Genomic DNA, 72,089 nt, shown 5'->3' with positions numbered 1-72,089 from the left:
TTAAAGCACTGCCAAGTACCAAATTCAACAGAGCACTACTTTTTCAGCCTTCCGGGGTATCTGGCGTCAGTGCTAGTTTTAGGGCAATGCCATTTGTAGTGTTGAGCGTGTGCAGGCCCCTAAGAAGGCCTAGGCATATTGTGGTCGCGTGCGCAGGGGCAGGTCGCGCACCAACAGCGACTCAGGCACACACTCCGTATTAGTCGGAAGTGACGTGCACGAGCGCACGCCCCCCTTTTATTTAGCCCCGCAGGCCATGCCTGGCCTGCGGATGTGGGGATGCGTGGTACGTGCGTAGGCTAGAGCGTAGACAGCATTACATCCCTATCCAACTATATAAACTTTTCACAGTGTCCAAACATCATGGGACCAGTAGACTGAAAGTTAAAAAAAATCGCATCTGTACTTGCATGTCCCTTGGTGGCATCTCAGGGCCTCAGCAGACAGGCATAGTCCTTTAATCTCTGACTTGGCAGTGGATTGGGCCGCAGGTTGTACCTCGGGAAGTTACCTCTGCCACTTTCCGCTGGGCGAGGCGTGTCTAGGATTGTATCCGACCCGGTTGGGGATCCACACTCCGGCTCAGGCCTCTCCGTCGTTGTCCCTGCTGGTGGGTTGGCTTCCCCCTCACGGGCCATGGCCCCTTGTGAATCACAGTGGTTGTCCGTGGTTTCTAGATTTGGTCTTGGCTCAGGGGATATCAGTTTAAACCAGGAGGTGTTCCTCGATACTTCCTCTTCTCCCTTTCTCGCAGTGATCATGGTGCCTTTGGTGGCCGTGACAGTCCATGGGCCCGGTTCGTAGGGAGTCTGGAACTTTCCTCCCGGGCGTCTATTACGTATGACCACTTGAGCTCCCTGGCACAACCGCCTTGGTGTTGCCCTCCGGCGTCGGCTCGCTCGCTGGTTATTCTGACGTCTCCGTGCTTGAGTATCCTCTGTGTTGTTCATGCCCTGCGGTGTCCCCGGAGCCATGGGGAGGAGGTCTCTGCGTTGTCCTTGGAACATGAGGGTCCACGGGCTTCTCTGTGTGGTGCAGTGAGGGGTTCCCTGATATTCTCGTAGGAAGTCATGCAGTCTCTGTTCAGGGTCGGCTTGCTCTACCACCGCTATCCTGAACATCTTGTTGAGAGTCCGCATAAATCGTTCTACTTCCCCATTGGCCTGGGGCCACTGGGGTGTGATCCGTCGGTGTGTGATGCCTCTGGCTTTAAGGAATGTAGCGAATTCCGCTCCCTGGAACGGCGGTCCGTTGTCACTCCGTATTTCCTCAGGGTATCCGAACATGGAGAATATCTTTTCTAGTGCCGGTCCTACATGTGTGAAGGCCGTGGATATTACTCTCTCAACTAGCGGGTACTTGGAATACGAGTCGATGGCTACCAACGTATGTCCTTCCCCCGGGAAACTCCCAAAGTCTATGCTGACCTTGGCTCATGGAGTCGTACATGCGTCTTCCGTGATTATCGGAGCCGGCCTCTCAGGATCACTTGTCAGTTGGCAGGACATGCAGCTCTTCACGTATTCCTCCACCATGGTTTCTAGTTCAGGAAACCACACCTTCTCCCTCATGCGTGCCTTAATTTTCGTTGCGCCTTGGTGGCCACCATGGGCAAGTTGCGTGGCCCGGTACCTGAGGCTCTGTGGTATCACCAGGCGTGATCCTCTTAATAGGACACCGTCGTTTGTGGCGCTGAGCTCGTGGCGGACATGCCAGATTTTCGTGAGAGCCTCTTTATCTGCGGCGGTCCAGGAGCTGGGTGGGTGCAGGAAGTTGGCCCAGGAACCTTCCTGAACGGCTTGAAGTGCCCTCGTGTAGATGTTGTCATCGGCGGCAGCTTCCTTGATTTCCGTGATCGTCAGGCATTGTGGACACGATGTGAGAGCTACCCATTGAGCGTACTCCTCGCATTCGTCATCTGTTGGTGTCGGCTCCTGTGGCAAGGGGTGGCGCGACAGGTAATCAGCAGGATTTTTGGCCCCTGGGCGATATACCACCTCCATTCCATACGATTGAAGTTGAATCACCCATCTTTCAATGCGTGGTGGTGGGTGCCGCGCAGTTCCCTTGAAGAGGGGCACTAGGGGCTGGTGATCTGTAACCATGACGAATGGGTGTCCTTGTAGGTATAAGTGAAAATGGCCACAGGCCCACTTGATGGCGAGGGCCTCTCGCTCTATTTGGGCGTACCTGGTCTCGGTTGGGGTCAGGGCCTTGCTGGCGAGTGCTAGCGCTGTCCATTGTCCAGGCTCGTGTTCTTGGGTCAGGACCGCTCCTAGACCTACCGGGCTGGCATCAACGATCACTTCGGTGCGTTTCGAAGGGTCGAAATATGATAGTGTTGCATTTTCCAGGAGGGCATCCTTGATCCCCTGAAATGCTTCATGTTCTTTCGGGCCCCACTGCCACGCGGCATCCGTTTTTGTTAGTGCTCGCAGAGGTTCGCTTCGGGTGGCTAGGCCCGGTATAAATCGGCCAAAGTAGGTGGCCATCCCGAGGAAGCTCCTCACCTCCGTCGGGGACTTTGGCGCTGGGGCGTCCTTGATGGCTTTGGACTTCCTGGGGTCAATCTGAATCCCCTCCTGGTTGAACACGTAACCAAAGAATTCAATAGAAGGTTGGAAAAACTGACATTTGTCTCGGTGGAGCGTCGCTCCATGCGTGCTCAGTCTCTTCAGGACATCCCTAAGGTGCTTGTAGTGTTCTGAGGCGGTGGCAGAGTGGATTAAAATGTCATCGCTGACATTGATTACCCCCGGCAATCCGGATAAGAGTTCCCTGATTGTGTTTTGGAAGAGATGCCGAAGTTGAGGCGTTTGTAGCGTCGGAGGCCAAGATGGGTACTGAAGGTGGTAATGAATCGGCTCTCCTCTGCAAGTGGTAACTGATGATATCCGGCATTGAGGTCAATTTTGGAAAACCACTTTGATCCATTTACATCGGCCACTATGTCGTCCATTGTGGGAGGGAGATGTCTCTCCCTCCGGATGGCTGTATTTGGCAGCCGCATGTCGATACACAAGCGAATTTCGCCCGGCTGCTTAGGCTTTTCTACAATGACCATAGGCGAGACCCACGGGGTAGGTCCCGTTACTTTCTCAATGACGCCTAGGTTCTCTAATTTTTCGAGTTCCTTTTCCACCAGCGGGCGAAGGTGAAATGGTATCCGGCGGTGGCGTAGTGCTGTGGGAGAGACAGACTTGTCAATGTGGAGCTTGATAGGGTCACATTTTATGCATCCAAGGCCTCTGAATAGTTCGGGAAAACGTTCCAGCAGTTCATCCACTTGGTGGGCTCGGATGCGATTGGCAAACGCTATCAGTTTTAAGTCCTCCGCAGTATGGCTGCTTAGCAGTGTGTCAGCTTCCCGGTCAATGATGTGGACGGTTGCCATTATTTCCGACTCGTCAGCCTGGATGGGTATTATGATTTTTCCTTTTAGAGGTAGCGGTGTGTCCGCTCCGTAGGCGAAGATTCTCGTCTTGGATGGTAGCACCTCAGGCCGAGGGCGTAGTTTGTTGAATTGTTGCAGTCCCATGACATTGACGGTGGCACCCGTGTCGATGATCGCCTTCACCTCGTTTTGCCCCATTTGCACCACGCATGTGGGCTGTGGTCGTCGTCTTCGCTTGAGTTCCCGCGCAAAGGAAATGACGTAGGCTTCTTCATCCTCCGAGTCTGAGTCATCGTATATCGTGGGTAGGTGTTTTTCCTTTAGCGCCAGGGGCTAGTGATAGCTGGCGGACGGCCTTTGTGGGCGTCCATGGTTTCTTGGGATTCTGGGGCTGGTTTTTCCTGCGGCAGACCGACGCGAAGTGATTTGGGATTCCACAGCTCGCGCATGTTTGTCCCTGGGCCGGGCAGTCCTTGGCTGCGTGTGGTTCATGGCCGCAGTACCCACAGCGGGCTTGGGGTGAGTTCCTCCGGGATCCCTTTTGCATTGGGCCACGTGGTCGGGGTCGCACGGCGTCTGCGCGTTCTACCTTGATTGTTTCAGTCTTGATAGGTGCTTTGTGTAGGGCCTGTTCCATGGCTGTCGCTCTGACGTTTGAGAGCTCGTGGGATCTGGCCAGGATGAGGATGTCTTCAAGTGAGATCCCTGGCTTGCGTAGGATTAGTCCTCTCAGTGTCTTGTCCCGGCACCCTTGAATAATCTGTCTTCTTATGGCCCTCGGTTGGTCCTCATCAGTGGAGCTGGCTAGCTCCCTGACGCGGGTGTGGAATTGGTCCATTGACTCCCCGTCCCGTTGGCGTGCTTGCCCCAATTTAAACACCTCGAAGTCCACGTTCAACTGGGGGTCGAAATGGCCGTTGAGGGCGGCAACAGCGTCGTCATAGCTGTCGGCTGCACCCGTGTTGGGGAGGTGTTTGAAGAGACGAAAGATTTCATCCCCGCGTAGTGAAGCAGTAGCGACCTTTTCACAGCGTTGTCGGTCTCCCTCGTGACCACGAAGTAGTTTTCTAGTCTCTCGAGCCAGATTTTCCACCGTGGTGATGCTGTGGGCGGGTCAATTGCCTCACTGAAAGGCGGCAGCACTCCAGTTGCGGCGTGCTGGAATGGAATATTGATGACGGGCGCTGGCGGCTCGCCGTCCCCCATGACGAAGAAGTCTCTATGGGAGGTGAGAGTGTGTTCGGAGCTCGATCAGTCCCCTCACAGGCCGCAGTGATGTGCGTATCTTCCCCTGGGCCTCACCCGTCTTTCCCGCCAATTTGCGGCACCCACGTGGCAGCAGCGCGGCTTACTTCGGTGGAAACGCGGGTCCAGCGGTCGTCAGCGGCATGAAAGACGTTGTCCCCCTCGAGCAACAGCAAGGACCACCTGCGCGTCGAGGATCACCAGACCAGGCGCAGAACAGGAGTCTCCAGGGCAGTGTAGGACAGAAAAACGGTGCACGCGAGATGCGTGAGATATGGCAGGCCGTTTTCAGTAGCTCACGCGGAATGCGTGAGAAACGGCAGGGTGCGGGAGGAACCGCGGACCACGCGAAATGCGTGAGGATTGGCAACCTGTCGCACGCGGCAGGTCAGCCGGTGCAGCGGCCAGCGGCAGACAATGTCTTATCCTCCGGTGGGGCAGCAGGGTGGGCGAGGGAATAGGCCCAGGCAATGAGGGCGAGGGGAGCGCGCCGGCTCTGAGGAGGCAGGAGCAGCAGCCAGCGATCATGCGGTGGGCACCGCGGACAGGAGCGGACAGCTCCGACAAGGCTCCGGTGTACGGGCGAGGGTTGGGCCCCCTCCGCTCATCGCCAATGTAGTGTTGAGCATGTGCAGGCCCCTAAGAAGGCCTAGGCATATTGTGGTCGCTTGCGCAGGGGCAGGTCGCGCACCAACAGCGACTCAGGCACACACTCCGTATTAGTCGGAAGTGACGTGCACGAGCGCACGCCCCCCTTTTATTTAGCCCCGCAGGCCACGCCTGGCCTGCGGATGTGGGGATGCGTGGTACGTGCGTAGGCTAGAGCGTAGACAGCATTACACCATTCACACTCTGAAAGTCCAGTTCAGATCCTACTAAACCACCATTGTCCGTCTTCATTTCCAGGATGTTAGTCACCGTGGAAATAAAAGACAGACGGTGCTCTGCACGCATGAGGTCAGAGTCAGCCTGCAATACGCTGAGAATAGAGTGGGCATGCCTTTTACAGACTCCAGACCTCAACAAGCACCTGCAGTGAGTATGTGTGCATTCTTTTTTTTTAAACATTAAAGTGATAATGGCTGATAGCTGGATTTGCTGCTGAGTGGGAGGGGGCAAGCACTGCACTGTCTAAGCAGCGATAGCTGGCCTTCAACACTGGGTAGGCTAGCACACCTGATGACCGCCTGCAGGTCACGCAAGCACACAGACCTTTCCGCAAATCGCTTCATCCCCCCAGAATGCGCTATGTAAATGCTAATACAGTCCTTCAACTTTTTGTTGTATTAAGTTGCCGAAACTCCAACAAAAGTGAATGGGAGAGTGACAAAGTACCCTGTTTTCAAAATAAATTTCTCTTTCAAATGTCAGATTTTGGCCAGAATGCCAGCATGTAACGTTTGGAATGCTGATGAAAATTCTGACCTTTACTACATTCCATACAATCTTCTCTTTCATATGCAATCCTTTCCTAAACCTAAACCCACCGCTTTTACTTATCCTCATCAGTTGTACCACTAGGCACCTTGGCAGGACTGGGTTCATGATCTCCAACCCCTCTTATTCCTGAAACACTCCTGGCAAGTCCCTGAGCTCTGTACTCTGGGCGCACCCCCTGAATGCAGTTGTCTCTTTTAGGCTCCAGTGAGTGAGTAAGGCAAAACAAATCTCCACTTTGGCAGTGCACACGCAATACAACAGGGCTTTTTTTCTAGGGCCTGTAGCATGGCGGGGCCTCGGGGTGACAAGGCCTGCGCAGTGCTGGAATGAGGGCACACCACATAGTCTGTTCTACGCTGGCGGGGAGACCCTGAGCTGTCTCTCGCCGTTTATTATATCGCCTCGGTCAAGCCAGACCGAGGAGTGCATGCATGATACATTGTCGGGGAGAGTCTGTGTGGCTCTCTACATCCCTCCTTTTCTTTAGTGATTGTCCACCATAGTCTGCATGCTTAGGGGGATGTGCACATGAAGTCCTTGGTACACAGTCAAAATATCGAGTCCCTGATGTCGACTTGCAGTAATATCGAGTCTGAAATGTCGAAGGTAAGAAATGTCCATGTTGTAAATATCGAAGTGTAAAATATCGATTTCAATTAGTATGTTTAATATCGAGTCAAGTAATGTTGAAATAAGAAATATCGATATGTTAAAATATTGAAATGTCAAAATATCGTTGTTTTATGTTTTATAATATTTAAATTTGTAATTGTTATGAATTCTTTTTGTATAGTTATTTGAAAATGTATTGTAATGTTTTATAAAAAATTAGGAGCGGGATGTTGGGTTTATAGGGGATAAGGGTGGGGAGTGTTTTAAAAATTAATTATTTTTTTATTTTTTTTATTTAAATAGTAATTTGAATTTTAAAATTTAAATTTCATGTAAAATTTTTGTAGCGGGATGTTGGTTTTATAGGGCTACAGGTAGGGAATGTTTTAAAAAATAAAAATTGTATTAAAAAATTGAAATTGAAATAGGAATTTGAAAATTTAAATGTCTAATTTTATTTTACATTTTAGGAGCGGAATGTTGGGTTCATAGGAAATAAGGGTGGGGAGTGCTTTACAAATTTTAATTAAAAAAAATATATAAAAATGTATTAAAATTAAATAGGAATTTGGAAATTGAAATTTCTAATGTAATTTAAAATTTTAGGAGCGGGATGTTGGGTTTATAGGGGATAAGGGTGGGGAGTGTTTTACAAAATATTTATAAAAAAGGATTAAAAATTAGTAAAATCAAATATGATTTTGAAATTTGAAATTTCAAATTTTATTTCAAATTTTGGGAGCGGGATGTTGGGTTTATAGGGGATAAGGGTCGGGAGTGTTTTAAAAATATTTAAAAAAATTATTAAAATCAAATAGGAATTCGAAATTTGAAATTTCAAATTTTATTTCAAATTTTAGGAGCGGGATGTTGGGTTTATAGGGGATAGGGGTGGGGAGTGTTTTAAAAAATATTTTTTAAAAATTATTAAAATGAAACAGGATTTGAAATTTGAAATTTGAAATTTGATTTCAAATTTTAGGAGTGGGATGTTGGGTTTATAGGGGATAAGGGTGGGAAGTGTTTTAAAAAGAAAAAATTTACAATAATTTAAAACAATTTTAAAAAAATGAAATAGGAATTTGAAATTTGTAATTTAATTTTTAGATTTAGGAGCGGGATGTTGGGTTTATAGGGGATATGGATGGGGAGTGTTTTAAAAATTTATAATTTGTCAAATAAATTAAAAAAAATTTTAATAAATGAGTTAGGAATTTGAAATTTGAATTTTCTAATTTGATTTCTAATTTTAGAAGCTAGATGTTTGGTTTGTAGGGGATAAGGGTGGGGAGAGTTTAGAAAAATATTAAAGGTTTAATTAAAAAAATATTTTGAAATAGTATAGTTAAAATTCTAATGTCTAATTTGTACAAAAATTTAATTATTTGAATGTTGTGTTTATGTGAGATTTTTTTAGAATATTACAAAATGTAACAATATTTATTTAAATAATTTTAAATTAACTAGGAAAAAAGATAATATATTTCAAAATTATTTATTATTTAGTAATGTAAATTGGAATAGTAAATTAAATAGGTTCACTGTCCAGCACCAACCCTAATTAAATGTAGATAGGCGTTGGAATACTTAATTAAATATTTTCAGTGCCCAGCATCTACCCTAATTAAATGTATATTGGAGTTGGAATAGTAAATTAATTATGTTTAGTGCCCAGCACCTACCCTAATTAAATGTAGATTGGAGTTGGAATAGTAAATTAAATAGGTTCAGTGTCCAGCACCTATCCTAATTTAATGTAGATTGGAGTTGGAATAGTAAATTAATTAGGTTCAGTGTCCAGCACCTACCCTAATTAAATGTAGATGGAGTTGGAATAGTAAATTAAATAGGTTCAGTGTCCAGCGCCTACCCTAATTAAATGTAGATTGGAGTTGGAATAGTAAATTAAATATTTTAAGTGTCCAGCGCCTACCCTAATTAAATGTAGATTGGAGTTGGAATAGTAAATTAATTAGGTTCAGTGTCCAGCACCTACCCTAATTAAATGTATATTAGAGTTGGAATAGTAAATTAAATAGGTTCAGTGTCCAGCACCTACCCTAATTAAATGTAGACTGGAGTTGGAATAGTAAATTAAATATTTTAAGTGCCCAGCACCTACCCCAATTAAATGTAGATTAGAGTTGGAATTGTACATTAAATATGTTCAGTGTCCAGCACCTACCTCAATTAAATGTAGATTGGAGTGGGAATAGTAAATTAAATAGATTCAGTGTCCAGCACCTACCCTAATTAAATGTAGATTGGAGTTGGAATAGTAAATTAAATATTTTAAGTGTCCAGCACCTACCCTAATTAAATGTAGATTGGAGTTGGAATAGTAAATTAAATAGTTTCAGTGTCCAGCACCTACCCTAATTAAATGTAGATTGGAGTTGGAATAGTAAATTAATTAGGTTCAGTATCCAGCACCTACCCTAATTAAATGTAGATTAGTGTTGGAATAGTAAATTAAATAGGTTCAGTGTCCAGCACCTACCCTAATTAAATGTAGATTGGAGTTGGAATAGTAAATTAAATATTTTAAGTGTCCAGCACCTACCCCAATTAAATGTAGATTAGAGTTGGAATTGTACATTAAATAGGTTCAGTGTCCAGCACCTACCTCAATTAAATGTAGATTGGAGTGGGAATAGTAAATTAATTAGGTTCAGTGTCCAGCACTTACCCTAATTAAATGTAGATTGGAGTGGGAATAGTAAATTAAATAGGTTCAGTGTCCAGCACCTACCCTAATTAAATGTAGATTGGAGTTGGAACAGTAAATTAAATATTTTAAGTGTCCAGCACCTACCCTAATTAAATGTAGATTGTAGTTGGAATAGTAAATTAAATAGTTTCAGTGTCCAGCACCTACCTCAATTAAATGTAGATTGGAGTGGGAATAGTAAATTAATTAGGTTCAGTGTCCAGCACTTACTCTAATTAAATGTAGATTGGGGTGGGAATAGTAAATTAAATAGATTCAGTGGCCAGCACCTACCCTAATTAAATGTAGATTGGAGTTGGAATATTAAATTAAATATTTAAAGTGTCCAGCACCTACCCTAATTAAATGTAGATTGGAGTTGGAATAGTAAATTAATTAGGTTCAGTGTCCAGCACCTACCCTAATTAAATGTAGATTAGAGTTGGAATAGTAAATTAAATAGGTTCAGTGTCCAGCACCTACCCTAATTAAATGTAGATTGGAGTTGGAATAGTAAATTAAATATTGTAAGTGTCCAGCACCTACCCCAATTAAATGTAGATTAGAGTTGGAATTGTACATTAAATATGTTCAGTGTCCAGCACATACCTCAATCTTAATGTAGATTGGAGTGGGAATAGTAAATTAAATAGATTCAGTGTCCAGCACCTACCCTAATTAAATGTAGATGGAGTTGGAATAGTAAATTAAATAGGTTCAGTGTCCAGCACCTACCCTAATTAAATGTAGATTGGAGTTGGAATAGTAAATTAAATATTTTAAGTGCCCAGCACCTACCCCAATTAAATGTAGATTAGAGTTGGAATTGTACATTAAATATGTTCAGTGTCCAGCACATACCTCAATCTTAATGTAGATTGGAGTGGGAATAGTAAATTAAATAGATTCAGTGTCCAGCACCTACCCTAATTAAATGTAGATGGAGTTGGAATAGTAAATTAAATAGGTTCAGTGTCCAGCACCTACCCTAATTAAATGTAGATTGGAGTTGGAATAGTAAATTAAATATTTTAAGTGTCCAGCACCTACCCTAATTAAATGTAGATTGGAGTTGGAATAGTAAATTAATTAGGTTCAGTGTCCAGCACCTACCCTAATTAAATGTAGATTAGAGTTGGAATAGTAAATTAAATAGGTTCAGTGTCCAGCACCTACCCTCATTAAATGTAGATTGGAATTGGAATAGTAAATTAAATATTTTAGGTGTCCAGCACCTACCCCGATTAAATGTAGATTAGAGTTGGAATTGTACATTAAATATGTTCAGTGTCCAGCACCTACCTCAATTAAATGTAGATTGGAGTGGGAATAGTAAATTAATTAGGTTCAGTGTTGAGCACTTACCCTAATTAAATGTAGATTGGAGTGGGAATAGTAAATTAAATAGGTTCAGTGTCCAGCACCTACCCTAATTAAATGTAGATTGGAGTTGGAATAGTAAATTAAATATTTTAAGTGTCCAGCACCTACCCTAATTAAATGTAGATTGGTGTTGGAATAGTAAATTAAATAGTTTCAGTGTCCAGCACCTACCTCAATTAAATGTAGATTGGAGTGGGAATAGTAAATTAATTAGGTTCAGTGTCCAGCACTTACTCTAATTAAATGTAGATTGGGGTGGGAATAGTAAATTAAATAGATTCAGTGGCCAGCACCTACCCTAATTAAATGTAGATTGGAGTTGGAATATTAAATTAAATATTTAAAGTGTCCAGCACCTACCCTAATTAAATGTAGATTGGAGTTGGAATAGTAAATTAATTAGGTTCAGTGTCCAGCACCTACCCTAATTAAATGTAGATTAGAGTTGGAATAGTAAATTAAATAGATTCAGTGTCCAGCACCTACCCTAATTAAATGTAGATTGGAGTTGGAATAGTAAATTAAATATTTTAAGTGTCCAGCACCTACCCCAATTAAATGTAGATTAGAGTTGGAATTGTACATTAAATATGTTCAGTGTCCAGCACCTACCTCAATTAAATGTAGATTGGAGTGGGAATAGTAAATTAAATAGATTCAGTGTCCAGCACCTACCCTAATTAAATGTAGATTGGAGTTGCAATAGTACTTTAAATAGGTTCAGTGTCCAGCACTTACCTCAATCTTAATGTAGATTGGAGTGGGAATAGTAAATTAAATAGATTCAGTGTCCAGCACCTACCCTAATTAAATGTAGATGGAGTTGGAATAGTAAATTAAATAGGTTCAGTGTCCAGCACCTACCCTAATTAAATGTAGATTGGAGTTGGAATAGTAAATTAAATATTTTAAGTGTCCAGCACCTACCCTAATTAAATGTAGATTGGAGTTGGAATAGTAAATTAATTAGGTTCAGTGTCCAGCACCTACCCTAATTAAATGTAGATTAGAGTTGGAATAGTAAATTAAATAGGTTCTGTGTCCAGCACCTACCCTCATTAAATGTAGATTGGAATTGGAATAGTAAATTAAATATTTTAGGTGTCCAGCACCTACCCCGATTAAATGTAGATTAGAGTTGGAATTGTACATTAAATATGTTCAGTGTCCAGCACCTACCTCAATTAAATGTAGATTGGAGTGGGAATAGTAAATTAATTAGGTTCAGTGTCGAGCACTTACCCTAATTAAATGTAGATTGGAGTGGGAATAGTAAATTAAATAGGTTCAGTGTCCAGCACCTACCCTAATTAAATGTAGATTGGAGTTGGAATAGTAAATTAAATATTTTAAGTGTCCAGCACCTACCCTAATTAAATGTAGATTGGTGTTGGAATAGTAAATTAAATAGTTTCAGTGTCCAGCACCTACCTCAATTAAATGTAGATTGGAGTGGGAATAGTAAATTAATTAGGTTCAGTGTCCAGCACTTACTCTAATTAAATGTAGATTGGGGTGGGAATAGTAAATTAAATAGATTCAGTGGCCAGCACCTACCCTAATTAAATGTAGATTGGAGTTGGAATATTAAATTAAATATTTAAAGTGTCCAGCACCTACCCTAATTAAATGTAGATTGGAGTTGGAATAGTAAATTAATTAGGTTCAGTGTCCAGCACCTACCCTAATTAAATGTAGATTAGAGTTGGAATAGTAAATTAAATAGGTTCAGTGTCCAGCACCTACCCTAATTAAATGTAGATTGGAGTTGGAATAGTAAATTAAATATTTTAAGTGTCCAGCACCTACCCCAATTAAATGTAGATTAGAGTTGGAATTGTACATTAAATATGTTCAGTGTCCAGCACCTACCTCAATTAAATGTAGATTGGAGTGGGAATAGTAAATTAAATAGATTCAGTGTCCAGCACCTACCCTAATTAAATGTAGATTGGAGTTGCAATAGTACTTTAAATAGGTTCAGTGTCCAGCACTTACCTCAATTAAATGTAGTTTGGAGTGGGCATAGTAAATTAATTAGGTTTAGTGTCCAGCACCTACCCTAATCAAATGTGGATTGGAGTTGGAATAGTAAATTAAATAAGTTCAGTGTCCAGCACCTACCTCAATTAAATGTAGATTGGAGTGGGAATAGTAAATTAAATAGGTTCAGTGACCAGCACCTACCTCAATTAAATGTAGATTCAAGTGTGAATAGTAAACTAAAAAAAATATTTAAGTATATTTATTTACATTTTTTTATATAAATATATATACATTTTAAAATAAACATTTTTTGGTATAGTGGTAGTAATATTTTTTTATAGGCAGTAGAAAACAATTGCACAGTTTTTTAAAAAGAAATGTATTATTCATACAGTACATAAATCAAATAATATATTTTTTTATAAATGACTGTATACAATTTTAACAAATAAATATAAGTTTTATTATTTTGTTCATTTAAACAAAATATTTGGTTTTTGTATAGTTGTTGAGTCAAGTACATTATAGGTACATATAAACAATATAGTAAATGAAAATATATTTAACAGAATATATATAGTACATACAGTTGGAAACATTTTTTTTTTAAATTTCAAATTTTTTATTACTGTACATTTTATAATATTTTTAACATATACATTTGTTGTTGAAATCATGGTGTACATGTTGATATAGTTTTCAAGAAAAAGATTGGTATCACATATTGTTTATATTATACAATACAATTTTTCTTAATACCATTTTTGTATTATAATATCAGTTACATTTTTATATTTTATTAATATTAATATTGTATTATTAATATTAATAATTCTTAAATGTTTGTACATTTTTCCACAAAATACATAAAAAGTATACATTGTTTTTAGCATTTTTTAACATACATATTTTTTGATAAATATAAATCAAATATTATAGTGTAATAATATTTAATTTTATATTTTTACAATATATGAATATAATAATATATTTTTTAATACATCATATATAATTTACATAAATTTGGAAAAATAATTTAATAAAGTTTAACTAAATTTGTCAATGTTAAATACATTTTTTAGTCATTTATTTTTGTGGTGATATTATTATTTGGGTCTTTTATTTTGTAACCGCTCTTAGGGGTCCATTAGGAAGGCTATCCCTATCAGCAAACGGGACCGCCCACCTTAAGGGCGTCCCGGGGGTGCCATTAGGATGTGCCCGCCACAGTGGCGGGCACATAATGTATTCTCAGCCTTGTGGCGGGCGTTGCTCTCTGCACCGCCCGCCACAATGCTGATAATACATCACAGCATTTACATTTCCAAAGCGGCAGGCACCGCGGGTTGCCTGCCGCTTTGGAAATGTAAATGAAGGGGGTACCCCCCCACACTCACCTTCACTCTGGGGGCTCTCAGGGGTCCCCCAGAGTGAAGACCGCCTGCCTTTCCGTGGCGGCATTGCCGCCACGGGAAGGCATTGCACTTTTGCCATTGTAATATGGCTGGCGGTGTCTAATAGACATCGCCACCATATTCAACTTATTCCGCCCCGGCCGCAAGGCGACCGGGGCGGAAAACAGGCAGGCAGTGTTTCCCACCGCTGCGGTCCCCTCCGCCATCGTAATATGGCGGGGGGAATGCAGGGAAGGATGTCGGGCGGATTGCCTCCGCCAGGCTGGCGGTAACACCGCCAGCCTGGCGGAGGCAATCCGCCCGACATCCTAATGGACCCCTTAGTCTTTTTGGGTCATTTGGGAAGATTCAAGCTCGCGGTTGGAAGCTACTTCGCGTCTGAGAAGGTAAGAGTTTTATTCTTTATATTTTAAATATTTTAAGTATGTTTGGAAGATAGTAGTTTATTATTTAGGGTGTGTGGACTTGTGTATTAGGAGTTAGGATGTTTGTAGTTGGTTATTTACGTTTTAATTTTTCTCGGCGTTTTCTCGATTTACGGCCTAGTTGGAGTTATTGTGTTTGTGTGTATTTAGCTACTTTTTTTCTTAAATATGTATGTGATGTTGAATATTAATGTATAGTTTTAAGTTTTCTGTGGGTGGGATTGTTTATTTTTCTATTCTAGGTTTTTGGATAAAGCGTTTTCGTTTTCGGAACTTTTCCGTTTTTTTATTTAAAGCAAGTGTGTTTTAGTTGTTTCAACTAATATATATTTTACACTTCCTTTATTTTTCGGGTTTCCTGGAGCGTTGTTTATAATTTTTTCACATTTTTGGGTTTTTGATGGATTCTGGATTATCGATTTATTTGGATATTCGATGGATTTGGCACAGTTGTATTTTTGCATTTTATTGGGATATTTTTTTATCCTGTGGATTTAATACTACCTGGATTTTTTTTTACCATTTGGATTTGCTCTTTACGTTGCTGTGAAAGGTATGTGATTTTATATAAATTTTTTTGTGGGTTGGGAAATGTCCTATTTTTATACAGTTTTTGTTTAGTTAGATATTTATTTTGTCTGTATATTTTTAGAAATGTAAATATATTAGACAAAAGAAATATATATTAATTTGTAAAGGAAATGTGTATGTTTATATTTTAGGGATTTTTAGGATTATTTTTAGTTTATATTGTTTGTGTTGTTAGATTAGTGTTTTGGCAATCATTTTTAAGTATTCTAGTCCTCTTGTTGTAGGATAAAGTTGTACTTGTTGTAAATATTAGTACATTTGGGCAGTTTGTCGTGATAGTTTAGGTTTTAATTGTAAGACAGATTTCTCCATTCTTAATTCTTGAAAACTTTGTTCTTTTTGTATTGCTATTAGGAGTTTGTGTAGTGTAGGAGTTGTTCGGCCAGTTGAAGACAGGAAGGCATTATGCCAACCCTCCACTGCGTTGTTTGTTTTGGCTTCTTGGTTTAGGGTTGGTAGATATACATTCCACCAAGGTATTTGGAATTTCGGTTGGCGTCTGTGGCCTGACCTGTGTAGTCTCCCCACCCAGGTGTCCTCGAAATAATCGAGAAGTAGAGATAGTTTTTGTTAATTTTTTGTATAGAAAGGACTTTCTATTAAAATGTTATAGTGCTCAGCCACGTCGGTGATTGGCACGTATGCTAGGGCTATCAAGTGTTTTATTGGGTATGCAAATGTGATGTTGGTTGCATATTCAAAACTTGGATGTCGATTACGATGGTGGACGGAAACGTGTCCGACCGCCATGGTCGCGGCAAATAAACTCCCGACCGCACCGCGGATAAACCGCGGGTGCAATTAGGATATTTCTGCCATCACACACCGACCGCGGCGGACGGATCACATCAAAGACCGCCGCACATGGACGGAACCACAGAAACACCGTCCGCCGTGGACGCAATGACCGCGAAAACAGGCCCAACCGCCGCCAGACCTGTGGAGGGTCCGTGCGCACGATTAGGATAACCCCGCCATCCCAACGGAACTCACCACCGTCCTCGACCGCCACGGAAAAAAAGCATCGACAAAGCGAGCATGACTGCGGAAGGACCAAACGAACATCACACCTGCCGTCAAACCGATTAAAAAATGGCGGATGGAAGTAAATAGAAAACCCAAAAAACTGGACACACACCCACCCGGAACACCCACCCCCAACAACTACATTCCCCAATGACCCCCCCCAGCACAAACAAGAGCACCCAAGTCACCACACCCACAGAACACCTGACTGCTAAAAACCATTGGGACACAAGCACCACACAGAGTATAAAAGGAATCCCTCCCATAAACACAATCCTTTGCAACACAGCACAGCTGGAAGAAAGAGGCAGAACATCACACAGAACAGACACACACAAACACACATACAACCTGCACACCTACACACCCACCACAACAACCCCCACAACACTATCCCTACATACCACACACCTGCACACCCACACCCCACACCACCAACACCTTGCACATCACACACCATGGCACCCAAGAAAAACCCCAAGTTCACAGAGAGTGAGTTGAAGGTCATGGTGGATGAAATCATCCGTGTCGAACCACATTTGTTTGGTACCCTAGTGCAGCAGACCACCTTGGCAACTAAAACCACCACGTGGGACAGGATAGTGACCAGAGTCAATGCTTCAGGGACCGTGCCACGCACCAAACGCGACATCCAGAGGCGGTGGCACGACCTCAAGGCAAGGGTGAAAGGCATTAGGTCCAAGAACCACCTGCGGGCACACGACACTGGCGGTGGCGGTCCCGCGGAGCATATACCATACGCCGAATGGGAGGAGAAGGTGCTGGGCAAACTGCACCCTGAGAGTCTGTAAGGAATAGAAGAGGGAGTTGAGGCTGGTAAGTACAAACCAATGACCACTATCAAACTGTAATGTTCTGCCTTGCACACCTGCTAAGACACATCTCCCAGGCTCCAATCCATGCATGTGGACCACACAGTCACCCAAATGTGAAGGCCAGGGCTCAAATCCAACCACCATGATCAACCACAAATGTAGCCTCCTACGTTCCCAGGCTTGCATGTGGTCAAGCAGCTAGCACTACAACTCCCAACAGGCCCCCATGTCTACAGGGAGGGTAAGGGTGGGTGTGGGTCCAGCACTACAACTCCCAACAGGCCCCCATGTCTACAGGGAGGGTGAGGGTGGGGGTGTGGGTCCAGCACTACAACTCCCAACAGGCCCCCATGTCTACAGGGAGGGTGGGGGTGGGTCCAGCACCACAACTCACAACAGGCCCCCATATATACAGGGAGGGTGAGGGTTTCAGCACTACAACTCCCAACAGGCCCCCATGTCTACAGGGAGGGTGGGAGTGGGTCCAGCACTACAACTCCTAACAGGCCCCCATGTCTACAGGGAGGGTGGGGGTGGGTAAAGCACTATAACTCCCAACAGGCCCCCATGTCTACAGGGAGGGTGGGGGTGGGTCCAGCACCACAACTCCCAACAGTCCCCCATGTCTACAGAGAGGGTGAGGGTGGGGGTGTGGGCCCAGCACTACAACTCCCAACAGGCCCCCATGTCTACAGGGAGGGTGGGGGTGGGTCCAGCACCACAACTCCCAACAGGCCCCCATGTCTATAGGGAGGTTGGTGGTGGGGGGCTGGGTCCAGCACTATAACTCCCAACAGGCCCCCATGTCTACAGGGAGGAGGAGGGTGGGGGTGGGGTGGGTCCAGCACTACAACTCCCAACAGGTCCCCATGTCTACAGGGAGGGTTGGGGTGGGTCCAGCACCACAACCCGCAACAGGCCCCCATGTCTACAGGGAGGGTGAGGGTGGGGGTGTGGGTCCAGCACTACAACTCACAACAGGCCCCCATGTCTACAGGGAGGGTGGGGGTGGGTCCAGCACCACAACTCACAACTGGCCCCCATATATACAGGGAGGGTGAGGGTTTCAGCACTACAACTCCCAACAGGCCCCCATGTCTACAGGGAGGGTGGGAGTGGGTCCAGCACTACAACTCCTAACAGGCCCCCATGTCTACAGGGAGGGTGGGGGTGGGTAAAGCACTATAACTCCCAACAGGCCCCCATGTCTACAGGGAGGGTGGGGGTGGGTCCAGCACCACAACTCCCAACAGTCCCCCATGTCTACAGAGAGGGTGAGGGTGGGGGTGTGGGCCCAGCACTACAACTCCCAACAGGCCCCCATGTCTACAGGGAGGGTGGGGGTGGGTCCAGCACCACAACTCGCAACAGGCCCCCATGTCTATAGGGAGGTTGGTGGTGGGGGGCTGGGTCCAGCACTATAACTCCCAACAGGCCCCCATGTCTACAGGGAGGAGGAGGGTGGGGTGGGTCCAGCACTACAACTCCCAACAGGTCCCCATGTCTACAGGGAGGGTTGGGGTGGGTCCAGCACCACAACCCGCAACAGGCCCCCATGTCTACAGGGAGGGTGAGGGTGGGGGTGTGGGTCCAGCACTACAACTCCCAACAGGCCCCCATGTCTACAGGGAGGGTGGGGGTGGGTCCAGCACCACAACTCCCAACAGGCCCTCATGTCTACAGGGAGGGTGGGGGTGGGTCCAGCACTACAACTCCCAACAGGCCCCCATGTCCCATCCCAGAGCAAGATGGACACCGCCTACCATGTGCTGACCACTGCATCTCACTCTTCAAACTTACATGTAGGTAGCCAACCTCACAGGGGCACCATCCAATAGCAGGACAGGACCACACATATCCAAGTATTGTCTCCCCACCTCCACACCACCATAATGCCCAGTACTGTGTACCACACCAATTTGATGACACCAACAACCATGCCCTGATTCCCTAGAAAATGTAAGTGTAACAACCACAAACCTGTCATGTCCACAGCATTGATTCTTAAATTCTTGTCCCTCAGGTGACCAACACTTGACAGGAGAAGACACCAACTGCCAGCACCAGTCCGCCCCCTCACAGCCTCGACTCTCCGGTGATGATTCCCTGGACAACTCAGGTACGGAGGACAATGCCGGTCCATCTACACTCCCAGGGCCATCAGGCTCCCCGGACATCCCTGCCTCCACCACCTCGGCCAGTGGAACAACAGCAACTACTGCCATTGTGACCTGTGCAGCTAACACCACCATCACCACCACCACCACTCCTGCCAGTGCCTCCCTGCCTGACCCATCGGACGATGATGGTCCATCTACATCACAGGCTAGCAGGGAGAGTGGACGGGGGAGGACACAGGTGAGGCCACAGCTCACGAACACGAGGGCAGGTGCAAGGCGAGGTCGGGGACAAGACCCACACAATTCTGGGACCGCGACCCTGGATGCCATTCCAAGTGTGCAAGCGTCGTACGAGCGGTCGCAGGAACAGGCGGATCGGGCGCACCAAGACTCTCATGACACCTCCAGCTGTTGCGGTCCATGGACCACCGTATGGGCCAAATGGTCCCGCCCCTCCCGCTTGATCTTGAAAACTGCGGGCTGGGGAAACTCTGCGTGGTGTTTTCTTTCGCTTACCTGGCTGCTGGTGGAAACGCTGCTGGGGTGTCTGCTCTTTGCCATTTTGCTGCCTGACACTTGGCTGCCTTCTCGACCCACGCCTCGCGGCCCCCGCTCCGCGGGCGCCGCTCGTGGTCACCGCATCTACACCTACGCCGGATTTACTGCAGGGGGACCTGCCACTGTCCATCAACTGTCGGGACTGCGAGGACCAGCAGGCGCAGCGCTGCTCAACTCGCCGCAGCTGGTCCTCTTCCCGCCCCTCCCGCTTGATCTTGAAAACTGCGGGCTGGGGAAACTCTGCGTGGTGTTTTCTTTCGCTTACCTGGCTGCTGGTGGAAACGCTGCTGGGGTGTCTGCTCTTTGCCATTTTGCTGCCTGACACTTGGCTGCCTTCTCGACCCACGCCTCGCGGCCCCCGCTCCGCGGGCGCCGCTCGTGGTCACCGCATCTACACCTACGCCGGATTTACTGCAGGGGGACCTGCCACTGTCCATCAACTGTCGGGACTGCGAGGACCAGCAGGCGCAGCGCTGCTCAACTCGCCGCAGCTGGTCCTCTTCCCGCCCCTCCCGCTTGATCTTGAAAACTGCGGGCTGGGGAAACTCTGCGTGGTGTTTTCTTTCGCTTACCTGGCTGCTGGTGGAAACGCTGCTGGGGTGTCTGCTCTTTGCCATTTTGCTGCCTGACACTTGGCTGCCTTCTCGACCCACGCCTCGCGGCCCCCGCTCCGCGGGCGCCGCTCGTGGTCACCGCATCTACACCTACGCCGGATTTACTGCAGGGGGACCTGCCACTGTCCATCAACTGTCGGGACTGCGAGGACCAGCAGGCGCAGCGCTGCTCAACTCGCCGCAGCTGGTCCTCTTCCCGCCCCTCCCGCTTGATCTTGAAAACTGCGGGCTGGGGAAACTCTGCGTGGTGTTTTCTTTCGCTTACCTGGCTGCTGGTGGAAACGCTGCTGGGGTGTCTGCTCTTTGCCATTTTGCTGCCTGACACTTGGCTGCCTTCTCGACCCACGCCTCGCGGCCCCCGCTCCGCGGGCGCCGCTCGTGGTCACCGCATCTACACCTACGCCGGATTTACTGCAGGGGGACCTGCCACTGTCCATCAACTGTCGGGACTGCGAGGACCAGCAGGCGCAGCGCTGCTCAACTCGCCGCAGCTGGTCCTCTTCCCGCCCCTCCCGGTATTTAGTCGCCGCTACTGACGCGCTAGCGGGACGCGCGCGGAGCTAAGCCCGGGCAAAGGGCGGGCCCTCTGTGGCCCTCAGTGGCCGAGGTAGGCTGGGCTGGGCCCGGTTATTTTCAAGTGTTATCTTACATCCTCTATTGGACAGTACGCCTGACTGTCGGCGGAAGGAATCATTCATCTAAATTGACTGGCTACTTCCTCGGGCTTTATTCTCGGGCTGCCTCTGTTGCATCTCCAGGACTGGTTTTTATGATTGGTTTTATTATTGTGGTATATTGTATTATTCTTGTGTTCCCTCATCCGGAGGAAAATATTCGTTAAAATATCAATTTGTGGACAAATTTTGTGTATAAAGATGTTTAAGAAATTGCGTTCGGGTAGGGAAGTGGGTGGTTTGCCTAGTGCAAATAATGAAATTAAGCGCTTGAGAAATAAATCGGTAAACAATCCCCCCCTTAAGGGTCAATGCCAGTTGTATGAGCTGTGGGATTTGCCCTCCCCGAAGAACGCTAATTTATCCTCTAAAAAAGCCCCAAGCGCTTTGGCCCATGAGGTCCATATGCAACCTTTCACTCACTTACCGCCTGCTGGCTCTCAGCCTGCACCACTACATCCGGTGCCAGTGGTGTTTTCTTTCCCTGCTCTCCCTGAAGGGAATGGGGAAAACAAAAACACTACTTTAACACAGGCGAGGGAATCTCCAAATCTTCCATCTATACCTCGAACCCCGCTGAAGGATAGGTTGGATGGGGATTTGTCTGCCCTATGTATTGATCATGAACTTTGTGGCCGGTATGTAGATATAGCGAAAATGCAGCTACCGGCCCCCAATAAATCCTCAGGGGGAGCTACTCCATCTGGGTTAATGTTGTATAGTAGTACCCCCTCTTTGAATGATCAGGATATGTCTGATTTATTAGTTGCTTCGGGGACCCCGGGCCTTAATCTATCTGGCATCTGTCGTCCGTCTGAGGCATGCGAAAAACCAATTTCTGAATCCATGATTGCCTTGGAACAACTATTAGCCTCTATTTTATCTCTTTTGGGGAAATTTGTTGGTAATTCGGACTGCATTTTGGAATCCGTTACCCAAATACTGAAGTCATTGTTACAAAAGCCATTGGATTTGAGGAGTGTACCCCCCACGTCTGATTATAGTCGGCCAAGGGGGGGAACTAATGTGGCTTCAGTGGATTCCGACACGAAAGCTGGGACATCGGCTTTGATACCACATACTGCAGTTCTTCCCTTAACTGCAGTGCCAAACTGTATAAATAACTCAGTTCTTGAGATAATGGAGGAAGATAAATCCATTTCTGACCCTAAAGTGGTTCAGGACCTTTTTCCCATCTTCGTGTCTGAAAATAAAAAAGAATTTATCGATGATAAAGATGAGGTAAAGGCAAAAAATGGGAAATCTAGAAAAAATGGGAAATCTAGAACCAATAAGGGGAATAAAAGGAAACCAACTCGTAAATATAGGAAGAAAAGGCAGCGTCGGATAATTTTTCAAAATTCTGTGTCTGCACTGGAGAATGAAGTGATTGATCTGGAGCCTTCTTCTATATCTGGAAAGGTAGTTATGGATATTGAACGGAACCTACCCATTAGTACCTTTTTTAGGGTAGAAAGTGAACTGTGTCCCCCAACGATTTTGGATTCGGTTCCACAAAGGGTGGGCTCTCCTACCGGACTTTCTTTTCCTTTAGTGACTGGAGCTTCAATTCAAAATCCATCTGGGTCCCTTAATCCCTTGGCTCCCCCTTTCCGAGTAGTACCTGAGAATGGAGATCGCCATTTTCCGGATTATCCTTTAACTACTTTAAATGCCCCAGTAGAAACGTTAGTGTTGGACTTCTTACCTTTATTCGACGTTGACTTGCCCTTAAACAGAGCTTGGCTACTTAAGCGTTTTAGTGAGATTAATAGTCTCCAGCGCATCCAAACTAGGGATATTGAGTTAGTCTCCCTGTTTGGTGAAGTCAAGGTAACGAGTATAAGGGTGAAATTTTATTCCCCTATTATTGTGAATCTTATACTACAGCAAGCTGAGAACTTCCAGCGTATTGGCATTGATATTCTTCCGATCTTTAACCGTGGTAATACCAACCCGTCTCTTAGGGAGGTGTCCAGAAGGGAGGACCAAAATGGGGTAGCCTCTCCTCTTAGAGACCTGAAGATTTGGGTATCCAAGGGAAAACGCTCGGTTTCACAAGTGAAGCCACTCCCGCTGATTTTGAACTCCTCTCTGGTAAAGGACAATAATCGGTGGAACTGGCTGCATAGTGCCTTATCTACTACATCTAAAGATGATCCAAGATTGTTTCAGCATCTTTAACACCCCTTTAAATATTATTTCCTGGAACGCCGCAGGGATTCACAGTAGCCCAGAGAAGTTTGAGTTTTTATCCACTCTAGGAGCGAATGTGATCTGTTTACAGGAAACGTGGTGCATTGATACGCTGAAGGTTTCGAAGGATTATTACGTTTTGGAAGTTCCTGCCGTACCCTCTAAGAAAGGTCACGCTAGGGGAGGAATCGCTTGCCTACTATCTAATAAATTGCAATGGAAATTCACCCATTACATGGATTCAAGTAAACTCTTCCACGCTATTACTATCGACAATTTGTTTAATAACGGGATAAAGTCCCCTATTGTAATTGTGAATATTTATATCCCTCCGGAAGAGCGTTTTAATGCGATTTTAAACCAGGTATTTCAATACATTGATTTAATTAAAAATGTTCCGTCCCCTCCGGACATCTTGCTGGTTGGAGACTTGAATTGCAAAATCTCCAATGTTAGCCTGGATCTTTTTAGGAATAAACTTAAAGAAGAGGCGCACTTTATCCCGCAAGCACTCTTCCCGGATAAGTTAGCGACAAATAAAAGAGGGAAGATTTTGTTAAATGAATTAGCGGCCGTCGATGGACTTATATTAAATGGGAGATTTCCATCTGATGTGCCTGCAAAATTTACTCACAAGTCTCCCTTTGGGTCGTCTATCTTAGACTATGCTATCGCAGACTATGGTTTGTATCCTTTTATCCAGGATCTTAAAATAATATGTACTCCTCTGAGTGATCATAGTATACTGTTTGTTACTATTTCCTTAAAGCCTCAGACAATCGCACCTTGGTCTTTTAATGGCAGTGATGCCGCTTTTCACGCCTCTTCGGGAAGGTGCTATTGGAATCCCACAGCCATTAATGGGGTACAGGATTTTTTAGCTGATACCCTATTAGTCTTAAATGAGTGGCATGGGAATGAAATAGCATATTTTGAAGAATTTGTGCGTAATATTATTTTATTTGTTAAAAAAACCATTCGACCTAGAAATAGAGTAGCGGTGCCGAGCACACTGCGTAGTCTAAATAAGGAAATAAACAAATTGGTTCCCGAACAATATCTTGATAGAGTTATGGAACGTGGAAAAGAAATATCAAGGTTAAAGAGAAAGAGAAGTAGACTTCAGTTAAAATTAAAAAAAGTAAGGGAGGACAATGTATGGATTAATTTGAGGGAATCTGTTGTCCATGGTAGGATCAGAGATTTTTGGACGATAATTGGTAAGGGGTGTGGTTCTAGACTAGTCCCCGCCCCTATCCCCATAGCAGAAGAGGTATGGATTTCCTATATTCGGGATCTTTACGCAGGGAATGTGATTTTAAGTGACGATATTGCCATCGGTGTTAACTCAGGCAATGAGATCGCCATTAATTCTACTTGCGTGGGCCTTACTATCTACCCCGCGGAGAAAGAAATTGAGTTAGCTATAAAAAGTATGCGGGTTTCCGGGGCAATGGGACCCGATGAACTTCCTATGACGGTCCTGAAGTCGGATCCTGTAAGGTGGAGTAAAATCCTGTTTCCCCTGTTTAAAGTATGTTTTATGACAAAAAAGGTACCTGCCTCTTGGAGGGGAAGTATCTTGGTCCCTATCTTTAAGAAGGGAGCTAGGGATAGCCCCAGTAACTATCGTTTGATTGCTCTCCTCGACTCCATCGGAAAGGTGTTTGCGAAATGTCTTCTAAAATCCCTTTCCGGTTGGGTAGAGGAGAATAATATTTTGCCATTAGAACAGACTGGTTTCCGTAGGGACCATGGTACGTTAGACAACCTTACTGTTCTTCATGTGGTTACGGATAAGTATGTTCAGGTGAGAGGTGGGGTGGTATATGCTGCCTTTATTGATTTCTCCACGGCGTTCGACAAAGTGGATCGTGGAACGCTGTGGAGAAAATTGGCAGCGCTTGGTCTTCCATCCCATCTGTTAGAGTTGGTGCAGGCTCTACACACAGAGACCTGGTGTAGGGTGTTGATGGGGGGCGAAAGGGGGTTATCGGATTCAATTCCATCTTTGAATGGCCTTAAACAAGGCTGTCTGCTGGCCCCCCTTTTGTTCTCCCTGTATACGGCTGACTTACCCGCTGCCGTGTCCTCTAGAGAGGGCATCGCCCCGGTGGTTGGGGGGACCCCTATATCTTGCCTGATGTACGCCGATGATGTCCTTATCTTTGATCTAACCCCCAAAGGACTCGCAAATCGGCTTACTGCCCTTCATACTTTTGCTGTGTCTCATCATATGAAGATTAATATTACTAAAAGTAAAGTTATGTGTATAGCTGGTATGAAGAGGTGCCATTCTGTTGATTTTGGTTGGTTTATTGGGGGTCAAAAACTTGAGGTTGTACAGTCCTATACTTTTTTGGGGAAAATTATTACAGCTAACTTGAGTGAGAAGCTCCACATAGAGCATTGTACACGTAAAGCTATTGCCCATGGCAAAGGTTTAAACTCTTTATACCATGCAACGGGGAAACGCCACTTTCCGATTTTATTGGAGGTGTACAGATCTAAAATCCCCGCTACAATTTTGTATGGTATTGAACTTATAGAAGTGAAAAAGTGGGACTTTTGCCATAAGATTGAGGGGAAACTTTTAAGATCTCTCTCTTCCCTAAATACGGCGTGCTCTACGGCCGCCTGTAGGCTTGAATTTGGCCTCAGGAGCAGCTGGGTACAGGGACTATTGGCCCTTGTTAGATGGGTGTCCTGCCTTGCAAGAGCAGAGGTAGGGACAATGAGAGCACTACTCAAAAGTGAATTATTGGGTAATTTCAATGAGTTTTCTCAACTTGTCCGTAATTTTAGAAAAGCTGTATCCCTCTTAAAATTAGATGAAACTGCTTTGTTTTTGTATTCTCATTTACAGTTAAAACTTGTTTTAAAAGCAGCTTCATGGGACTTATGTTTCCAGATGGATAAAAAAGCAATTAGTGAAAAAAGGAAGGCTGATCCCTCCCTGGACCCTCTCCTTGATTCCTATCTGTGTAAACTTCCACAACCCTATGTAATATGGAACCTACCGCATGGTATCCGCAGATTTTGGTTTCTTTTACGCTATGATTTATTACCCTTAAACCGATTGTTATCTAAATGGTATGGCTCCTCTCCTTTGTGTAATTTTTGTAAAGTAAATATCCAGGATTGTATGCATGTGTTGCTGATTTGCCCTGCGCTTCGTAAATTGCGCTGTAGATGGTTAAAAACTATCTGTCTGTATCTTGGCATTGTCACTTTGAATGATTTTCTGTCTGCACTTTATTGCCCTCCCAATGAAATGTTCTGCTTCCATATTTTTAACTTTTTTAAAGGGTTCTTAGCTATTTATTAATATGTTTCTGGAGATGCATTTTGACAGTCCGACTTTTGTAGTTTTGTCTTATATGTCAGTGTCGTATTATCCTGAGGATGTTTAAAGGATATAATTTTCTTATTGCTCTTTTGTGTATTGTAATTGCATTATGTTACATTCTGTATATTTTATGTGGCCCTCTTTGGAGAGCCAAAATCATAATAAAATAATTAATTGTAATTGTAATTGTGGACCTCATGGGGCAGCAAACAACTCTTTGGAGAGAGTGGTCATCCCTCACCACACCACCTCCACCTCCCTCAAGTGGCCAGCGGGACAGGACACCACCACCACCTCCAACATCACCTGAGGCCACTGACAGGGAGGTGTCCCCCGAACAACCTGCCCCCACAGCTGGCCCCACTCAGGCTCCAAGACGGAAGGGCCGTCCGAGGCTGGATCCAGGACTGAGCAGTGGCAAAGCACCAGACACCCGCTCGAAGAGGGGCCGGCACTGACTACACCCTTCCTTGAGCCTGGCATTGACTCTGCGAACTATCTTGCCCCACATTGCCAAGCATTGGCACACATCTGTTGTACTAGGTGTACATCACACAATCTGTTGTCCCCACGATGGTGTCATCTGACATGACCTTCAACTCACACTTCCCCTCCACCACACATTTGTAAATATCTACTAACACCAATGCACACCCTGTAAATAAAACTCACGGAAACACTCAAGGCTGTGTGATCTCCGATTTTAAACACAGGTTTGTCTTAGTTTTTGACATCAGCAGGTGCAGGGATCAATGTTGTTTGGAATCATGGTTCTGTGTGAGTGACCTAGGGACAATCAGAGAACAACAAGCACAGGTCAGGAAACTGAATCACACCCATCACGCACCAACGTTCTGCAACATCCCACAAAGCACAATCATCACAAAGTAAGAGGATCACAGGACATACATCAGGGAGCATTGTTCGTACACCATGTCCCACACACATGTGTAAACAGAACATAACAGAACAGGCAGCATTCACACACCACATCCACCCATCACCAGCAGACATATATCACGCAGTGAACAGCAGCACAAGAGGTAGTTACTCACAATCAAGTAAAGTGCCGATCAATGAGCTGACACCTCTGGTCCACACCTTCTTCCTCCCCACTATCCTCATCACTGGACATGGTTACGATGGGAGGCTTAGCAACCTGTTGGTCATCAGGGTCCATGATCAGTTCAATCTCCTTGCGCAAGGCCAGGTTGTGGAGCATGCAGCAGGCAACCACGATTTTGCATACTTTGCCGGGTGAGTATGGCAGGGCCCCTCTGGTTTTATCCAGGCAGCGAAACCTAGACTTCAGCAGTTCAAAAGTACGTTCCACCACCCTACATGTCTCCCCATGGGCCTCATTATAGCGCATTTCACCTGGGGTAGTAGGATTCCGTAGGGGGCTTAGTCACCTAGGTGGGTGGATGACAGACACATACATCATTACCAGGACTGGTGTGAGCAGCATGGCACACATACAACACAGTAGACATCACAAAACACTCATCTACAAGCCACGCACGTTCTTGAGGCAGATTGGCCATCAGTTGGGGGACAATGCTGCTCCGCAGGATGTGTGAGTCATGTGCGGACCCGGAAAATCTAGCACACACATGTGAGATGATGTTGTCAGCCAGACACACCACTTGAACATTGATTGAATGGTAGTGCTTCTGATTGCGATAGATGGGTTCACGTGCCTGGGGTGGAACCAGACCAATATGTGTGCCATCGATGGAACCCACTACGTGTGGAATCTGGCCAAGGGCATAGAAGTCCCCTTTCACTGCAGCCAACTCTGCCGGACGTGGAAAATGGGTGTAATCATCCTTGTAACGCATCATGGCTTCCAGCACATCCCGCAGTACCATGCTGAACATGGATTGGGACATCCCCCCGGCATGACCAACTGTGTACTGGAATGTGCCTGTTGCAAAGAAGTGAAGTGCCGCTATCACCTTTGCTGTGGGTGTAATTGCTCCAGGATATGGCCTGCATGACTGCAGATGAGGTGCCAATTTAGCTACAAGCTTGTGTAATGTCAGTCGATCAAGCCGGAATTTGCGGATCACCTCCTCTCCAACCATGTCCTCCAGCACAGTGTATGGTCAATGCACATTTGGAGCCCTCCTGTGTGGGAGTAGATGGTAGCAGATGTCAATTTTCCAACCCCGCACAGCTGTGCCACACTATCACATCTTGACCAACACAATACAAATTATACATGTTGCAGACACTGATTGTATGTGTGACGTGACAGAAATATAAGGCGCTACAGATAACTACACACACACTGTTCACCCACAAACAACATCCTTTGTGCAAACTTGTCCAATGCTACGTGCACACATGTTGAAAGAACAGCCAACATCACATGACTGAGGGCCCATGTGTGGACATGCATCCCCACAGACACACATGGATGTGCACTCACAACACGAACAATGAACACACCCTCCTTTTCTTCATGCACCCATGACCCCACCAACAATGCTGTGCATCCTCACATGACAGGCATGGCCATACAACAGACGACACGCAGACGCATACACAGAAAGCATGTATACCCCCATCATTGCTAATTGCACACACAAAACACACACTCACGACTGCTTCAAAAGTTTGGTACACAGCCTTAATGGACTGTGTAGATGTGTACAATTACAAACGTGTGACCTCAAAAACAATATGTCACCACATTGCCATGCACATCTGACGCAACTTGCGCTCACATCACTGTGCTTTGTAAAGCACTGACAAGGTCATCATCATGATCACACATGCAACAAATGGACATTAATGTGACACGTGGACAGGGCCATATACATGACATAACGAGTATTGTCGTTTTCCGGACATGGCCTGACACACATGTATACCTACAATCATTACATGTGTGCGGAGACATGCAGTGTGTATACACACGGCATCCGGGTACACCTTCCACCATCACAGAACATGATCCTTGATACTGGAATTCTGCGTACCATTGTCAGCATGGTCACCCACTGCCCGCACCCGGCGGGGGGTGACCAACCGCTCCCGGCGGTCTTTGGTGGGTGCTGCAATATGACTGAAAGGGGGGTACCAACTGCCATTTCCAGTTGTACATTCAAATGTATGTGTTAGCCTGCCTCGCCCCTGCGGAATGCGTGCTCCGCCATTGCGATGCCAGTGAGTGATCAATTTCAAATGATGCACCATCGCGGTAGCGCGCACATGCGGTTGGCGGTGTGTGACCGTGATGGTCCTTGCACATGTAGCCAATGGAAACAGGTAACGCAGGACGCGTAAGCGATTTCAAAAATGGAGGAAGCCGTGCACCGCCACAGCAGGTCCAGTCATTGGTTCATTTTGAATGAGGCAGCCCGGGAACACCAATTGCTGCAGACGTGTGCCACTGATATCAGCTCAGGGCCCTATAAATGTGTGGATTTGAGCAGCACACATCCACTGCTTCCAGCCACTGCTACCTGCACCCATCACCTCTACCTGCTGCTGCTGAGGACTCCACCGACTGCTGCCTGTACCCATCACCTCTACCTGCTGCTGCTGAGGACTCCACCAACTGCTGCCTGCACCCATCACCTCTACCTGCTACTGCTGAGGACTCCACCAACTGCTGCCTGCACCCATCACCTCTACCTGCTGCTGCTGAAGACTCCACCAACTGCTGCCTGCACCCATCACCTCTACCTGCTTCTGCTGAGGACTCCACCCACTACTGCCTGCACCCATCACCTCTAACTGCTGCTGCTGAGGACTCTACCAACTGCTGCTGTTGTGCCACAGTCCTGGACATTGCCATGCCGAGAGTTGGAGAGGTCCGTCTCGTCCCTTCACCGCAGCGGAGCTGGAGGCCCTTGTGGACGGTGTGCTCCGCCACTATGAACGGCTCTATGGTGCCCTCGGACAGGTGGTAAGTGCAGTGGGGGACAAGTCAAGTCAAGTCAAGTCATAAAATTTGTATAGCGCACTACATACCCAGAGGGTTTCAAGGCGCTTAGGAAGGGGAGGAGGATTATTTGTCAAATATCCACGTTTTAAGCTGCTTTCTGAACGCTAGGTGGTTCTGGGTGAGGCGAAGGTAGGCGGGGAGTGAGTTCCATGTTTTAGCAGCCAGGTATGAAAAGGATCTGCCACCCATGGTGGTCTTGTTGATGCGAGGTACAGTGGCGAGGGCTTGGTTGGAAGAACGTAGTTGGCGGGAGGGGTTGTAGAAGGAGAGTCGAGAGTTGAGGCAATCTGGTCCGATGTCGTAGAGTGATTTGTGTGCGTGGGTGAGCAGTCGGAAAGTGATCCTCTTATTGACGGGTAGCCAGTGGAGGTCTTTAAGGTGACCAGAGATGTGTTTGTTGCGTGGGATGTCTAATATGAGCCTGGCTGAGGCGTTTTGGATTCGTTGGAGTTTCTTTTGGAGTTTAGCGGTGGTACCTGCGTAGAGGGTGTTTCCGTAGTCCAGTCGGCTCGTGACCAGGGCGTGGGTGACTGTTTTCCTTGTTTCGGAGGGGATCCAGCGAAATGTTTTTCTGAGCATGCGAAGAATGTTGAAGCAGGAAGAGGATACGGCGTTGACTTGTCTGTTCATTGAGAGTGAAGAATCCAGGATGACGCCAAGGTTCCGTGCGTGGTCTGTCGGGATGGGTGCTTTTCCGAGGGCTTCCGGCCTCCAGGAGTCGTCCCAAGCAGAGGGGGATGTGCCTAGGATGAGGACTTCTGTTTTGTCTGAGTTCAGTTTCAGACGGCTTTGTTTCATCCATTCGGCAACTTCTTTCATTCCTTCGTGTAGGTTAGTTTTGGCGGTGCTGGGGTCATTGGTGAGAGAAAGGATCAGTTGAGTGTCATCCGCGTAAGAGATGATGTTGAGGTTGTGTTGGCGTGCGATGGTCGCGAGGGGGCTCATGTATACGTTGAAGAGGGTGGGACTGAGTGAGGATCCTTGAGGTACGCCGCAGATGACTTCAGAGGTCTCGGACTTGAATGGAGGAAGGCGGACTCTCTGGGTTCTTCCGGTGAGGAACGAGGTGATCCATTCAAGTGCTTTTCCTTGGATTCCGATGTTATTGAGGCGTTGTAGAAGGGTGCTGTGGCAGACTGTATCGAATGCTGCAGAGAGGTCGAGGAGGATGAGGGCGACTGTGTCTCCATTGTCCAATAGAGTTCGAATGTCGTCTGTTGCTGCGATGAGGGCGGTCTCAGTGCTGTGTTTTGCTCGGAAGCCAGATTGTGAGGGGTCGAGGGATTTGTTGGCTTCGAGGAAGGCGGCGAGCTGGTTGTTGACGGCTTTCTCGATGACTTTGGCCGGGAATGGAAGAAGCGAGATGGGGCGGTAATTTTTGAGTTCGGTGGGGTCCGCTGTTGGTTTTTTCAGGAGGGCGGTGAGTTCAGCGTGTTTCCAGTCTTCTGGGAAGGTAGCGGAGTTGAAGGAGCAGTTGATGACGTCTCGGAGGTGCGGTGCTATGAAGGAGTCTGCTTTGTTGAAGATGTGGTGAGGGCATGGGTCTGTGGGGGATCCTGAGTGGATGGAATTCATCAGGCGGATGGTGTCTTCAGTGGAGATTGGGTTCCAGGCGTTAAGGGTGTTTACAGGGGAAAGATGGTCAGCGGATGTTAGGGTGGGTTGGTTTACGGGTTGGTTGTCAAAGCTGTTGTGGATGTCTGCAATCTTGTTGTGGAAAAAAGAGGCTAGGGAGTCGCAGAGGGTTTGAGAGGGGGTGATGTCGTTGGAGTTGGCCGAGGGATTGGAAAATTCATTGATGATGTTGAAAAGTTCCTTGCTGTTGTGGGCGTTGTTGTCAAGTCGATCCTTGAATGCTGTTTTTTTGGCTTTTCGGATCAGTTGGTGGTGAGTGCGGGTGGCGCTTTTGAAGGCGTCCTTGGTGCTGGTGGTTGGGTCTTTTTTCCAGGCCTTTTCAAGGGAGCGGCAGAGTTTCTTGGACTTCTTGAGATCATCGTTGAACCATGAGGCTTTCTTGCTGCCAGGTTTGCTTTGACGTTTTTTCAGTGGAGCTAAGGTGTCGGCGGTGTTGGATAACCATAGGGTGAGGTTGGCGGCGGCTTCGTTGGCGTTAGAAGAGAGGGCTGGGGAGTTTCGAAGGAGCGATGCGGAGATTTGGTCCGTGGTGATTTTGTTCCAGTTTCTTTGCAGGATAGGTTGGGAGTGGTTGATGGTTTTCGGCTTGTTGTAGGTGAAGTGAACGCAGCTGTGGTCGGTCCATAGGAGATCCGTAGTGTGGCTGAAGGAGACATGATTGCTGGAGGTGAAGATGGGGTCGAGTGTGTGACCTGCGATGTGGGTGGGGGAAGTGACTAGTTGTTTAAGTCCGAGGTTGGCGAGGTTGTCCAGGAGGGTGGCGGTGTTGCGGTCGTTGTTCTTTTCAAGGTGAAAGTTGAGGTCTCCCAGCAGGATGTAATCTTTGGAGGGGAGCGCGTGTGGAGAGATGAAGTCCGTGATGTCTTCACTGAATTTTGCGCGGGGTCCTGGTGGCCTGTAGAGGAGGGTGCCTCTGAGTGTTGTTTTGGGGTCGATGTGGATCTGGAAGTGAAGGTGTTCGGAGTTGGCGAGGTTGGCGTCAGAGCTGGTTGAGATGCGGATAGATTTCTTATGGACGATAGCGATTCCTCCTCCTTTGTGGCTGGTACGGTCTTTGCGGGTGATCTTATATTCTTCAGGGATGGCAATGGTGATGTCTGGTGCGGAGGAAGCATTCATCCATGTTTCCGTAAGGAAGGCGACGTCTGGAGAGATGGTGTCTAGTAGGTTCCATAGGTCGATGGCGTGCCTGTGCACCGATCGGGTGTTGAGAAGGATGCATTGTATGTGGTTGGGGTCGGGAATCTGTGGAGTGGTCGTAGCGGAGATGTTGTCGGTGCAGCTGAATTTGCAGGAGTAGCAGGAGAGAGGGCCATGGGTGTGTCCAGGAGCGGCTTGGACGCAGTTGGGGGCGCGATCCGGGTTAAGGGCTAGGAGGGTGGTGGCATCGTAGGTAATGCGGGAGGATTGGGCAGCGCGAGAGGCAAGGGGTCTGGCGCTGGGCGCGGTCCAGGCGCGGACGGGCGTAGACGGGCTTACCTTTGGCGCACCTTCGGCGTGGCCGGAGCGCGTGGACGCTGCGCGTGGGACCATTGGCCATAAGTGGATGGTGGAGGGGGCGGAGCGTGGGAGGGTCAGCTGGGAGGCGGGGTCTGGGAGGAGACACGGGGAAAATACAAACAATCTTAAATGGCCGGCCGGGGATAAAACGAAACTGGGGCACAGCCGGAATTACACTCACTCAATACAGATACTAAGTTCCTGAAAAGACGCTTCTGCCACAGTTACATCAGCCGCTATGAGCAGTGAAATATAATTAAACAATGCGAGGATAGACGATGGCAGGCGCTCAGCCTTAAAGCGTTAATTAATACAAGCAGTGCGCACGCAAAACGATACCAATTGCTGTTCAATCAGCTATGCGCTGTGACAGGGCGGCAGGCAGCAGGTATCAGGGCAGACAATGCAGGCAGCGAGGAGGAGGCTTTCGATTTTGCGAGAGGAACGCTGTGGGAGCGACCGTAATGGAGGGAATCCAGACGGTCACAGGGAAAGAGAGGACGGGCGAGTGTAGTGGAACAGTGTGTGGGAGGGTCAGTGTGTGTGTGGGACATGTTGGTGTGCATGAGGTGGTCTCTCACTCCTGGCCCCTGCAATCTTGGCGTTGTGCTGTGGGACCTTCACATATGTAGAACTGTGCATGGCTGAAGAAAGATACGTGTAGCTCCTATCTGTGTGAATGGCCAACTGTCCACTGACTTTCACCCTCTTGTCTCCCATCATGGTAGGTCAAGCTGCACCTTCGCAAGGCCGTGTGGAGGACCATAGCACGTGATGTACGGGCAGTGGGGGTGTTCAATAGGCGACACACACACTGCCACAAGCGGTGGGACGACATCTCCAGGCTCAGCAAGAATGTGGCGAAGATGACACTGAGGCTGATTCCAAGATCATCCCGGCTTGCACAACGTACCCCTCCAATGCTCCGTATCATAGCTGTGACACATCCTGACCTGTCCGCCCAGCTGAGAGGGGAGCAGCAGCAAACTAGCAGTAAGCACACTGAATGGGTTTGTGACTTGTGAGTGTATGCATGTATTGCTGCTCGGACACAGTAGTGACATCCGTGGTGTATCTGTTGTGCTGCAATTGCATGTGGGTGCCATTAGCAGAGTGAGCATTGGCATCCATGTCAGCCAGGTGGACATACCAGATGCATTGTGGTGCAGGGTCCACGGACATGCCATTGATGTCTGTGGTCCCATGGCATCACATGTGTGGTGGTGTGCATGCACTTGCCCTGTTTGTATGATGTACATGTTTCACAGGCACCCCCGGCTCTTTGACATGAGGATGTTTGTGTGCAGGATGGGTGCTACATGTTGGTCAGCAGTCAAGGAATTTTTGAGTTTTGAATTTGCAGTACGTGAGTTTGACACTTAGGTATACCTCTTTTCTCTCTTTTCCAGCTTTGGACAAGGACACAGACCCACTAACGACGGAGCTTAGTGGTGACAATGCATCCGGATCAGAGATCACACACACGCAGACTGAGACTGAAGAGAGCAGCCCCGGAGAGGGCGACAGAACTGTCCCTGAGGACTCACATGTGGAGAGCCCATCGTCCTCATCTTCAGACAGTGGTGGTGAGTCTGCACTGTTGGTGGAGACAGGGAGTGTACAATCTACACCTTCAGTAGGTACACATCACACTGGGCCCACACTGCCACCAACTGCAACAAGTACTGCTCGTGCTCGCCAGAGTAGAGGGAGCAGAATGGCCTTCGGTGCAGGCACCGCTGCTCCTGCACCTGTGACACAAAATGCCCTTAGTGCTGAGGCGGTTGATCTGCTGCGACAGCTGTGTGTAGGGCAGACAAACATGATTAATGCATTCCTGGACCATGATAGGAAGTTGGGGCAGGTGGTGGCATTCATGGAGGGGATGCATCGCGATGTTGCAGGTCTCCACAGAACAGTACAGTCATTAACCAACACAGTGTCTGCAGCCATTTAACAGTCGCATAGACAAGGTCCTACTTCAGTTCCACCATCCACACCACTTGATTTCTCTGGGGAGAGTGACATTTCAGAACAGGACTCATTTTCTGGGTATTGCACTAGAAGCAGGCACAGGCAGCAAGCCAGGGCACGGAGGCCGTAGACACCATCCCCTGGAACAGGGAAATATTTCACAGAACAGGACACCAGCTACCTTGGAGTTGACACACAGGATACTCAAGGGTTGTTGGGAGACAGGAATTCACATGGCACACAGGCATCCCCCTCAAAAGGTACTCCCAAGGCAAGGGCACCTCCCAAGGACAGGGACACACCCAAGGACAGGGACACACCCAAGGACAGGGGACCTCCCAAGAACAGGGACACACCCAAGGACAGGGCACCTCCCAAGGACAGGGACACTCCCAAGGACAGGGACACACCCAAGGACAGGGCACCTCCCAAGGACAGGGGCACTAGAATGGACAGGGACACTACAACGGACAAGCCAACTCCCAGGGACAGAGCACCGCCCACGGATAAGGCACATTCCAGAGACAGGACAACTCCTACGGCCAAGGTGTCTCCCACGGCCAGGGCACCTCCCAGGGAGCATGCACCTCCCAGGGCCAAGGGTTCTCCCATGGACATGACATCCACCAAGGACAGGCATACATCACCCCTGCGTCCCCTGAAGCTGGTGTTGGTGAAGGAACGTAAAGCACATGTGTCAGCGGTGAAGTCCCCCCATACCTCTACTCCCATCCACACCCCGCTGAAGCAGAGGAAGGAGTACACTGTTGTAGCATCCCCATTACACATGATGCAGAGGGCAGAAGGCAGGGCCACAGCAAACGTCAAGCAGGGTCCAGCACGTCCCCAGAGAGCAGACCCCCACCAGTACATGATCCACCTTTGATGGGTGATGTTTCTGATGAGCCCGCACCACTTACCAGTCCAGTCATGTCCACGGTGCCCTTACATATCCCTAAGAAATGGAAACACACACCGGTGACACCTGACCACCCCTATGTCGCTCCAGTACAGCTGTCCCCAGCTCCCAGAGCCACCATACCTCCTGGACCATACAGCCCTGTGGCTCATCATTTCAGTGGTCCTAGTGGGTCAGCTGCAGTTCACTCTCATGGGCCATATAGTGGGACTGTGTCAGTTGTGCCCTCTCCTGTTTTGGGTACTGCCACTGTGTGTGTCCGCCACTCTCATGTCTCAGATGCTGGCATGGTTTTTGTTGGTCACTGTACATGGACATGTCCTGGCAGTGTGTCTGGGTCTATGGCTCATGTGTCAGTCACTAGATCCGTGGCTGTGTCTCACACTCCTGTATCTGGTGCTGCCAGTGTGTCTGGGTCTATGGCTCATGTGGCAGTCACTAGAGCTGTGACTGTGTCTCACACTCCTGTATCTGGTGCTGCCAATGAGTCTGGGACTATGGCTCATGTGTCAGTCACTAGAGCTGTGGCTGTATCTCACACTCCTGTATCTGGTGCTGCCAGTGTGTCTGGGTCTATGGCTCATGTGTCAGTCACTAGAGCTGTGGCTGTGTCTCACACTCCTGTATCTGGTGCTGCCAGTGTGTCTGGGTCTATGGCTCATGTGTCAGTCACTAGAGCTGTGGCTGTGTCTCACACTCCTGTATCTGGTGCTGCCAGTGTGTCTGGGTCTATGGCTCATGTGTCAGTCACTAGAGCTGTGGCTGTATCTCACACTCCTGTATCTGGTGCTGCCAGTGTGTCTGGGTCTATGGCTCATGTGTCAGTCATTAGTACTAGGCCTGTATCTCCCATTCCTGTATCAGATCCTGCGACTGTGTCCGAAGCTACGGGCTCCCACAGTCCACCTAATTCTGTGCTGTGAGGTGCAGTTCACATCACTGAAATGTGATTGTAATTGATGTCCGGAATGTCCATTGTAACCACCCTTGCATTATTATTGTCCATGTGACGGTGCACATGACACACGTCCTTGTGCTGCCTCAGATGTACTTACTCTGTTATGAACTCTGCCCTGTTGCTGTTATGATACTGCATTGTGCCCTCTCATGTGCTGCCTCAGATGTACCTGCTCTGTGCCATGGACTTTTGATGCACTTAGCCCCTCTCATGTGCTGCCTCAGATGTACCTGTTCTGTTATGAACACTGCCCTGTTGCTGTTATGATACTGCATTGTGCCCTCTCATGTGCTGCCTCCGATCTACCTGCTCTGTGCCATGGACTGTTGATGCACTTAGCCCCTCTCATGTGCAGCCTCAGATGTACCTGTTCTGTGCCATGGACTGTTGATGCACTTAGACCCTCTCATGTGCTGCCTCAGATGTACCTGTTCTGTTGTGAACACTGCCCTGTTGCTGTTATGATACTGCATTGTGCCCGCTCATGTGCTGCCTCAGATGTACCTGTTCTGTGCCATGGACTGTTGATGCACTTAGCCCCTCTCATGTGCTGCCTCAGATGTACCTGCCCTGTGCCATGGACTGTTGATGCACTTAGCCCCTCTCATGTGCTGCCTCAGATGTACCTGTTCTGTTGTGAACACTGCCCTGTTGCTGTTATGATACTGCATTGTGCCCTCTCATGTGCTGCCTCAGATGTACCTGCTCTGTGCCATGGACTGTTGATGCACTTAGCCCCTCTCATGTGCTGCCTCAGATGTACCTGCTCTGTGCCATGGACTGTTGATGCACTTAGCCCCTCTCATGTGCTACCTCAGATGTACCTGTTCTGTGCCATGGACTGTTGATGCACTTAGCCCCTCTCATGTGCTGCCTCAGATGTACCTGTTCTGTTATGAACACTGCCCTGTTGCTGTTATGATACTGGAGAAGTGTGGCTCAATGGTTAGAGCGGCAGACCTTGATGCAGAGCTCTGGCCCAGGACCAGGGTTCGATTCCCGCCTCGGCGGGTCTCGGGCTCAAATTCCTCTGACCGGATATTCTCGCCTCAGTGCCTATTCTAATCATGGGTCTCACGCTGCAACTCTGGGCAATAGCTTGCTTAATCTCCACAACGGCCCCAACAGCGCGAGGATGCCTGGTTTCACCATGGGGGTGCCCAGGAGTGGATACTTCACAAGGAAAACCAGGAAGGGTTCCATAGCGGTATGAGTACAAGTGCCGGGAGACCCGGTCCGGGTAGCTGGGCGCTATACAAGTACAAAAACAACATTTACTGCATTGTGCCCTCTCTTGTGCTGCCTCAGATGTACCTGTTCTGTGCCATGGACTGCTGATGCACTTAGCCCCTCTCATGTGCTGCCTCAGATGTACCTGCTCTGTGCCATGGACTGTTGATGCACTTAGCCCCTCTCATGTGCTGCCTCAGATGTACCTGTTCTGTGCCATGGACTGTTGATGCACTTAGCCTCTCTCGTGTGCTGCCTCAGATGTACCTGCTCTGTGCCATGGACTGTTGATGCACTTAGCCCCTCTCATGTGCTGCCTCAGATTTACCTGCTCTGTGCCATGGACTGTTGATGCACTTAGCCCCTCTCATGTGCTGCCTCAGATGTACCTGCTCTGTTCTATCCAGTGGCCATGCTCTTGGCTATTCTTGGAGTCAACCTCTATTATGTGCAATAAAGCAAGTAACTCCTGTGTAGTGGTTTCTCTGTCATTCCTGGGTGTCTCCTTGCATTGTTGATATATTGTTGCTGTCGTACATGCTGTGTCTGCCACTTTCACATTACCATTGCCCAGCACTGTTTCATTTACTTTGGTTTGGGGGATAGTCATTGCAATGTGGCTGTGGACTGTGTAAGGGTGGAGGAGGCACTCAGAGTCTCATTTGGGGACAACAGTGGCTTACCATGCACTGCAGGTTATGTGGATGTTTTTCATTTGGTGCATGTGTCACACTCATGATTTGTGGGTACACAGTAGGTTGTTCAGTGTCGACTTTGACGGTGTACATGTCAGGGCTCATCGTGTGTGTTAGTTGTTTATGTGTGTGCAGCAGTGTTATTTTTTGTGGTGTGTGGTGTATGGGCCTCTGTCTGTTGGTGGGGTAGGTGTGGGGTTTGCCTGAGGGTGGGCCAGCATGTCTCCTTATGTGTGGTATGCCTTGTGTGTTGGTGTGTGTATGTGGGCCTGTGAGCTGTGTGGCCTAGCCATTCCTGCCTGCCTGCCTATTTGATTGTGGGCATGGTTTCCGTCGTCTGCTCCGCTCCGTAGCGTTGTCCGTGGTGTGGGTGATTGTTAGCGGTGCGTGTGTGTTCTGGGTGTGTGGGGTCTGTTGTGCCCAGGTGGTTTTCCTGGTGGTGCATGATTGTGTTTTCATCTCCAGAGCTGGTGTTCTGTTGTAGGCAGGGGCTCCGACACGTGCATGGTGTGTGTGTTGCAACCGTGGTCGGCAGGGGAGTACCTGCGGGGTGGTGACGTGGGGTGGAGGAGGGGTATTGGGGGTTTGTGATGTATGGATGATGGATGTTTGCAGGGAAGTGAACATATGTGTTGCTCAATAGATTATCTTGTTGTGCACTGCATACCCAAATGCGATGCAGGAGACGCTAAGTAATTTGTACGATTCATTTCTATGTTTACTTACCTGCATATATCCGTTTGCCATACATTATTGTCCCCCAACATGCCACTCCCCCTCCCCATGTCACAGCCCTGGCAGGTACTCCCCTTCCGACAGCGGTTGGTGTGTTTACGTACCGGCGTCGTCGTCGGCGACGGTCCATGACTTGCTGGTGGTGGAGCACGAAGAGTATCGGAAATGCGTGTGGAGCTGGGTCCATGGCGACGGCCTGCCAGCGGTGGGTATCTCTGCAATGTTTTGCCTCTCCGCTGTGGTGAATCCGCCGTGTTCAGGCTGGTTGTTTTTCCGCAGCGATTTGCTGTGTCGTTTCCGCCATCGTGATTTCTAGGACGGTCGAGACGTCATTCCGTACGGCGGTGTCTCTGGATTTGTTACGTCCGCCGCGGGGTCGGGTGTATTTGCGCGGCGGTGCATGTTCTTCCGCGGCGGACGGAATTTTTACAGTGCTTCCCATCCTAATATGGCGGACGGACTAGCCGCGGCTGGCAGACGGGAAAAAGCATTTTCCGCATACTCCAGGCCGGCGGTCGTCCTTCCGTCCGCCATCGTAATCGACCCCCAAGTGTGGATTTTTGTAAATGTCTCCATAGACATTGGTTAAAGTGGAACTAACATCCTTGTATGGATGTGTGAGGATATATTTTAGGGATTGAATTTATCATGGCTTGTTCAAAGTCTATTATTATTTTTAGGGGAAAGAAGTCTGTTGTTTCCTCTTTTATTTTGTTTAATATTTCTGTGTATGTTGAAGTTTGTTTGTTTGGTAACAAACAATAGATAAATGTTATGCAAGTTTTATGGTATTGCCCATGTATGGTATATAATTGATAGAATGGTTTAGGGCATATGGTAAATGTGCCATCCATCATCCATGTTTGGCTTTCTTTTAATTTTTTAATGTTGTTTATTGTAGCAAACATTATTATCCTTTTATCTTTATTGTTGTTATCGTAGAAGATAAAAGGATCATCGTTATGAGTTATGGTAAGGTCAGGTGGAATTATTACCTCTTCAAAAGTTTTAGGTGTTGGTATTGTTGGTCTTGTGGATTTTTTTGTTCTAGCTATGGCTCTTTTTATAGAAGCTATTGTTGGTAATTGACCTCTTGCTGCTCTAGGTACTGTAGGTAGTATTTCTTTAAGTATTACACTTGTTGGTAGTTCTGAGGTGCTGCTTATTTCCTTAATATTTTCTATAGTAGATCTAACCTCTATTTCTGAGATATTAGGTGGATGATTGTGTTCAGTTGTATTAATTACACTTGTTTTTCTGGTTGTTGCACGCCCATAACATTTGTTTGAGTAATACTTAGTACATTTCCAGTTTACTTTAAGGTCTTTTTGTGTTTCCTGAGTATAAATATACCCCATATAGCATAACAAAAATGTCCCTTTCTGAGATGTAATACATTTTGCATCTTCAGTCATTGTTGGTTTCTTAAATCTAGAAAGGATGTATTAAATATTATTAGAAAATGTATTTAAAATATAGGATTAATCAACAATACATGTACTATTGTTAGGTACTTACCAATTATATTTTAGTTGGTTTTCAATGTAGATTTTGTCTATTTTGGTTGATGCTGTTCTGTATTTTAGTGGTCTGTGGAAAGAAAGTTAAGTACATTTTAGTGAATGTTTACATGTGTATTTTGGCCAAACATTTTGTAGGGTAATATATTTTATTATTAAAAAGTTATATTTATTTTATAAAAATTTCATACAGGTTTAAAAAAAATATATATACTCAGTTAGTCAAGTTAAATATTAACATTCTTATGTTTTTTAGAGAAATAATAGTACATGTGCATGTCTTATATACTTCTTTATTTGTTGTTCAATGTTGATCTTTTCTTGATATATTGCTGATTTTCCTTTTTAAGTTGTCTGTGGAAAGAAATAAAAGTATGTTTAATATTATGATTTGTATTTATATGTGAAGTTGGCTTTTTTTAAAGAATCTTTTTAGAATTTCTTTTTTTTTAAACATGTGTTTACATTTTTTAACATTGATGAAAGTAAAATAGGAGTTTCTTTGATGGTTTTAACATGAGCATTTTATTTAGCTTTTCCTTAGTGTTTAAAAAATTAATTTAGTATACTTACTTTTTCAGTTGCTTGTTTTAGTTTGTAGAAAATGTTCTTCTTTTTCTTAAAGTTGAATCTGTTGTGGAAATATAAAAAGATAGAAATAGTTTTTAAGTTTTAACTATGAATTGTAGGTTACATTTAATTTTACATTTTATTTAGAAAGATTAGATTTCTTACTTTTTGTTATCTGTAGTTTGTTTGTTATCAGATGATTCTTTAAGGTTGTCGAGAAATTTGCAGAGTTTCTTCAAGCTGAATATTTTGTGCTGGTGTTAGAGTATTGAGTTTAATTCTTTATATAGTGTGTCTTTAATTAGTCTTTGTTTGTCATTGGGCAGATACATTTAAATGTGTTTCTATTGGTTAGTTTGAATTTTTTTAAGTAATTTAATTACGTTAGTTATATGTGAAATTGTTATTTTGAGATTTTCTGTCTTTTCTTTATTTTATGAAGTGTTTTTAGAAGATGTATTGCATTTAAAAATGTATTATTTTTATTTAAAATGTTATTATTTTTATTTAAAAATGTGTATATTTTAAATGTGTTTGTTTAAAATGTTTTCCTTTATGTAGTATTTTTAAATAATTATTTTAGGGAGATATATTTTTTTAGTTGTGTTTGGTATGTATATTAAAAGTTATATGAGTGTATTTTTAATAGTTTAAAGGTCTAGTGTGTTTAACAATATTTATTTATTATTTTAGAGATGACGATATTTTGGCTATGTCGATAATATTGATGTCTATATTTTTGTTTTCGATATTTTTGTTATGTGCTATATTTATTTATAACTGTCGATATTTTAAAATTCGATATGTGTGTGTACGATTTTTGTGGAGTCGATGTTTTTGTATAACGATATTTTTTAATCGATGTTTATGTTGTTTTATAGTTAAATATAGAGTGTCGATTTAATTGTCATCGATATTTATATTTATGACTCAATATTTTTATATTTCGATTTTTGTAAATTCGATAATTTGTCAGTGATTCGAAGTCCGTCAGCTTCTGGCTGGGTGCAGGGTTTGGCCGGAGACCATACCTCTCGTTCTGGGAGTTGGAACTGGCCACTGCATCGACCTGGGTGTTTGGGGGGGTTTGAGCCACAATGCTTTGGCTGGGGCTTTGAGAGGCAATCACAGCTTCTCTGCTTCCTGCCTGTGGGTGTCGTGGTGGGGAGGTCACAGGCCCTGGCGAGCTGACGGGCGCGTGACACGGAGCTTCACCCAGATCTTCCGTCTCCTCTGAGTGGGTGTCCGACCCACAGGCCCTCTTGAAATAAGATACATTCCGGGTGACCACTTGCTGTTCTCTTTGCGCTGTGACCATGGTCCCTTGCACCTTGAGGATAGTCCATTCTTCTGTTTCGTACGGCATTATGAATTTGCAGCCTGGGTGTCTGTCTTTAACCACGACGCTGTCTCCTACTTTAAGCTGTGGTTCTTATGCTCCTCTGGTGGCACGGGCCTTCTGGTTGGTCACAGTCCTCCTAGCCTGTGTGGCTACATTGTCTCTTTCCTGAGGTTTCCATGCTGAACCAGTTGGAATACTGTCCCTCGGGGCTCTTTTGAAAAGCAGGTTTACTGGAATGCATTCAGAAATTGTTTGAGTACCGACTCAACATCTCCCCCCTGATCCACTGTGATTAGCAGAACGCGGTTGAGGGTTTGCATGAAGTGTTCCACCTACCCGTTGGCTTGAGGCCAGAGTGGTGATCTTCCTGTGGCAAATCGCTTTGCTTTCCAGGTACTCTTGGAACTCGTGGCCTTGGAACGGGGTTCCGTTGTCTGAGCGGATTTCATGACATGGTGGAATGCCGTTGATGCTACCACCTCTATCACTGGGAACTCTGAGAATGAGTCGACGATCACCAGCTTGTGGCGGCTATCGGGAAACTCCCAAAGTCAAGGCTGACCTTGGACCATGGGAGCTCGCTTGGCTCTTCGGTGATGACTGGCGCTGGTGCCGGGTCGCCGCCCGTGATGGTGCATGAGTGACATTGTCGCATCCATGTCCTCCACTCGGGAATCCATTGCTGGGAACCAGACTTTGTTTCTTAGCCGAGCTTTGGTCTTCGCCATCCCTTGATGCCCCACATGCGCCAGCTGGATGATGTGGTCCTGCAGTGCCTTGGGGATCACAGTGACATGCCCTCTCAGGACAACTCCCTGTTCTCCTTCGCTCAGCTCGTGTCGGTACTGCCAGAGCTGTTGCCGAGCATGGCTATCTTCTGCCCGGAGTGACTGGGACCCATCCAGGAAGTGGGTCCACCCATTGTTCAGTAGGGCGTTTTTCACCCTGGCGAGCGTCTCGGCCGTTGCTTGGCCAATCTCCTCCAACGTCATGGCTTTTGGGCATGGCTCGTACGAGACCATCTTCACGAAAGCCTCCGAGTATGATATGTCTATAGGCGGGGCTTGAGCGACTGAGTAGTCTACTGGGTTAAGAGCCTCTGGACGGAATATGACCTTGAAGTTGTATGCCTGCAACTGAACGACCCATCTTTTGATTCTGGGAGGCAGTAGTCTTGATGACCCTGCAAAGAGTGGGAGCAGCGGTTTGTGGTCCGTCACTACCTGGAACTCCTGTCCTTACAGATAGAGGTGAAAATGCTGACATACCCATTGTATTACAAGGCCTTCCCTCTGGATCTGGGCATATCTGGTCTCAGTGTCTGATAGCGCCGGGCTGGCGGAGGCGACTGGTTTCCATGTTTCTTGGTCATGTTCCTGTAGGAGGCCTGCTCCTAGGCCTACTGGGCTGGCATATACCACCAACTCTGTGAGTCACTCCGGGTGAAAGTAGGCCATCACTGTCTTGTCCATGAGGGCTGTTCTGATAGTATTGAATGCTGTGTTGGCAGCTACGGTCCATTCCCACTGACAGTCACTGCGGGTAAGGGGGCGGAGTGGCTCCGACAGAGAGGCTAGGTTCGGAATGAACCTGCCACAGTAGGTGGCCATGCCGAGGAAACTGTGGACTTCTGTGGGGGACTTCAGGGTGCTCGTCGCCCGGATGGCCATTGCTTTCTTGTGGTCCACCCTCAACCTGTCTCTGGTAAAGATGTGTCTGAAGAAGTCGGGAGACTTCTGGTAAAAAGAACACTTGGCCCTGTGGAGGGTCAGTCCGCAGTCTTCCATCAGCTGGAGGGTGGCTCGGAGGTGGGTGTGGTGCTCTTCCAACGTGTTCGAGAACACCAGGATGTCGTCGCTCAGATTGATGACGCCCTGCAGGCCGGACAGTGCTTCCTGGATGGCATTCTGGAAGAACTCGGCTGCAGACTATGAGAAGTTGGTCTGGCATATGCTGTCCACTAGTTCTAGTGGGCACGTTGCACCAGTCCAAACAACCCTTATTGATGATAGGTTTTAAAGACAACCTTTATTGAAAGCTATCCTAGTGGTAGCTATGGAGAGCAGCCTTCAGGCTAAGTCTTGAATGAGTGTAAAGCAGCTTGGTTTACCAGATTATAACCTCTTGAATGACCAAATGAAAGTAGAACCACACAAGGTATATATAAAATATATGTATTTATTACTAAACACTCTCTACTAACATCTTTAAGAGATTAGAGAACAAGATACACAATATCAACAATTTAGAACTTCAGTAAATAGCACAATATACAATAGGCCCCAGGGGGAGACCAAACCATATATTAAGAAAGTGGTATAAGAACCACAACTTGACTAGACACAGTGCCTAGAGCACATAGAATCGCTGGGACCCCAAGCAACCACCCAAGGTAGTGACACATGGGACCCACTGGGGACGTGTGCAGTGTGAGAACACAGTTGTGAGTTCCGTTAGCTTCTGTGGGGAAAGTGGCGGTTGGAATTTTAAGGTTTAAGGACACTTACGAGAGGACTTTGAGCAAACCCCTTTAGACTTAGGGGGTTCTAGGGCCAACACCCACGGGAGCACCTGAGTACTTGATTTACCTCACCCAGGGAAGCCTGGTGTATAGGTGTCAAATGGTGTTGGGTTGTGTCATCGTCTTCAATGGCGACCTGCTGCAAAGTGCTGCTGCCTGGAAGAAGGAAAGTGTCCGGAGGAATCCAAGCCTGGATCAAGGATGTGAAGAACCTGAAAGCAGAGGGAATAAAGTCTGGGTCACTTGCCAGTGACCAGGGGCATGATAGACGAATGCCCACCGATTTCGGGTGCTTCAGGTGAGAAGAGGTGAAGCTTAACTCTGCAGCCACGAGGACCAGGAGGTGGATTCAAGCTGCCTCATAAAGGATGACAAGTGCTGCAGCGTCGGTGCTCAGATTGAATACAACAAACCTTGGCAACAGCAACACACAAAGAGGAGAAAAGATGCTTTGGTGTAGACCAGCAATGTCCTGGCAACTCCCCAAGTAGAAGAGAGTCAGGGCATGTCTGGAGCAACCAGGTAAGCCCTTTTAAAGTTAGAGTTGCCTTCACAGGTACCCACCAGTTGACGGACCAGGGTTTGCAAAGGGACCTCCAGAGGAATCACACAATACGAGCCCACGGGACACTCGGTGAGTGTAGGCCAGTAATCTTCAGTGGAAACGTTGCTCAGGGCTTGGACTATAAGTAGCCCAAAGCACAGCCTCAAGGATCGCCAAGAAGCATATGCACTTGCAAATGTGCATGGTGTCCAGGAGTTCTAGTTCCACGGTCCCCACAAGGGCTACGGGTCTCAGCTTGGGTCGGCCTCTGGGAAGTCTGGGAACCCACCTTCTGTGTTGCAAATTCTTTGGAGTCTGGCAGGAGCTTCAGAGATGCAAAGTGGTCAGATGCGTCTTAGGTGCCTGCCAAGCAGGGGAGTAACTCCTTTACTCCAAGGGAGATTCTTCAGTTATCTAGCACCTTGTAGACCATCGAAGTTCCAGGATTATGTGTCAGAGTTTCGTCCAGGTAAATCTAAAGTCCTGTAGTCAGGGGTTCCTACTTTATACCCGAAGAAGGGGTGGGACAAACTCTGGGGACCCACCTATGGGAGGGTCAGGATAGAGGGGAGGTTACACCCATATTCTTTTTCCAGTTTCGTACCAGAGCAGGGGCTAGTAGCCCGTGCAACCGGTTTGAGCTGGACTATGCACAGGGACACCAAATATGCCCCCAGTGCAGACTTCAAAGCACTCTTGGAGTGCACCCACCCAGCCCCAGTACACCTCCCTGTGACAGGAAACCTATTGTCCAGCCTCCCCTGCTGGGGTTTAGTCCAGCAGCAGGAGGCCAGACTCGTGTCTGTGGCTGGGGCTTCCATTTTGTGATACCGGGGTTCTGTTAAGCTAGTACTGGGTGTACTGGTGTAGTCACATTTCTCACTCTAGTAGGGTGGAATCATACCCCTGCTGTCAGAACTGACGGGGAGGTATGATTCCAAGGTGTTTGACATCAAAAATGACATGTTTCCGTGCAGCCATTCGAAAGTTAGCTTTTACCACAAGGTTATAATGCACTTAGGAGTATATGGTCTGGCTGCATCACAGAACAACCCTGGAGAATAGATTCCGAAGGCTGCTGATGGGTCCTGCTCATGCATGGGCACCCTCTCACACAAAACCCAGCACCCTGCCTTCAGGATTGATAAGACCTGCCATAGGGGTGACTGATAGGTTTATATGTGTAGTGATATAAGGTAGATATAGGAAACCTATATCAAAGTAAGGGGTGCATACACCACCTTACACCGGCTGCTGTAGCAGACCTGTGGTGTCATTTTGAGTGGTCTCTCAGGGGCGGCATAATACATGCTGCAACCCCTGAGAGGCCTCTGGAGTACCTATGCCCTGGGTATATAGGATACCATATACTAGAGACTTATAAGGGTACCCCAGAATCCAATCTGTGGTGTACCTAAAGTACATGCAATCATTTTAAAGGGGAAAGCAGATAGGCTTGGGTCCTGAATAGCAGGATCCCAGCCAAACTAAGTCGAAAACCAGCAAAACACCAGGAAAAAAGTGGGGGCAACCATGCAGTCAGATTCCACCTTCCTACACAGACGACACCCCGAAGCTCAGCCTCTTGTACCTCTTGAGGCCGACGTGGGTAAAGAACGTGTTGATGTACCTGCTCTCAGGCTCAAGTTCCAGTTGGTGGTACCCCGCATTCAGGTCCAGCTTGGAGAACCACTTGGCTCCATTCATGTCCCCCACGATGTCATCCATTGTGGGGGTAAGAGGACGTTCCCTTTGACTGCCACATTTGGGAGCCTCACGTCCACACAAAGCCATATGGCTCCCAGCTGTTTTGGCTTGAGGGCCACGACCAATGGGGACACCCACGGGGTGGGGCCTGACACCTTCTCAATGACGTGGAGGTCCTCGAGTTTCTTCAGTTCCGCCTCTTCTTGCGGGCGGAGTTTGAACAGCATCCTCCGGTCTCTCAGGGCCCTAGGCCTCACAGTGGGGTCAATGTGGAGCTTGAATTGCTTCCCTTTCAGCTTGCCAAGCCCTGTGAACAGTGCCGGGAATTTGTGCACGATGGCGTCAGCATGGGAGTCGTGGATCTGATGAGCGAAGAAGACCAGAACGAGGACTTCTGCGGCGTAGCAACTGAGAAGGGGGCCTTTTCTCCCTTCTGTGATGTGGAATCGGGTCCTTGTGACGTATTCGTGGCTGGTGACTTCAGCCTCGATGACCCCTCTGCGAGGCAGATGGTGCGTACCTCCATAGGTGTCTATCCAGGCCTTGGTAGGTGCAAGAGGGGGTCGTGGTGACAGCCGCTCGTACTGCTCTGAGTCCATGACATTGACCGATGCACCCGTATCGATAAGCGCCTGGACTGCAGACCCTCCTACCAGGACAGATCACATTGGCGGCGGCCTTCAGTGTTTGCTCGACCTGCTGACGAAGGATACGACAAACATCTCGTCATCATCTTCGTCGTGCGCGAGGCAGTGCCCCGCGTTGAGTCATCATCCTGCGATTGCGCATCATCGAGCGACACCTGGTGAAGACGTTGCATCATTCCTCGAGGCTCTGTGTAGGTCTGTCGAGACCGGCTGCTTCTGCACACCTTGGCGAAGTGATTCACCTTTCCACAGCTGGAGCACTTCTTCCCTTTTGCTCCGCACACTGCCGTTGACGGGTGTTCCACACAACAGTTGCCGCACTCCCCACTCGTGGACGGCCGCGGTGCAGAGCGGGCTGTACTTGGGCACCGTTGTTTGGCCTTGACTTTTTCTTCCTTAATGGGCGCATACTTTGGTGTCTGTGGTGCTGCGGCGGTTCTCTGCAGGGCAGTTTCCATTTCGCCCGCCTGTGCATCTGAGACTTTGTGGGACCTGGCCAGGATGAGGATCTCGTCAAGAGAGATCCCCGGTTGTCGAAGGATCAGTTTCCTTAGCAGCGCTGAACAGAATCCCTGGACGACTTGGCCACGTATTTCTTCCCTTTGGTCCGTGAAGGCGCATGTGCCTGCCAGTCTGTGCAGCCACGCATAAAACATGGCCACAGACTCTGTGTCTGACTGTGACGCTTGTCTGAACTTAAAACGCTTGAAGTCAGGGTTGAGCTGGGGACCGAAATGCCTGTTGAGTGCAGCGACCACAGCTTCATAGTCATCATCATTCCCTGTGTTAGGCAATGTTTCAAACAGATCGTAGATCTCAGCGCCACCGTAGTATATGAGCAGCTGCCTTTTCACAGCATCGTCTGTCTCCCTGGTACCCCTAAAATAGTTGTTCAATTGTCTGATCCACACTTTCCATCATGCGGCCGCCGTGGCCGGGTCAGCAGCTTAGCTGAAAGGCGGCAGTGGTGAAACGACCTCATTAATACAGAAAAGGAATTTTATTTTAGGGATTGAGGCAAAGACGTTTGCACCACTATTTAAGTACCGCGACTAAGTCCAAAGCGAAGGTGCTAGAACCAGGAATGTAATCCCTATACAAACCCAACAAGGAAGATAAGGAAACCCTACTCCCTTGACAAACTAGACTTTTGAAAAATGGACAGCACCCTTCAAAATTAAATACACAGTTTTTTGATAAACGATGTCTCAGTATTTGTTAAGACACATATAACATTGTCATGCTTGTTTTCCCAATGAATATATACACAAAAGACTTTGGATCTTCAATTTTCTTTCTTTTATTCAGTTTTTCATTTTCTTTAAAATAATCGCTGATAGCCAAAAAGCCAACGCGTTTCGTCCGTCACCGGACTTCTTCAGGGAAAATGTCAAAGGAAAGTCCTTTCTTGTATATGGAGTTTTGATAGTTCAAAATGACATCATGATAAGATGTAGCAACGATTTTAAATTGGCCAAGGTAAGCCAACAAACCGCAACGACGAACGTAGCAACAGGTCCTGACAATGTTATATGTGTCTTAACAAATACTGAGACATCGTTTATCAAAAAACTGTGTATTTAATTTTGAAGGGTGCTGTTCATTTTTCAAAAGTGAAACGACCTCATGGCTGTGACCTGGTGGTGGGCCGTCATCACCTCTGCGTGGTCCGCTCACTCCGGCCTGCTGGCTATCTGCGCCTGCTGTTGACAGCGTGCTCATGGCGTCGGCGTGCTTGTGCGCAGTTTCGGTGGTGCAGCATCTCCACTAGGGGCCCTTAACACTTGGTGTGAGGTGGCATGTAGCCACATGACTGGCAGGTCTGAGGTGCACGATGCACTGGGCCTTCTTTCCTGGGCGAGGTGCCACTGTAGCCTGGTAGGCTGTGTGGCAGAAAGGGGGTGTCTCCTTGCGTGGTCCTTCCCTGGACTGTAGCAGTGTGCAGCCTGTGCGGGTAATGTGGGCCTGTTGGGCCTGGAGGCCTCCCCCTGGTGTGGGCTGAAGGTGTGCTGAGCGCTTTTAGACAATTGAGACCTGAATGGCCCGACTGGCTCTCTGTGGCACTTGGCTGCCTCCTGCTGTACAGACCGGAAGGCAACGGCACGTGGGGTGACTTCCTCTGAATCAGTGGCTGGGCCGACTCACCAGAGCGTGCGTGATGCGTCATCTTTCGGGTACGCACCGCCAACTTGAGCATGCTCGCCGTTGCCTTTAGGAAGCGTGCCGGCAGGGTGCTGGACGTGCCTGAAGATGCCACTCAGGGCCGGGCGTAGAGCCGCGGCTGGAATGCGGCGTGGCGGGGACAGAGTTCACTGTGGCCAGGGCAGGTCAACACCAGACGGAGGCGAGGTGAGGCACAGTGGGGCGGTGGCCCAGGGCACAGGAAACGCAGCCCCGGCTGCCGTCAGTAGGCACGTGAGGGGTGCGGTGTTCCTCCATCTCTCGGATGAAGGAGTATCACGGGTGGGCTACGCGCACTCGGAAGCTGGCACAGCATGGCACCAGAGTTCGACTAGCCTCATCGCCAATGTAGCGCGGCGGGCCTGGTGGTGACGGGCCTGCACAGCGCTGGAATGTGGGCACACCACACAGTCTGTTCTACGCTGGCGGGAAGACTCAGAGAGGTCTCTCAACGTTTATTTTATTGCCACGAGTCGAGCCCGCCCCAGGGAGTGCATGCATGATACACTGTCGGGGAGAGCCCGGGTGGCTCTCTACAGGGCCCACAGATCCTGACGTGAAACTGCGACCCCAAACATCAGGCCCTGTAAACACTGCCTGCGGGTGCATTTGATCGCTGAATTACAACCCTCTCTTCAGTGGACAGTGCATAACGCCTGTGTGTGTGTACACTTGTGTGCTCTGTACAAATATTAAGATGCACTGAAGGAATCACTAAACTCATATTTCCCCAGGTCAGAGTGTCTGCCCAGCACATTTCAAGGATTTGAATTTTGGCACCCCTGCAACCTATCGTACCCTCGCCAGCCCCACTGCAGAACTGTATTAAAGATTACAGAGCAACCACATTACACAATGATGTGATATAAAATGTCTGGGCAATCCCTGCTCACCTTCACCCTCGCAGGGGACTATGGATGGCTTGATTGAGGCAACCTCTTTGATGGTGCAGCTTCATTCCAGGATTCAGAATCTGTCTTTGGTATTTTTATTCAGCATTTCCAGGCGGCAGCTCAGCACTGTACCATTATCCTTTTTCTTTTTACAGTTTCCCAAAGCGCAAACTCGTCCCAAGGGCATTGGCACGCTCTATATGAATACCAGTTATACTACACAAGATCACATTTATTTTTAAGGCACAGTGAGATTAAGTGATTTGCCCAGAATCACGGGATGTTTAGCTGACGTCGGGCTTTGAACAAGGGTTTCCCAGTTCCAAAGGCGACAGCTCTGGTCAAAATGCCACATCATCTCGGTCCGTGCCACATCGAAACCCAGTAGCGGCTCCTCCACTGTCACTGCCAGGAGCAGCGAAGAAAGTAAAAAATAAAATGATAATAACAGAATGTTATTTTAATTTTATTTGGTCCTCCTGCTGCGGCAGTGCGTGTGGGGGCGGGGCAGAGCGGAGCTGCAGGGGAGGAGTGGTAGAACACTCCTGTGCGCAACAACTGTTTGGTTGGCCCTCTTGGGCCAGCCAAAACAGTTATGCCACTACCCTGTTCTCCTTGCAGGCTGTTCAATGAAGAACATGCCCACCCCTTCAGCCCCTTGCTGAGCGCCGTGTCACGGCACTCAGACCAATCACAATGCTCCATTAGAGCATTGTGATTGGCTTAGGGGTGGAAGCCTGGCTGCCTGCTTCCTGTTTTGACCTGGAGTCAGACACAGGTGAGCAGGAGAGAAGAAGCGTGACCCGGTGGCGGCAAGGTAAGTTTTATTGATTTTTTTTTTAAGCGACCCGCCCCTTGCCCCCCGCACGCCTGCCATCCTCCCCACCCGCCAGCCGTGCCAGACGCCCCTGTCGAAACTACTTTGTCGGTCAAAGAAAGGCACCTTTTAGAGATTTTCAGCAATCAAAAACATGGTTCATCCTGCCTTTCGATAGCAGGACTCGGTGGAAACTGGGCCTTTTTAAGATCGTGCTTAGTTACCAAGTTTGATTGCTTTTCCGTTTCATCCCCAAGTCAGGAGGTGTTTTTGTACAACAGTCAATGGTATTCCTGTCTTTAAAAAGGTGCATGGCAACTGGTCATGTCATCAACTTCCATATTTGTCTATATGGCATAATTGTACATATTGACAGCAACACTGCTTTGTACGTTGAGCCACATGGATTACTGGGTCTTCTCTCCCACTGTAAGGTCATCATTTGCTATGCTTTAAAAGTTAATACATTTGGATATATAATGAAGATTTTCTTGGGGAGAGAACCCCCGAAGTTCCCTTTAGAGTGGTCTGGCTCGCTTTCTACGCATCATATGGGGCTGATCTGACAAAATTAGCCAGAGTTGCTTTCAGTTTCCAGTCCAGTCCTGGCCATATATAGCCATTACCAAACCACTGAGGACTCATCTGCAGATGAAGACGAAGGAAAAGCTATGGAAGGGAGAACATATGGAAGTGTTTAAGTTACAGGATAGAGAGTTGAGGACTAAGGAGGGGTCGAAGGAAGAATGCCGGTATGCCCCCTCCAGCAGCTGGGGTAAAAGGCAGATACACTAGTTAAACTGGACAGTTTGGGGCTTGGCTGCAGCGATATGGCGAGAGGGAGGAGGTGGAGAGTTTGTGGCTGGGATTTTCTGAATTGTTTAAACTGGGGTACAGTGGTCCAAAGGAAGCTAGATGGACTGAGAATCTGCATTCAGCTAAGGCTATGCCCGCTGTAGTGTGGGCGAAGCTGACGAATGAGGTAGATGAAGGGTGGATGGAGGGCACCTTTTTGGATTGGCCTTTGCAGAATCTCATAATATACCCAATAGGGTTGGTACCTAAAAAAGTAAAACATGAGTACAGGTTGATACAACATCTATCAAGGCCTGATTCAGTCAATGACCACATAGCAGAGGAGCTTTCAAATTAAGTCATATGCTTCAATTGACATTGCTTTCCAAATGGTGGCTCAGGCAGGAGCAGGAGCTTCCATGGCCAAGTTCGACATTAAGTTTGACATTAATTCTGCCGTTAGGTTACTACTGGTTCATCCAGAGGAGTTCCTTCTCCTAGGTATGCAGTTTTAACATTTCTTTTTTGTAGACAAAGCATAGCCCATGGGGTGCTCAGTGGCTTGTACACTGTTTGCGAGGTTTAGTCATTTTCTGCAGTGGGCATTTAAACATTACTCAGGGAGCAGCATGGTTAATCAATCAATCAGTATGTGTATAGTGCGCTCATCGCACTGAGGGGGGGGGGATCCAGACGCTGCGTGGGGTGGGGCATATTCAAGCAGCCTGGTCTCAAGGCCACTTCAGAATACGGCTAGGGAGGTAGAGGCTCGGAGGTGGATGGGGAGGTCATTGGAGGCCTTGGTGGGGAGGTGGGAAAAGGTTTGTCCTACGGCTAGGCTGCAATGGATGCATGGGATGGTGGCGAGGGCCAGGGAAGAAGACCGCAGGTGTCTTTTGGGCTGGTGGAATGTCAGGCGGTTGTTCAGGTATTCTGATCCCGTGTTGTGAAGGGCTTTGTGGGCATGCCTGAGCAGTTTGAAGTGGCATCTATTCTTGACGGGGAGCCAATGAAGGCTACTGAGGTGGGGAGTCATGTGGGATCAGATCATCTGGGCAGGTCCAGGATTACTCTTGCTGCTGCATTCTGGATTGTTTGGAGGTGCTTGAGGAAGAGGGTGGTGGTTACTGCGTAGAAGGCATTCCAGAAGTCAAGTCGACTGGTGAAGAGGGATTGTGTGACGATTCTACTGGTGTCTGTTGAGATCCATCTGAAGATGTGATGAAGCATTCTAAGGGTGGTGAAGCAAGAGGAGGCAAACAAGTTGAACTGTTGTCTTTTGGAGAGCTCGCTGTTGAGGATGATACAGAGGTTGTGGGGTGGGAGCTTGTCCGAGGGCCACCAGGAGTTGTCCCGCGGTTAGGGGGGGGTCTTCTGAAGAGGAGAACTTCGGTTTTGTCAGAATTGAGTTTGAGGCAGTTGGTTCTCATCCAGTCGGCGATGTCAGTCATGGCATTCTTGAAGTTTGCTCTAGTGGTATCCGGGTCTTTGGTGAGGGAGAGTATGAGCTGGGTTACATCTGTGTAGGAGATGATGTTGAGACCGTGGCTGCGGGTGATGGGTGCCAGCGGCGCCATGTAGATGTTGAACAGTGTGGGGCAGAGTGAGGATCCCTGGGGTACGCCGCAGAGGATGCGCTTGGGGACTGAGCTGTCCGGTGGGAGGCAGGTTCTCTGAGTAACCCCGGTTAGAAAGGAAAATAGTAGCTTGAGGGCATTGCAATGGATGCCAGTGCGGTGAAGTCTTTGGATGAGGAGGTGGTGGGAGACAGTGTTGAAGTTCGCTGCAGGTCAAGGAGGATCAGAGCTGCTGATTCACCCTGCTCAACGATGGCTCTAACGTTGCACCTGGCGGCTATAAGGGTTATTTCGTTGTTGTGGTTTGAGCGGAAACTGCATTGGGTTGGGTCAAGCAGGTGGTTGGATTCCAGGTATTCTGTAAGTTGGCGGTTGACAGCTTTCTCCAGAAACTTGTCCGGAAAGGGGAGGAGCAAGATGGGGAGGTAGTTCTTGAGATCCGAAGGGTCTGCTCTGGGTTTCTTCAGAAGTGGTTTGACTTTCGCATCTCGGACTCGGACTCTGCCATATTGAACCTTGCATTCCCCCAGAACTACACCATCTTCACCTCTAATAGGACCACAAGAGGTGGTGGCATTGCTATGGCTGTCAAATCCTGCTTCCCAGCAGAATGGAAGCCAGCAGGACTACCCGCTTGTGAAAGCGCTATTTTTAAAGTCACCTTCTCTCATCAGTTCACCTTCAGCGGGCTGCTGATCTACCGCCCCCCCGGTAATGACTCGGTATTCAGATCCGCACTGGCCGATATGGTCAGTCCCATAGCATTGGGTTGCGCCAATTTCAACATCTTGGGTGACCTTAACATCCATTTTGACAATGAGGCTTCCACAACCGTGAGCTCCTTGTTAGCCGACTTGGAAGCTCTCCAACTTACTCAGCTTGTCACCCGTCCAACCCATGCTGGAGGCCATATCCTTGACCCCTTCTTTTCCACACTTGACGGGTTAAGGGTGTCAGATCCAAGGAGGATAGGGTGGACTGATCATCTACTAGTAGAGGCGTTCTGCCCGGTCCATGATAAGCCTTTTATATCCAGGGAAAGGCTAACCCTCAAAAGGCCGTGGCACAAACTTACGCTGGAAGAGTTCTACGGTATATTAGAGCGGAAACCTTTGAACAATTTCATTAATGTGGAACAAGGCTACCAACAGTTCTGTATGTGGATCACCGACGCCTTGGACTCTTTGATACCTTTACGATGGGCGAAAGGCAGGACTAAAACACCTAGTCCCTGGTATAACGAGTCTTTGGCGGAACTGAAGAGATCCTGCCGTAAAACAGAGAGGGAATGGAGACGATCATATGACCCTGCTCTGAAAACTCGGTATTTTACTGAGTTGGAATTATACCACAGAGCTATCTGCAGAGCTAGAGCTGCATTCTACGCCCAGGAATTCGCCACTAGTACTAACCGCTCAAAACTGATTTTCAAGGTACTGAAGGACCTTATGAAAAACAGATCCTCATCAGAGGCGATTTGCACAGATTCACACTGTGATAAATTGGCCTCCTTTTTTGTGGAGAAAGTGGAAAAAATATATCACGGGTTCGACATACTCCACCAGGAGCGAGAAGTCACTGTCTCTGATACATCGGTTCTGGAGCCCTTGACTATCTTACCCGAACTGTCGGTTGAGGCCTTTGATAGACTCAGCCTCAGGGTCAAATCTGGCTCCCCGACGGACCCGTTAAAGCCTGCCTTCATTAATACACTTTCCCCGCTGTGTCGTAACCCCATACTGGATCTTATTAATATGTCTTTGTCCTCTGGAACTGTACCCGCGGCTTGGAAGCAGGCAGTGGTCACTCCCATACTAAAAAAAGCCAACTCTGACCCCCGTCTGCCAGAAAATTACCGACCTATTTCCCTGTTGCCTTGGATCGCTAAAGTAACAGAAGCGCATGTCAACTCGGTTCTGGCTGAGCATCTGGCTTGCAACCAGATTCTGGACCCCAGCCAGAACGGCTTCCGGTCAGGACACAGTACCGAGACGGCACTTCTTTACATCTTGGAACACCTTCGCCAGGTACTTGACTCAGGTCATACTGCAGCGCTTATATTATTAGATCTAAGCGCTGCCTTCGATACTGTGTCCCACCAAATACTTATCCAACGCTTACAGGAGGCGGGAGTGACTGAGGTCGCTCTCCAATGGTTTCGGTCTTTTCTGGCTGACCGTACTTTTAAGGTGGCTATACCACCTGGCCAATCCACCACTTACCCCCTGAAGACGGGGGTTCCACAGGGATCTTCGTTGAGCCCTACTATTTTTAACCTCTATGTGAAACCGTTGGCCGGTGTCGTCAAACAGTGGGGTCTTACGATGGCCTCATATGCTGACGACACTCAGCTAGCGGTGACACTTAGCGGAGACCCCGAGGTAGCAGCTTCGAGATTCCGTGCGGGTCTCTTGGCAGTAGCCAGCTGGCTTCGCACCAACTGCCTCCAGTTGAATGCCACCAAAACTGAGGTATTGGTCTTAGGGAAGCACGCTGAGCTATGGGGCAACCAGTGGTGGCCGTCAGAGCTTGGTGTCACTCCTATTCCAGTGACTGGAGTGAGAAATCTAGGAGTCTGGGTGGATTCTGCGCTCACCTTCAGGGATCACACCAAGAAGGTGGCTGCCACGTGCTACGGAATACTGCGGGGTATTAGGCCAGTCTTGAAGTACTTTGATTCCCCTACCAGACAGCTTGTAGTTCAGGCCGCAATACTATCTAGGCTGGACTACGGCAGTTCTATGTTGTTAGGGGTGAATCAAGCGGAAGCCTCAAGGCTCCAAAGAGTACAAAACGCCGCGGCACGAGCCATTGTGGGCCTTCCCAGACACTGTTCAGTGTCTGGAACCATTTCGGCCTTGCATTGGCTCCCGGTCAGACAGCGAATCATGTTCAAGGCGCTGTGTCTGGCCTTCAAAATTTTGAAAACTTCTTCGCCACCGGCACTTGTCACTCTACTCACGCCCTATGTGCCGTCGAGATCTTTGAGATCTGAGGGGCTTCATCTGGCTGTCTGTCCACGCTTTAGGTTGAGCAGGATGGGTGGCCGTTCTTTCAGGGTACTAGCGGCAGGCCTATGGAACTCGCTCCCAGTTCACATTCGAGCTCTTGAGGATATGTTCGCCTTCAGGCAGGCGATTAAAACTTTCCTCTTTCCAGTTTCTAGCTAAATTCTTTTGTGTGTTATGTTACAGCATCTGTCAAAGCGCCAGGACGCCCCTTTGCTGGGGCAGCTGTGCGCTATAGAAATTTTAATAACATAACATAACAACATAACATAGCATGCTTCCAGGATTTCAGGACAGTGGCAGATCTGAACACTAAGTTGATAATGCTGGTGAGCAGGGGTCCACTTACTTTGTGTCCGAGGTTGAAGGCGTGGTGTGCATAGGGCTTGGTTGGGGCTCCAAAATGGATGGAGCACATGATGGAGGTTTTGCTTTCAGTGCAGAGAGGTGTGTCCCGTCGGTCAGGAGGTGGGGCGAGAGGATGCTGGGAGGAGCGGGGAGGTCAGGCTGCGCCAGTTGGAGTTTGAAGTTCTTTTATATATTGGCAATCTTGGTGTGGAAGAAGTTGGAGAATGAGTTGCAGAGGGGCTGGGAAGACTGCATGGTGTTTTCGACAGCATCTGGGAGGAGAATTCTTTGACAATGTGAAATAGTTCTTTGTTTTTTTTTTGTTTTTTTAAATGTATTTTTTATTGCAGTACTGATACACGGCCATTCAGCCCACAACCCGGAGGTCGGGCGGCAAATTGCAAACGACGTATGAACACTGGTCCAGCAAAAAGCCCGACACATAGTCTGCACGCTGCATCTCAGCACTGCTTTTACTGCCGTTGTAAAGAAAGAAAACTTGACAAAAGGAAAGAAAAACCAAGGAAACAGCCCCCCTCCTCCCCTCCCCTAGTGCAGCAGAACTCACCCAACGATTTGGAGGCTAAACCACTCATTCATTGGGTCGAACGTTCATGGGGTAATCAGTATATGTTGTCCGCCCATCAACCCCCCCCCGCCATCAGTGCAGTAACAGTTCATCTGTGAGCGTGTAGGAGGAAACTATCCATAGTGTGGAGGAGTATGTAAGAAACCTATCGCATTACAGGGACGCAGGCAGTTCAGCAGCATCACTGTCCGTGTCGCTTGGGGAGTCGTGATCGCGCAGGGCTTGTACTAATGTTTCCAGTGCCTTTTCATTTTGCTGCCGCCTCGCTAGTTGGTAGCGCAGGGTACTCTCCCCCTCCGCCCATTTGAGGAATTCAGTGCGCCATTTAGTGCCCGTTGGACCAACTTGTGCCTTCCAGCGCAGCGTTATCTCCCGTTTCGCTAAAAGTAGTCCCATGTCGATAAACTTGCTAGTCACCCGTGTCTTAGGGGTGTGCGGGAACCAGTGCAGGAGCGCGACTGCGATGTCAAACTGGAGGGTTCGCCTCGTTACCTCTTGAAGGGTGTCCCCCACCATCGTACAATAAGAGGACAGGGCAGAGCAAGACCATAGCATGTGGGCCAGGTCCGCTCCGATAGTCCGGCATCTCGGGCAGGCCGCGGTGTCAGAGGAAAAGTACTTCTGTATTTTTTCCGGGGTGAGATATGCCCGGTGCAGAATATAAAAGTGGACCAATTGGAACCGAGCATTGCGTGTGCTCTTCCAGGCCCGGCGCATTAGCTGAGCCCACGTGGTCTCCGGGATGAGCCTCCCTATGTCCGTCTCCCATTTGATCCGAAGTGGCTCCAGTGGAGTCAACCGTTCCTGGGTCATCCTATTGTATAAGCACGTTACGGCTTTGACCGTTCCGGCTGCCAACATCACATATTGGCACGACAAGGACAACGGCGGTTCCTCAAGACCGGTCCGCCAATGCGTCTGCATCGCTCTCGTGACCGCCGCGTGCAGTAGGAAGTCACCTCGGGAGATGTCAAAGCGATCTAATATCGTCTGGAAGGGTAAGAGTACTCCATCCTCATACAGGTCTCCCACGACCTGTATGCCCGCTTCCTCCCAGTTATGCAATCGGGACCAATCGCCACCATGCGGGAGCGCAGTAAGCATTCCCAATGGGATCTCGGGGGCGTATGGGCGGCCTATCCCCAGCTTGCGCTGAGCACGATTCCAGCACGATCTAATAGTGCGTTCCTCCTGCGCGAGGTCCCGCGCCGCTATCCTCTGCCGTAACGCGATGTAAGAGAGAACGTGCCGGGGAATACCCAGGCCCCTCTCCTCTTCCGGTCCCCGGAATTCCCGTGCCACCTCCTGAGTGTAAGTCTGTAGTTGGGCAGTCAGATAGTACGTCTCGAAGTCTGGAACTGCCAACCCCCCCTCCGCCTTTGGTCTCATAAGGGTCTGAAACGCCACCCTGCGACGGCCTGATCCCCAGAGGAATGCTACTATGAGCGATTTCAAGTTCCTAAACTCAGCCGGTGGAATCCATATCAGTAACGTCCTAAAATAATAAAGGAGTCGGGGAAGTGCCACCATCTTGAGCAGCGCTATCCGTCCCGCCACCGACAGCGGCAAAGTAGCCCAGAATGACATGCTACCCTTTAAGGCTCGGACGCAACGAGATATGTTGTCCTCTAGGACAGCGGCGGGGGAATGGTAAATATAGACTCCCAGATATTTGAAGCAGCTGGGCGCCCAACTAATCGACCTGGTCGTAACAGGTTGGGGTTCGCCACTACGAACCGGGAACAAACATGTCTTCGACCAGTTTACCTTAAGGCCCGATAACGCACCAAAAGACGTGAGCACTGCATCGGCGGCGGTCAGTGCCTCCCCAGCGTCTTCCAGGAACAACAGCAGGTCATCAGCATAGAGAGAGATGAACTGTTGCCTCAACAATGTACGTAATCCTCTGTAGTGGGCCCCGGTGCGAACCGACAGTGCCAGGGGTTCCACTGCCAGCGCAAATAGCAGAGGAGAGTGCGAGCAGCCTTGTCTCGTGCCGCGCTCCACCGAGTATTGCCGGGAGATCAGCGGGCCCGATCTTACTCTCGCCACCGCCGAAGCATAAAGCACCGCGGTCCAGCGCATGAAGCCTTCCCCAATCCAAACGATCCAAGCACTCTATAGAGGTACTCCCATTCTAAGCTATCAAAAGCCTTCTCCAGGTCGATCGATAGGATCATGGGTTGGGAAGCCTCCTCATGGCTATCCTCTAGCAGGCGAAGCAGGCGACGGATGTTCATTGTGGTGTTACGTTTGGGAATAAACCCCGCTTGGTCTTTATGTACCAAGGAGCCCATGTGCCCCAGCAATCTCGACGCTAGGATGCTGCTCAATATCTTATAATCTACCGTAAGCATAGAAGCGGCCTATAGGACGCCGGATCACTAGCCTCCCTATCCGGCTTGAGCAGGGGGATCACTAGGGCCTCGCGCATCGAGCCCGGGAGGTATCCCAGGTGCCTCGCCTCCTTGTAGATCAGCAACAGGCGCGGGGCTAGGAGGTCCATATAGGTGGCGTAAAACTCTACCGGGAGTCCATCGAGGCCGGGAGTTTTGTTGCGCGCCATGTGCTTAATGGCGCTGCGGATCTCCCCCAGCTCCACCTCTCGCCCCAACTCCCTAGCGTGCTCGGGCTCCAGGGTAGGGATAGGCAGGTCCCGCAGAAAGGTGTCAATGGGGCCAGCATCCCCGTCCGCTCTACTCTGATATAAATCCTCATAATAGTTTGTGAAGCATTCCAGGATTTCCGGCTGGGTATAGACCTCCACTCCCACTGCGTCGTACATGGCCACCGTGGGAAAGGTGCGTCTCGTGGGGTTGGACAGCCAGGCCAAGAGCGCCCCCGATTTGTCTCCCTCTACGAGCGATCTAGTGAGATAGGCTTTGTAATCAAAACTGCGCAACCTTTCGACCTCCACTGCTACCGCTTCCCTCGCGTCTACTACCCGCTCCTGGAGCTCCGGTCTGCCGGGGCATCTCAATTCCATCTCCCGAAGGTTCTGGTCTGCTTTGTCTAGGTCCTCTAAGAGGACTCGACGTACCCCCACTTTCTTAGCTATGCAGTAGCCCCTCATAACCACCTTGAAGGCGTCCCATTCGGTGGCCCTAGCTTCAGTCGTACCCTCATTTTCCGCGAAGTAGGTAGTGATCCTGTCCTCTAGTTCAGTCCGAAACACCTGGTCCTCCAGCAGCTCAGGCCGCAACCTCCATGTTGGGACACAGGGAGTACCCGGGAACCACCTGAGGTCGACCAGAAGAGGGTTGTGGTCGGAGATAGTTCTTGCCAAATACTCGGATCTCACGACCGCGGGTACCAAATCCACCGACCCTAACAGAGCATCCAGCCGCACGTGTAGCTCATGCATTCCAGAGAAGTGGGAATAGTCCCGGGTGTTCGGGTGCTGGGCTCGCCAAATATCCGTCAACCCCCATTTAGTCTGCCAGTCCAGTCTACCCCTAGCTACTCGGCACGCAGGCGAATTCACTACGGGAGGGTGAGATCTATCGAGATCCACATCTACCACCGAATTGAAGTCGCCTCCGATCAAAAGCGGTCCTGCCAGGTAATGGGCCAGTGACCCCGAGAGCGCCGCGAAGAAGGCTAGTTGGTCCACATTGGGTGCATAAATGCTACAAATGTTTAGCTCTCTCCCCCCTAATTTACCTGCAATAGCAACAAACCTTCCCTCAGGGTCCACCGTGTGTTTTGTCACCTGTAGGGGAACCCCGGCCCGCACCCACATCAGCGTGCCCCTAGCATATGCCGAATATGTGGTGTTATAGATCTGTCCTCTCCATCTACGCTGTAGGGCCAAACCCTCCGCCTTCGTGAGGTGTGTTTCCTGTAACAGCGCAATATGAATTCCCCTATGCTTCAGGTAAGCGTGTACTTTATGACGCCTGGACATAGTGTGCAGCCCGCGCACGTTCCAAGCAATGCATTTCAGATTAGACAGTTCAACCATTGTCCCATTGCGTTTCGGTTTGTCCCTCCCCAGCTCCCACAAACAGGATAAGAAGCAGTAATCGCTCTGCACCGATGGCGTCCCTCCCCACTAACCAGAACAATTGAACCCACAACCATAGCTTCCCCCTCCCCCCAGAACAGGACCCAGAGATCGCCCCCCAGTTCCCATCCAAACCGTGTCCAAAAACAAAAACCAGAAAACTATCCCGACGGTAGCCACCGCAGGTATGCCTTAGGGGCAAAGGAGGGGGCCAAGCACCGATAGGAGGGCCCCCTCACACTCAGGCCTCCTAATAGCGATCGAGCCACAAAGTACATGTGCAATCCCCGGGCTTGTCCCCGACCCATGGATCAGCCAACTGTCCGACAGTCTCAGCAGGGGACTTTACTCCACACAGCACAGCGCTCCCATCCCCGCCGGGAACGACTCACCCAAGCTCACCCTCGGCCATCAAGCAGTTCTTCCGCCGTATTTGGGGTGACCACAGGGAGGGTCACACTATCAGCCTCAGAGTCCTCCGTGTCTGTATGTCCTCCACCACCTCCAGGCTCAGATTCTGCAGTCACTGGTTCACCCTGAGAACCCGATATGCTGGACAGCATTTCCAACACACCACGCCGTTCCGCCGTAGTCACCACCTGCGAGGGGCGGCCAAACCCACCTCGGCGAGTGCGGATCCTCTTAGACCTCCGCTGTAGTCCAACCTCCGAGACAGCTGGGAAAGAAGAGCCAGGTCCATCTTTGCCAGCTCTATAGAGTTCCAGCCAGCTACACGCATCGTCAGGGATGTTAAAGAATGTAGTCTTGCCATCAAGTATGATGCGGAGCCTCGCTGGGAAGAGCAATGAATATTGAATACCCTCGTTGCGCAGTTCGCATTTAATCGCCAAGAAGGAGGCCTGTTGGCGTTGAGTCTCATAGGTGTAGTCCGGGAAAATATTCACCTTGCTGTTGTCCACCTGGTACGGCCCGTTCCTTCTGGCGTTATTGAGGAGCAGGTCCCTGTCACGGAAGTGCAACAATCTCGCCACTACCGGGCGCGGAGGACGGCCCTGCTGCGGCGGTCTGGACGGGACTCTGTGCGTCCGCTCCAAAGTGTAGAAGGAGGAGAGCCCCTCGGGCGCCACTTCCGTCTTGAGCCAGTTTTCTAGATAGGTCACCATGTCGCCATCTTCAACTTTTTCCGGTAGGCCCACTACGCGGATGTTGTTCCTTCTGTTGCGACCTTCTGCGTCCTCTGCCCTCCTCTCCAGAGCGTCTATCCGAGTCAGGGCATCCTTCATGACGACGGCCCGTGTCTTTTGCGCCGGTTCTAGAGTTCCAACCGATACCTCCACTTCCTTAACCCTGTCCGAGAGCTTGCCATGGTCAGCTCTGAGCAAGCCCAGGCCCGTCACCACTTGGGCAATGTCCTGTTGGAGTGCTGACCTCGTATCAGTTATGGCTGCCAAGATCTTGCCCAATTGTCGTTGCAGGTGCGGGTCTGTTGGTACCTCCGGGTCAGGCTGGTCGCCCCTGTCCGATAGTTCCGTGTCAGAGGTGGCCTGCGCATTCCCTTTAGCGCCCCTCGGTTTACCCATGTCGGCCACGGACACCAGCCGCGGGACGGACAAGTACCCCGTTGAAGGGCGCTGCCTAGCACCCCGCCGGCACCTCGTCGGCTCCCGGCTCTGGGCCGACGCCGCCACGATCCTTCAACCAGCGCTCGGCGCAACAATGAGGAGCGGTATGGCCTTTCCCTGGCTTAGGTCGTAAAATCAGTGGGAGTCCCGTTCGGGTCTCAGTGTTCGGGATAGGTGACCCACCAGCAGCCGGCCTCCGCAGGAGCGCCAAGAATGAAGCCACCGCTATGGCCACGTGGCGCAGGACTCTCCGTGTCCGTGTTCCAATTGGGCCTCGCCGTGGCCGGTCAGGCAGGGGGCCGAGCCCCGTCCCCGCCGAGGCAAGACGCAGCCGGGAAGGGGAGACGGGCCTCTCTCAGGTCTCCCCGCGCCGTCAGGCACCACCGCCTCCACAAGCTACCTCTGCCACCATCTTAGGTCTCGGGCCTCCTTCCAGCCCCACAAGTCCTCGGCCACTCAGCGATCAGCCCGAACCCTCCGCACTCTCCTCCACAATCCTTCAACCTGAGCCCGGTTGTCAGTTTTTTAGTGGGTACAGGGTCTCGGGCGTCCCAGGGCCGGCGGGGCCGTAGTCGCCCCCCCCAGCACCTCCGCCTCGCAGTGCCCCGGGGGTCCTGCCGGCCAACCACCTCGATCGGCGATGTCCTGAGAGCGAAAAGGGCAGCCGGTAATCCAGGCAGCCGGTTCCCACTGTGCACCGCCAGGGACGGGGAGCGGAGATCAGGTCTCCTCCGGTTCCTCGACCCCCGAGGGCCGCCGGGCACTCTAGCACCTCCGGGCCGCAGCGAGCGCCATGATGGATTCGGCGCGGGACGCACAGCGACCGCTCGAGCAGGCTCCGCTCTCTCCCCTCCCGCGTCGCCGTGGCCCTCCTCTCACCACTCTCCGCTCAGCGCCCCCGCTCCGTCATCCGGTGGAGGATCGGGGGGCCCCGGAGCGTCCTAGGCAGGATTAATGCGGCTCGATCGTGGAGCCGAGCTCTCAGGCGACCTCCACCATCGGCGCCTTAGCCACGCCCCCGTGAAATAGTTCTTTGGTGTGGTTGGTGGACTGGAACCGAATGGTGAGTGTGACTTTCCTTGCTTCTCTGATGGCGTGGTGGTAGGATTTGAGGGCCATCTAGAATGTTGTGTGGTCGCCTGGGATTATGCTGGGTCCCCAGCATCTCTCCAGAGGTTTGCATTTGCGTTTTTCTGCTTTGAGTTTGGGGGTTAACCAGTTGGCATGCTTATTGGTTCTTTTGTTGCTCAGGAATTTGAGGGGATCGGGTGGTGATCCATTCTGATACGTGGGCGGCGGAGAGGTTGACATCATCAGATGTGTGGAGGGTGGTGGTGTTGAGGGTGGTCATCCATTGGGATTCGGTAATGGTGTTCCTGCTGCAGCAGGCGGTGGGGGGGGGCAGGGTGACAGTGGCCTGCTGGTTGACAGCGATAGTGAAATGAACGATGCTGTGTTCCATCCAGGTAAGCTAGGTTCTGTGGCTCAAATGGATTTTGTCGCTGGATGTGAAGATGGTGTGAGGGTGTGGCCTGCGGTGTGAGTGGGGTTGGTGACAATCTGTTTGAGGCTGAAGTTGTCCATGGAGTCTGGCAGGGTGGCTGAGTTGGTGTCTGAGGGGTCTTCGAGGTGGAAGTTGAGGACATCGAGGAAGAAGTAATGTCTGGATTCCAAGGCGAGGGGGCGATAATTTCTGTAATGAAGAAGAAGAAGGGGGGGTCTGGATCCTGGTGGTCTGTAAGCGAGGGTATCTCTGATTGATGAGTGGTCATTGGATTGGATGTAAAAGTAGAGGTGTTCCATGTCGGGTGCAGGGGGTCATCCATTGGGATTCGGTAATGGTGTTCCCGCTGCAGCAGACGGTGGGGGGGGGCAGGGTGACAGTGGCCTGCTGGTTGACAGCGATAGTGAAATGAACGATGCTGTGTTCCGTCCAGGTAAGCTAGATTCTGTGGCTCAACTGGATTTTGTCGCTGGATGTGAAGATGGTGTGAGGGTGTGGCCTGCGGTGTGAGTGGGGTTGGTGACAATCTGTTTGAGGCTGAAGTTGTCCATGGAGTCTGGCAGGGTGGCTGAGTTGGTGTCTGAGGGTTCTTCGAGGTGGAAGTTGAGGACATCGAGAAAGACGTAATGTCTGGATTCCAAGGCGAGGGGGCAATAATTTCTGTAATGAAGAAGAAGAAGGGGGGTCAGGATCCTGGTGGTCTGTAGGCGAGGGTACCTCCGATTGTTGAGTGGTCATTGGCTTGGATGTAAAAGTAGAGGTGTTCCATGTCGGGTGCAGGTGGTCATCGGAGATGGTGAGCTTGAAGGAGTCCTTGTGGATGATGGCAATTCCTCCCCCGGGGCTGACTGGCTGGTCCCTGTGGGTTGGTTTGTAGCCGGTTGGAGTGGTGGTGGCTATGTCAGGGGCTGAAGAGTCCTTGAGACAGGTCTCAATCTATGTCGGGCTGGTGGTCAGTGAGCGAATGTTGAGTAGCATGCATTGTAGTGTGGGCTAGTGTTCGGTAGTCTTTGTTGGGGCCCATGTTTCCGTGGAGTTGCGGGTGAAGTGGCAGTGGTGGAAATCGAAAGTTCCTTCGGTGCCCATGGGTGAGCGGGTGCAGCAGAAGGCGCTGCAACATCCTAAGTCTATTCCTCGGAGAGCAGCGCAGGAGTAGCCGTGGATGGTCGGTGGGTCAGGAGCTCTGCCGCTGGGCGCGGTTGGCTTTAATGCGCCTTTGGTGCAACGGTTGGCATTAAGTAGCCTTCGGGGTGGGGGGGCGGCATGGTGGGAGGGACTCTGGGGTGAGGTCTGTGACGCACTGGCATCGTGGGCTGGGAAAATGGTATCCGGACGGTTGCCTAGCAATCAGTTGTGTATGTGGCAGGGGTGGTGAGGACGGCGAGGATTGGAGAGCCGATCCAGTCTAGTGGCAGTTCCAATGTCAAGGCAGGGAGTTCAAGCAGGCTCCCAGAAGTCACGCAGGAGAGTGAGTCGTAATAGACACAGGCTCACTATTGCAGCGCAGTGGCAGGCATTAAATAGCCTGGGGGGTGGGCGTTAATGGGACTGTGGGGCGAGACCTGTAATGTACTAGTATCGGAGGCAGTGTTCCCTCGAACGTGTGGGTGTGCGTGCGTGCGCACCTCTTTCACCCCGAGTGCACATTGTCCTATGTGAAGCGCGCACATAGCAGATCCCTCGAGCAGCTTACAGCAAGGGGCTGACTCACTCAGCTCGATCTGGGCTGTCAACAGGCGCACCACGCCCATTGAGCTCAAGAGGGGCCCCCCGTTGTGTGTGGCAGCCCGGGCTGAGACAGCTTCCCCGGTACACAAACAGCCGCACCCGGGTACTTCACAGGTCTTTAAAAGACCATTTGCTTGTTAATGAGGCTTTGTTGTTTTTTCACCCCTTCTTAGAGCCCCTGCATCTCCACTCTGCCTATTGCTGGAAGAATTAGCCCCCCTCGAAATTATTTCCTAGCTCTCCCCCGAAATTTGTCTCTAGTTGTGCCTCTGGCTGTCAACATATGTAACATTCATCCCGCGACATCCCGGCATGGCACATTAAAATTCACTACGTGGCAGTCAATAAACCAGCCTAATATGATGGCATTACGTCGTTGTGCCGTCATTCCTGCAAATCCAATGAGATTACATCTTCATCTCACTCATCCCCCCAAAGACCGCCCACTCAGCTGTCCGTCTCCTAAGTGTAGCAGATTCACCATTGCAACCTTTCAGAACAGAGACTCTGCCCCCTCTGCCGCCCCTGCAGAAATATCTGAATCTGCGCTGACCATACAATATAACTCACCCTTGAGAGAGCTCTATCTGGACCATTTGGTGTTCACCTGAAGATGACAGTTTGCTATCTTGATAGAAGGCACCAGGGCTCTACAGACAGGTTTGTTCATGGGGTGTACAAACGCGCGCACATTCAGCCTTTCAGTGCCCCCTAATACAGATATCCATGGGCCCATGCGCCAGGTAGGTAGTAAGAAGAAACAGTGTCGCCTGGCACATTACAGTGTGAAGAAGTGTACTCGTGTGGCAGAGAAGCACACAACACAGCAAGTGAGCACAGCTTCTGACTGGGATCATGTGATGTGGACTCCTTAGCCAGTACTGGCTTTTTAAGTAACCTAATAGCGCTTTGAAAGTGCATACCACTGACTGAACCCACACATGCAATCTTAATAACAAAACTGCAACTCCCTGACTGTACTTTTCAAACAACTTCTTCTCTCGGCCTGGCTTTCCCCTTTCTGCCTGTCTTATCTCTGACTCTTGCGCTCCTCAGCCAGAACTTACTTCATTCAACCGTTCTTTATTGCTCTCTTTTGTGCTCTTTCTGGCTTTTTAGGTTTCGCCTGACGAAAGCTGCGCACTGCGCAGCTTTTCGGCGCAGGCGAAATCCTAATGAGTTCAATATGTGGGCTTTGTTCCGCCTCTGTCTTTCATTGGCTAGCTCCATAAATGGAGGCTAGCCATTGGAAGACAGAGCCGTCCGTCATTGTGTGAGGCGACTCGTGGGCGTTCCGGTGAATTTTTCTCATCCGGGCCCTTTGTGCACATCATTCTGGCCAAACACGCCCCCGAATCGCCTCGCCATCGCCTCGCCTTCCTGCACCGGCTGATGCGTGATTTGTGGATTACTGCACGCATGCAGACTCTCAGTCCTCTGTCTAGCTCACGCACTCGCCGTGCCTGGCTGTGACGCGTCCTGCTCGGCGGAGGGGTTGGATCATAGCCTCTTTGGGGTGCGGCCGGACTCGAGTATGCGGGCAGCAGCCGCAGGTAAGCCGACATCGACAAGGGAAAGCGTCCGAACCGAGTGGGTAGTTCCTGGCTTTTTGTGAGAAGTGGGATGAAACTGCGCGAAGGGCGGGACTTTTTGTCAGGTGCAACTGTAACCGGCGTCTGCACGTGTGTTGAATACAGGGAACCGACCCTGCCCTCACACCCACTGTGTGTGAATGACTGCGGGCAATGGCTTCAGCTTAGATACTTGTTCACTTAAGCTGGCACTGAATTTAACCACACCAGTCGAGGTGACGTTTAAGTGCACGAAGCTGGGCGAGGATGTGGCCAAACGGCTAGAGCGGTCGACCTGAAAGATGGGTAACCAGATTCGAGTCTCAGCAGGGACCTTCAACATCCTGTGATTTTGTGCAAATCACCTAATCTCCCCATGCCTACCAAAAATTGAATGTGTCCGTAAGTAATGCGACTGGTGCTCATGTTAAGCGGTCTGATACCGTCGGGTCAAGTACGCGCTTACAAAACTCAAAAAAGCCGGGTGAGAGTGAGTTTTCTGAAGGCACATGAACCCCCCCCCCCCCAAAAAATGGCACACAGAACTCTGATCATGTTGACGGGTATGCCAACATGTGAACCCACTTTCAAGGGGGTTTTCCAAACTTATCAAGCTCCCTCTCTAACAATAAAGCTGGTTTTGACCTATGTTAGATTAAAGTTCCCATGCGACGTTGAAGTACCTGTGCTCAAATTACTTTGTGTGTGCATGGTTTATGCTTGTACGCAAAAGGTCAACTGTGCATAAGGACTGCCATGGCGTCGACAGGGCTAGGGATTAATGGGACATAATACCAGGTTTCAGTTGCGCACAAAATAATCCAGTGTACAATAAGAGATCGTCTCACATGTGGACATCAATACCACTGACAGAGCATATACCAATCCCTCGCCTAGCATTAAGAACGTCTTTCACAGGCGCGGGGCTTTCATTTTCAATACTTAAAAAACAAAACATTGATTGGAGGTGTGTGAGCCACTGAAAGTTCGAGCCAGGCTCTGGCTCAGCTCGAGGTTCTGTTGGAACCTCGAGCCCATAACGAGCCGAGCTTTCATGTGGCTGCTGCCTGCCTCTCTCTACCTCCCAGGTTGTGGCGCTATGGCAGGAGCTGCCGGCTGAGGACCTTCGGAACTAGTGTCTTATCTCGGCTTAACATCCTGTGATTCTGGGCTAATCACTTAATCTCCTCATGCCTGTAAGCAACTTGAGCCATGCAACTGGTGATCATGCAAAGCGCTCCAATGCCATCTGGTCCAGATCACCCTGTATGATAACTCAAAAAATGCACAGAGGTGTAAAAACAAAACCTTAACAAAGAAAGACACACGGATAAGCCATTTCCTGTATGATTGGTAGAAAGTGAAACCAGAAATCCTGGATAAATCCCGACTTCCCTGCTTAAATTGCGAGATTTTCTGAAAATATTGTATTCGACCAACGCTCTTTTTTTCAACATTATCGCATATGTATATGTGAATTTCGAATGCCATTTGTAGAAAAACCTATTGTGCTTAATGTCATAGACTATAATGTTGTTCTTCAATAATATGGGCCTTGTACAGTGTTTACATGATAATTGTCTTGCCTCTTAGTGCACTGATGGTTTGTGTTTACACGTGCCATTTTTTATAAGTGAATGACAAAACCAATAGGTCTCACCTACATGAGATATTGCTTTTGTCAATGTTTTTTTAGCCATGTTGTACAGCAGTATTGTTGCTCTGCAGAAATACCTGAACTTATTTTAAAACCCCACTATGATGCAGTCAGCACTGGCAACGTCAACGTCATAGCGCTTTTTTTATTGCTGGCAGGAGGCAGGGTGGGGCAGGAGCCAACACTGAAGTGGAGTGAAGGCAACAGGTAGGGCAGAAGACGTGGGTAGAAAACGCTTAAAAGTGGGCAGTGGTGTCTAGTGTCCATGTAATAGCTCGTCCGTAGGGTACAATAGGTCTCACATTTGCAAGAGATTAAGCTATGGCAATGTAAATGACAATGCCATTTATTTGTCTGTTTTCAAAACCAACACTTAAATACAAATTTTGTCATTTACAATGCCAATAGCTCTAACTTTTCCAAAGGCGAAACCATTGCATTGTAAATGCTTGTTTCTTTCTTTTTCAACACTTTTCTTCTTTTGTTTGTTCATTCTATCCCTCCATTTCTTGTTTCGTCGAGTTCCCCTCTGGAGATAATTTCAACGCCTCTCTAAAAGGGCTGCACTGGGCTGTGAGTGAAGGTTTTGTCTTAAAACTACTTAACCTTGAGATATCGGTGTAAGACCTTTTAAGCAAACATCTGTTGGAAAATGTCAAAAACACATGGCTCAGGGGGCGTGGCTAGCAGCCTAAGATGGTGGCAGCTTAGAGGGCGAGCTCCGCGGTTGAAGCGGCCTCCAGACTTATCCGATCACGAATCCGCTACTACATTTCGCCCTGCGGGCTGGGACTGCGGCCCGG

This window comes from Lissotriton helveticus, chromosome 4_1, assembly GCF_964261635.1.
Source record: "Lissotriton helveticus chromosome 4_1, aLisHel1.1, whole genome shotgun sequence".
Classification (NCBI taxonomy): domain Eukaryota; kingdom Metazoa; phylum Chordata; class Amphibia; order Caudata; family Salamandridae; genus Lissotriton; species Lissotriton helveticus.
This window is presented reverse-complemented; position numbering follows the sequence as displayed.